This window comes from Pomacea canaliculata, linkage group LG2 (genome assembly GCF_003073045.1).
Source record: "Pomacea canaliculata isolate SZHN2017 linkage group LG2, ASM307304v1, whole genome shotgun sequence".
Taxonomy (NCBI): domain Eukaryota; kingdom Metazoa; phylum Mollusca; class Gastropoda; order Architaenioglossa; family Ampullariidae; genus Pomacea; species Pomacea canaliculata.
In genome coordinates this window covers 12,971,367-13,043,088 of record NC_037591.1, presented here as the reverse complement: position 1 = coordinate 13,043,088, position 71,722 = coordinate 12,971,367, and the positions used below count along the sequence as shown (strand labels likewise).

Below are 71,722 nucleotides of genomic sequence, written 5' to 3'. Positions count from 1 at the left end.
TTTCCTTCCTTCACTCTTACCTTTTTCGCTTCGACACACTTCCCCTTTCTTTCTCTCATTCAAATTCCAAATTCATTTTTCTCCCCTTTCCCCCATCATCATTGTTCCTATGGTAACCTTTTCACTTTTTAATCCATTTCACTCTCTCATTCCTTAGAAACTGTTCTGATTACACTCTTCATTAGACTACAGCGTTTTGTTTTTTTTTATCTTTTAATAACGAGTCCTTCCTCTTGGGAGACAATCAAAAGTAGCTGTTTCGTCGTTTTCCAGGTGGAGACCTAGTTCTAAATGTCAAGATGAGTTCAGACTCAATGTCAACAGTTACTTTCCTCCCCAAGATGGCTTTGATTGCTCCTCGTCTTCTTCTCGTCTTCGAACGCGAGAGCAGGCTTTGATGTTGCTTAGTGACGTGCAGGGGCAGGTTATCAATTGCCTGTAAATGCTGTGACCTTTTCGTGACCAGTAGAAGCAGGTGATTGTTTTCTGTTGAAATCGTACTTGTTGTGAAGGTAGGACATGCAGCAAACGCCGGGAAATGGCGAGAGGGATGAGAAATCAGATGAGAAGTAGGAGTGATGGAAGGCGAAGGACAAGAAGTAGAGGTGTGAGAAGGAACAGTAGAAGACAATTAGTAGAAAAACGCGAAAAGAAAGTGAGGTGAGAAGTTCAACTAGTGAGAAGAGAATTGTGACAGGTAGAGGTAGTGAGGCGAGAAAATTCGTAGAAGTCGGAATAGCATGGTAAGAAATAGTTTAAGAAGCAGCTTAATAGAAAGCACGAAATGCGAGAAGTCAGAGAAGAAACCACGAGAGAAAAAAAGTGGTAGAAGTGTGAGAAGTAGGAGAAGTTGCAATGAGTAAAAAGAGTGGAAATATGAGAAATGGGAAGTTAAACATAAGCAAAAAGGATTAGCCAAAGTAATTTTCGAGATACAGAATCGAATGCTTTTTCAAAGTCAATAAATGCAACATAAAAGTTGCCATTCACAGAAAATTGTTTCTGAATGACAGCAAACCGTAAAAATATGATCATCCGTAAAAGGGTCTTTCTTAAACCATCCACGATATCATTTCAATTCCACCCTTTCATCAAAATATAATTGTGCAGCTTACTGCTAATATCAATATAATAATCTACTGTACTAGCTGCACTCTCTGCCAAGTATGTCAAACGACCGTGAGGGTCGCCATTACAAACCGCATTTGGTACAATCAAATCCAAAGAAGACGAGAGTGTGGGTGTTGCACCAAGAAACAGGAGAGCGGAAGTAGTAATGTGAGAACAGAAGGAAGGTAGTAAGCAATGAAGTGGAGTGGTGTTGAAGAAGGAAATTAAAGAAGATAGGTACGCCAGGCAGGAAATGGAAGGAGAGAAAGCTGGATAGTTGGGTGGATGGAAGGTGGGGTGGAGGAGAGTTGGGGAAGGGACAAGAATGGTGAAAAGGAGCAAGGACGGGGTAGAAGCTGGCAGTCTTTGTTCCCTGGATGGATATTGGGGGAGGTGGGGAGGTAGGGTTGTAGTGTCGCTGCTGGAGCTGGAGGTCCCGATGGTAGTACAAGGTAGGAGGGGATGGGAGGGTGATGGTTATTCTCCTCCAAACGCCGCAAGATCTCAAACCGCAGACCCAAGTTTCATATGCTTGTGAATATCATGAATCAGCCTTTCAGATTAGATACACAACTACTTGTTCCTCCTCTCGCGAGACGAGAGTGTCGACTACATCGAGTCCAGAATGAAAAGATCGAATCAAGTTTCATTGTAGCTTGCAAAAAAGTTACCATAAAAATAATATAATATAAAGGTTAACTATCTTGATTTCATATGAAGTCTTATCTCATATTTAATTCTGATGTGATTTTTCTTTTTTCTTTTTTTTTATTTTGCTTCTTGGCAGTTGTTGATAGTAATCAGACCTCCTATACAATCTATACGCGAACACATCTTGCCGATGATGTATGTCTTTTGTCATGGAAACATAATGGCCTTCGGGTTCCCCTCCCCAAGCCTGCAAGGTAGCTCACACTTCAATAGCTTTCTGGGAGTTTATCGGAGATCACATGTCAAAAACAAGCAGTTATGTAGAAATTGAATGCCTCTCTCGTGTGCCGACTCCTCGATGACAGAGCGCGATCGTGAGTGTTGGTGAAACTGTTTACTTTTTAGATTAATTTCTGCACATCAGAATTTTTCTTTAAGAAACATCTCTAAATGTGAAAGAAAGAAAAAAGGATGTAAAAACTAGAAAAAAAAGTGGACAGAAAGAAAACGGAAAGAAATGTTTGTACATAAAAAAAAAACATGATTAAAACAATCGTATCTTACATTGTAAGAATTTCCAGCACGACAAAAGACAACCATAACAAAAAAATATTGACAAAGCCACTTACTGCCAGCATCAGGGTTAACAAAAACAACAAACAAGCGTCACACGAGCTTGTGTTCCTCACAGTTCAGCCACACTCACCCGTTAAGTGTATCCAAATCCTCCCCGCAGGAGAGCGCTCTCGCGTTTAATGCGTTTCCTCCCTTTGCTCTACTGAAGGCCGACCACTCGCTCTCGCTCCTTCCCTCCCCTCCAACCACCACCACCACCACACCACCACCACCATCTCTCTATTCTATCACTCGCGAATGTAAATCAAGCCGCTGATCCAGTCGCTAAATGAGGTTGACACAAAACGCACGCACTCTCGCCTCGGCGGGTCAAGGGTCGCGCGTGATTATACATATTCTTCTGCACCACGCACGCGCTTTCGTGACATTTCTAATACCCGCCCAGTCTGTGACCGTACAGTCTCGCATGCTGTCTGGGCTTTCTTCGGAACCTAAGCCAACAAAACAAACAAAACATCTCCTGTCCAAAACAAAATCCTTCCCCAATTTTTTTTTTTCGTAATTAAAGTGCACCTGAGTCTGAAGTGATGAAGTGCCTGTTGGAGATAAGCAGGCTTGTCGCGGCTCTACATCCTCCTCTTGACCATCTAGCCTGAAGATGTCATGCCTCCATACAAGAGCTGCCCCCCGGTCACTTTTATAAAGCTGTTAAGGAAAGTGCATTAAATTCTTTTTTAACCGAATTTGGCTGGGGATCATTACAAAGCGTATGCACCTTTGCCAAACGATGATATAATAATTCCATACTTTCAACATCATCATTATCTTGTCCTTCTCTTCCGTTTGTAGAAAATGTATCTCTCTGCACCGATGTGTCATATTTTTATGCCAGCGACGAAAAAGAAATTAAGAAGAAGAAAAAAAATTATAGCGGTCGGCATGCCTCTGTTATCGGTCTGTATCGAGAATAAAGCAAGCAAACATTTAGCACCTGCTGGTAAACACAATTGAAAAAAATAAAACAGGTAAAAATGATCTAGCGACTGGAAAATGTCAGAAACGGAAAAACAAGTTATTATTATTATTTTCGATGCAGTGTTCATCGGGTTTCTCATTTATCTTTCACAAAATTTGTTTACTTCTTTTCATCGTTCATATGTCAAGTATTTTTGTTTGCTTTCGGTTCCTAATTTTACAGGAAGAAAATGAAATGCGGCATTGTTTGCTTTATTACTTTCATCTTATCTTCGCCAGTAGCGGCGTGCAACCTTTATCTCAAACTTCTTGCTTTCTAAGTTAATTTATTATCCCAGCTCTTCTTTCAACAACACAAAGATGAGGAAAATTATATGTTTCTGGAAGAAAAATGTGTTCATGAACATCTGATCACTTCATGCTTAACGGAATACATCGACGCGCAAGCAAGTGCGCAAACGCATACACACACTTGTTTACTTCGTACTTAATACAAACAACTGAAGATGTGAACTGTGGACTGGATGTTCAAAGCTGCTTCCTAGCTCGAGCCCCAACGGTGCTGTTATTGTTGCCTAAGCTTTTAATACTCCTGTTATTATTATTGCCAATGCCAGCAACGATAACCCTTACAATGACGTCATAGCTATTTTTGGATTGTCCTCGCTGCATAGATGGCAGTTTTAATGATGTTTTTCTTCTCGACATTTTTGTCGATTTCCTGGCAATCCCGTTTTCCCGTCGTGACATTTTTACGTGGCTGCTTGTGCAATTATCGATTTTGTAACGGTTTACAAATTAACCTTGCTTACCTGGACTGCAGGTAGAAGCCATCAAGCTTTCCTTTCTAGTGAAAGAAAGGAGTTTGTCGGCAAATTGTATTGTTTTCTCGATGGTTCGCCCTTAATTGTGCTCCAGCAAACGCTGCTGGACATGAACCGTTGGATGATGGTTCACAGAGTCGTCGACTCACAGAAATGAGTATCTGCTGACTACAACTTAAAAGGACATTGCTAGCAGGACTTGCAGAGTTAATTGTCATGCAAACTTTTAATTCATGTAATCGAACTTAACATAGGAACAATCCGGTTGGGTGTGCCTTTTCCAAAAGCTGGCTTTCTGACTAGTTAACACACACTCCTCTAGAAGTCCTTAAACACCTTTATGTATTATTACATGTATTACTAATATAGGATAGATTGTTTGTTGTGTGTTGAGAGAACGAGTAACTGTTGCAAGCATGAGTGGTGAGGTTGTGACAAGCTTACATACATATCCATCTACATTCCCTTGTAATATTTTGGTTTGAAATTATTCCTCTACATGATTTATATTCATTCCTTAACATACCTCATAGAAGATTATAGATGTTTCTCTAAATGACTTGTAAGATTGTTCTGCATGGCTCCTAACTTTTTTTTTTTTCGTTCTCTCTCTCACAAGTAGGGAAAGAAAGAGGGGTGTATAGATGGTAGGGGAGGTAGTAGAAATCGATTCCCGTTTCCAGTCGCGATACTGATGGAACTATTCTGATGGAAAGCTACATCAAAGCTCCCTAATATGTTTCCTGCGTTCCTTACCCTTCCCGTCAGCCCCGACGGCGCGCACCCTAATGGGAAAGTAAGAACAACGCCAATGTGTCGCCGAGGTGGTGGTGGACAAACAGCCTGCTGCCCGCAATAAACGGCGACATGGTGCAGCGGCTCCCACCTCCACCATCGCCGCTTGTATCGTTGGCCACTCACTTTGTTGGGACTTGATGCGATTTTGCTGTCAGCCGGCAAATGGGGTTCAGGCGGCCATGCCCTCTGAGTTCACGCATGCGCATGTCGGCTTTTGAGCAAGTTGATCGTCGTCTTTGTTGTCCGCTTCACGAGTTTGTTTGCCGGGTTTGTGGCTCATTTCACCATTGGAGTAGAAGTGGCCGCTCTTGGTATAACCTCTTTGGTGTAGAGGTCTGCTTCACGGTTTGTTTTTCATTCTGCATCATTGTTCCTGTTGCCAATTTGTGGGCATGTGGTGGGGGTGTCTGGCTGAGGGTCTTGGGGGAACCGTCTGCTTGATGAGGTAGAAGTGATCACTCAAACTTTAAATGAGGCTCAAAGTTGAGGACTTTGGCAAAACATAGTGATGGCACTAGCTTATGACAAAAATAGGTTCGTGGAGTTTAATTAATTTTTACTTCCAAAAGTGCATGTACATTGACCTAAGGTGTGAGCTTCTGTGAGAGCGCGCGCGAGAGAGAGAGATATGAACGAGCAATGCACGTCAGAATGTTCTTAAAGTTCACTCCTTGACCTTTCTTGAGTTGTATTCTAAGGTAGGAGGCAGCATTCCAGACCCTGTCAATCCGTGGATACCAAGTAATGTTTACTCGATGACGTCACCAGCGGGTGTGCGCGCGCATACGGCCTTGGTGCTGCTTTCCACGGTTGCACAAGTTTCTTCCTGTTTTTGTCACTAAGGACCCCATCTCCTTCCCTCCCCACGTGAATGTCACTTGAAAACTTAGAAAACAGGCGGCGAGTTGGAAACTACTGGAAACATCTTCGCTTCATGTTCTAGAAAGAGATCGAACATTGGGCCGACCTTCAAGTCCCCTTTTTTCCTTTTTATTTCCTCTTCTACATACACATCCCAACACGAAAACGAGAAAATGTCTCTTCACACTATTGCTGGAATACATCATCTCGAGGGATGGACAAAACCTTCGGGAATGAGGGTGTCACCGAGAACTGGGAGAATTGTATTATGTGAAAATTGCTTTGACAGCTCTTTGTTCTCATGAAATAAGAATTGGGTGATCATGGCCAAACGATACCCATAACAGATGGAACTCAAATATTGCTTATATTTTAATTCACATATTTGGACCACGCATACAGCTGGTTTGAGTGTCTCGATCAGATTATCAAGAAGTCAAACGGTGGGGGTTGTTTTTTTTCACTGTCTGCTGACATATTTACAGCAAAGGTACTCAGATACATTTTCTTGATGGTTTGAAAGGAAAGCTGCTTTTATACGGAAAGATCGAATATTTCTCATCTGTGCATCAAGGTTAAAAGTATTTTTTAACTCCATTTAAAAATTGTTCGAGCAGTTCACTCAGAGCTGAAGGCTGTCAAGTGTGCATGATATTATCGGTTCAAACAAAACCCGTTGGTGAAGAGTCACACCAGGAGGTGAGGACATGAGACCGTCACGGCCATTGGATCCATTCACCGGCGGCAGCTGCATGTCAGAGACTTAAAGACAACACCGCACCCGGGATGGCTGCCACTTTCATGGCACTATCAGCTGTCCTTGACCTGCCCAGGGCACGAGAACACCCAGCAATCACGAGCGAAGCATCTTAAGGGTGGCCCATGGTCGGAACGTGCTGGAGTACCTTAACTTCCGGTGGACGCATATTCAATCTGCATCTTTAACAGACTTTGGAAGAGTAGTTCGTGCTTCGTCTATGGGAGAAAAATTCACACGTGTTTAAAAAACGAGGAGAATTGAAAACGATAAATGATACCCTCAGGGATCACATTTGATTTAGTCGTATAAAACTTTTTTTTATTTATGGTGGGGAATTGTGATCTCTGAAGGCATCATTTATCGTTTTCTACTTTCCTTGTAACAGAAGTGACGAAGAGCTCAACAGAGGTGAACCAAACGAGCTTTTTTTTTAAGGAAAAAGACTGTTAACCCAACTGTTCTTTTTTGGTTTTTTTTTTTATCGCGACCAAAGAAAAACGAAGTTCCCATTGCCCCTAAAGGATAAAAGAAATTTAAAAACAATTCTTGTAGCTTTGTAAATGTATCTTGCATATCTCAGTCCCTAACAAGGAGAGGCTTTGGGATATCCAAATGTCTTACTAGTAATTAATATTTTCTGACAGAGCAGCCGTGATAAGCTCAATGGTCTGGACTTCCAGTTGTGATCGTGATAACCAGTGCTGGAATACAGATCACAGCATTCTATCCGTTTAAAGAGGTTTAGCTATGTAAATTGATCAAAAGATTACATTAAAGACCAGTCCATCCCAGCAAACCGTGTAGCCTTTATTCAAGGAACAATAATTTCAATAATATACAGAAAGAGAATCGCAGATATGTATCTCTGAATGAGTGAGTCGAGTCGGACACCAAAAATTTGAAAGTCAAAGTGAAAAAATAGCGTAAAATATGAGAACGACTTCTCAGCGATATCCTCGATTCAATTTCAATTTGTGTGATCTCCCTACCCACACAGCCAAGAGCGTTTCGATCTCCTGTGGAATAGACGCTTGATGGCGTCCGAACCCAGAGACGCGCCGGTTCGATCCCCATGTGGTACAGCTCATTTCTCCCAGTCGACTAGGCTGTCAGTAATCGGTATCTGACTCCATTCCTCCCCCTCCTCTTCCTCCTGAGGCATTGCGGAGGAATTTGCCGAGTACTTTCTGTGTGACTGAAGAAATCTTCAACTCTTTAACATAAATTTCAGCTCCCTTAGTTTATAAGAGAAACCTTACCCATGACTAGTACTCTACAGGACTTTGGGTTGGGTATCTGGCATCTCTGGGTAGATGTTATCACCTACAGGTGTGAATTATAAACAAATAGAAGGAGAACACAAGAAGTCGGGGATTACGAAAAAAAAAAAAAGAAATGTTTCAGCTTACTAAACACAGGTCACATCAGAAAAGATGGTTAGTTAACGCAGAAGTAATGATACAGCAGATATTTTATTGCACAGGAGGTAACATCATTTCTGAGTCAACTAGATGACAAAGGAGCTTGGGAACAGCAGCCGAGACCCCAGTAGTTAACCCAGAAGTAAGGGTTACAGAAGATGCAGCTCTTTAACCAAAGAATAGCCTCGCCCGCAGGTACAGAAGATCCAGCGACTTAATTCAGGAGTAAGGGTGTCAGAGAAGAGTCAGACTGCTGACACAGGAGTAAGCCAGGGGCTAGGACAGTAAGAGTAAGGGAAGGGAGCAGACTGCGACCTCAACATGTAGCGTGACACTTCCCACGGGAGAGAACTCGTCAACAGGAAATTGACCCCACGCTGCTTTTTAGTCACGGCCTTCATCCACTTCTCATCTGTTGATTGGTCGAGCTAGTCCGCTGAAAAGAACTCTTTTGCATTAAGAGACAAGAAACGTGAAATCCATAGCAGTAGCCTCCCTTATCCCCTCCCCCCCCTCCCTCCGCATGACGCCGGTCATGAATGATCCGTGAAGCCACAAGTCTGAAGCAACCATTCATGGTTTTTTTTTTACTTCTTTCGTCGCCTTCCGGTACCTCAAAAGAACGAACTGTTCAGACAAGAGAGTGATCACCCCTTTACTGGATTCGGCCAGCCAAGGGTGGGGTTGTCTCCGATGGGTATGGCAGGACCAAGACTTGTTAATCTATATAAAATTGCCTCTTAACAATCTTTGCCTACTGTAGAGATGTCGCCCCGTTAGCTACGGATCGATGTGGCTCCTCCTGACCAGGATGTCTCGGGCCAGGTTATCGCTGCCTCGGGTGCAATTCCAAAAGTCCGAGCAGAACCGAGATGTCATCCGAAGTCTGGCCAGGAAAAAAATATTCTGCAAGTAGCTGATGTTGGATCCATACTCTAGGATCTTTGCGATTCGGATCCTATAACCACATAATCTTTCTACCAAAACTGAAAGAATATCATTCCTTTTTTTACTACTAGCGCCGGAAAATTAGATATTACGAAGTGGCAGAGAAAAAGAACGACTACTCTTGCCTATCACTTTCGCATCAATTATCTCCCTTGATACACTTTGCTACATATTGTTTGAGAACATCTAGCGCACACCAGTGAAAAGCTTCGAACATAGCGGACACTTCTTTTGATAAAGGTGCCAGACAGTAAAAGGCTTTCTCGCGCCATTTTGTCGCGTGCTGTCGTCTGCTGCGCTCCCAGGGACGGCCGGGTCACGTGTTAGTTTTTAAGACCCAGCCATTGCTTCTAAGGGAAGGCTACTCCCGTTCTCCCTTGACGTCATAAGCTCATGCTTTACGAAACGGTTCATAAACCCCAAGAAGGTAATGGCAGCTGTTTATCGAAAAGTCTCGGCAAGAATCTCTTTTATCGCGAGAGGAGAGGCTGTGGATTGCCCACGCTAATGCTCAGAAGTCACTCAGTAGCTTGGAAGGGTTGGGATGGAGAGACTGCAGAAAGCCTGGGCGCCCGAACGACGACGCTGTGATCGAAGATGTGTATATCGATGACTGATATAAATTCTATTTTAGGGAATAACAGTTTTAACCTTGCCTGTTAATGGCTTGCTTGTATTCACGGGGATCGATGATAATGTGAGAGACGATAAGAATGGGAGAGAACAGAAGAAAAAAAACGAGGGAATGTTTTCTCGAGTCGTCAGCTTTATTTTTATTCTTGTAATTTTTTTTTAGCCCCACACACCAAATTGATATACTATTTTTTCTCCTCTCTCTCTCCTTCTCTCTCTTATATATACGCACACAGAGATGCAAGCTTTCCCAGAAAGAAAGGAGGAGAAAGGGTTGTTGGGGTGGTCTCTTCACAAGTTCTAATCAATGAGTAGTTTCCCCTCCGTCTGTTTTAGATAAGCTCTAATCTTCTACTTACCGGTCCTCCTATGCCTACCCCATCCCCATCTCCACACTAACCCAGTTTCTCCAAGTCCCCTTTCTCTTCCTTGGGGAACTCTTAATCCCTTAGTGATCTCACTTGCTCCCTTTTTCATTTTCTTCGCCTGTGTGGATGTGTGTTCTCCAATTTGGTTACTTTATTTTGATGACCGGTGTCCTTGATGATTTTTTTAATGTGATAGTATTTGTATGTGGGGTGGGTAGTCGGGAGGGCATATGTATTCACAATTTCACGTGTTTTGTATATTCATATATATTCTATGATGCTGTATAATGAGTTAACAAGCTCTTGTAGCATTAATTCATCAGTCTATTATACATACCAGACATATGACGAGAGGGGCAGTCTCTATAAAAAAGAGCCAAAAAGAAGGTCCAAATAAAAAGAAAAGGTTCTCCTACTGAAGATCCACTGCGGCATCCCTGGAAAAGTTTGCAAAGAACTGCGCTGGAAGGGATCAGCCCAACATCAGCATCATCTACAGTGGGGTTAAACTGATGGGTATCATAATGGCTCGTATTTCCGCTGAATATTTGCTCAGCCAGTTACCCTTGGTACATCCACTACCAGGAGGTAGCGAATGATCCCCTATCCTAAAGGCCTCGGGGTAGGCCTTCTACTCTTCTCGGCGATAATTTATCGTACAGGGCCTCTGGCGATAACAGTGATCCAGCCGGTAACGTGGCAGAGGTTGTGTTGATCAAACTAAACAGAAGTTGTATAGACTTTATGAAAGACTGGAAAATACCACTTTAGTTGATTTCATAATGTGAGACCAACAAACATCTCAGTCGCACTGTTTCCCTTGGGTGTTTTTCTCTCTTGTTGAATTAGATCAATCGCACATTTAGTTGGTTTATTCGTGAGTCATTGTGTTTCCAGATATAAAAACAAATAAATATTTATGTGAACGACGTTTGGGCTGAGTGAATAAATTCTACAGAATTTTGTTTGTTGTTTACTTATTTTTTTCACCTGAACAATCCATGCGAAATTTTACACCTTTTCGCGGAATTTTTGCTATGCCATTTGGTTAGTTAACTTTATCTTCTCATTTGTCATTATTGAGATTTTTGTCTGGAGATATTTTGTCTGTCGACCTAGCTATTTTACCATTCATGATACTCACATTTTGTCGCAGAGAACAGCAGGGTCATCCAGGTCGAAGCCAGAATGGGTGCTTTAGACGTTTGTGACACCAATGTATATGAGTGGTGCTAGCTTTTGAAAAGAGACTGCACAGGTCATCCGATACCCTCGAACCATGTTATGACAGACTGAAAAGACGACTGTAGTTTCTTACTTTCACTTTGAGTTAAGGCAGAGAAAAAGCAGCTTTTCGTCGCCATCATGGCTTTTACTGTGCCCATTCCCTAATTTCATCCTGACATTTTTAGTTCTGTTTTTTATTATGTAGAGAATAGTTTTATGACAGAAGCTTTCTAGCACAGTGATGTCGTTCCAAACGGACTTTTATTATTTCTTGCTAACGATCTTGAAGTAATATTCATCTTCATCCCTAGAATATGCATATAAGAAACTTATCCATTTCATAAATTCTGACGAATCGATTTTCAATTCCTCCGAAACACTCATCGCTCAATTCAAATCAAAGAACATTGCACAATGGAAGAATATGAAAGGGACCTAACGGTCTTCAGCTACAAGGGGGGGAAAAACCTCCCTTCTTGATCTTTTATGTGCATCCTTTCGTGAGCCAGGGATCGAAAAGTAATGCGCCTCCCGAACTTGCTTCACAATTTTCTCCTTCACAAATTTCTTTTGCCTCCAGCTCTTGCTCGTCAAAGACGCACTCGAGCGTAAACTCCAACATGAAATGAGTGCCCAAAGCAAGCCAATCTTCTGTCGAAGCAAATTTGACCTCGAAGCTTGGAAATCTGAAGTCCCAGGAGCCTCTCCACTTCCGGTTGTCGGAAGCTCCAGTCTGCAATCCACCTTGGGGGCAACTCGTTGGCCTGGTGCAACAGTTGCAATGGCGTGTTGGGTAGTTTGTGGTGATTGTGTTGTACCTCTGGTTTCTGGAATCCGCGGATGGGACGAGGTTTGGGATGTGTATGGAGTTGAGGGGGATGGTGGTGGAGAAGGAGAACGTTGAAGTAGGAGTGGAGCCCGAGACATCTGCCCTTACCCTGTGTGCTCGGTGGTTTCCCTTCTCTGGCAACATCGATGCGAGTGCAAATCGTCCGGACTTCAAACTTCAGCTTTGATTCTTTGTCTTCCTTTATCGGTGCGGACATTTGGTGAGTGGAAACCCATGCCGAGCGTTAACTTGTTGACAGAAACCGGCGGAGGAGAAGGGTCGTGGACGTGTGCTCGGTTGTCTCTCTTGCTACATCACGTGCACGACGATGAGAACCTTCTCTCTTCTTTCTGGCGAGTGGGGTAGGTGGTTGTTGCAATCGCGGATAGGGGAGTGAAGGTTGCAATTTTATTTCATTATTTTATTATTTAATTTCAATGAAGTTCATCAAAGAGTACTCTTCTCATCTCCATAATCGATCATCCATCGTTCGATCTCGACAAAGGTTTGGTTTGGGATTGGTTTTTTAAATTTTTTTTTAAACCAGGCTTCACAACTTCAATCAGCATGACGATTGAACACAGCGAGAAGCAGGAACTGTTTTTTTTCTATTTAAGGTTATTCCTGTCAAAGTCTACTTTGCAAGAGCCATTTTGGTTCATTAGCTGAAACAATGCAAAGGACCCGGCAATGCAGATTGATTAATTAAATGTCTTGACAGTATCTCAATGAAAGGAATCAAGAGAATTTTCTGCTAAACCAATCGTGTGTGGAGAAGGTGCTAGAACCGACAGAGAGCGGAAGACTCTCGGAGGATAAATTGAGAAAAGGACAAAGTGAAGATCATTTCAACAAATCATCCACGCTCTTCGCAGCTGCGCCTTTCTATCAACTCACTCCACATCTCCTTGTCACAGCTTGTCCTAGGTAGCCACATCTTGTCCTCATTTAGTGAGTAACCAGAGAACAATAGCATTTTCAGATGACCTCGCCTGACCTCAAGACAGGATTGTATTTCATACAATTTGTTATAATAGCCTCCCTTCGTCTGAAAATACAATCCTACGGACATCACAATGAGGAGGAGGCTAAAACCCAGAGGCTATGACTGTCAGGAGTGTATTTCGATACCACTCAATCAGAAATACAAATGTGCGGGTGCACATCCCCACACTGCTTTTCGTCTTTAGAGATTACTACGTTTTTTTTACGGATTTCTACGGACTGAAGATAACGTCCCTCCCCCAGGTCTTTCTTCTGCCCAACCAGCCTGTAGTTAACCCTCACATTTTTGCCGAGCATGTGATTCTGTGATCTTGAAAAACGACTAACTCCACGTGTCTCTCAGATCAGAGTTATTTTAGGGGGAAAAAATACTTTCGCTTCTAAAGGTTTGACTGTGTTTCCATTCCAGACAGGACTTCCGGTGGACCGAAATGCGACGCCATGGAGTCCTAATACGCGGGCTATATATGGGAACTCAACAAGTATTCTAGAATTTTTCAGACCTACTTTTTATGGTAAAAAAGTGGAATAAATATCTTTGGAATATCAAGTGGCAGAGAGTGAGTCTCAAATCGCTTAGTAGATGCTCGATGGTCAGGGTTTTTTAAAATAGCTTTATAAAAGATAATTAAGTAACGGCGAGACTATAAAATGAACTTTTTAGATGGTTTTTTAACCTGAAACGAAGTAGTGCGACTAATAGAAAACAGTTTTTTTAATCACACCTGGTATGCAAAAATGGGGGTAGATATCCAACAGGTTTCTGTAGCACTTGATAGCGAAACTAAAGTTAAAGTTAACAAAGTTAACGGAAAGTAAGTTGCCGTTAGTTTGCTACAACAACCTGTTGTGATATTTTAACAGTCAACTTCTGATGTCCCTAAGAGCTGCAATTAATTTTGATAAGAGAATTTCGTTTGATTAGAAGAATCGAAACCTTTTCGCCATGACGAATGGCGTGTTCTTGCCCGGGTGTCTACATTATATGCCGTCTGGACGGCTCGCTATTCGACCTCAGGCAAAGTGCCTCCACAAAGTCCTACAAGAAGCCATTTTTGCTGACGACTGTGTCCTCTTCACCACAAAAATAAAGACCCTCAGGTGATAATCGTGATGTTTTCTGAAGCATCCAAAGCTTTGGGATTTTGGGATTTACCATCAGCATAGGAAAGACCCGAAGTGTTGTGCCAGTCTGCTCCCGATACCATCAAGTGGACCAGCATCTACATCGATGGCACATTGCTCAAAAGCGCCGACAGTTTTAATTATTTTGGAAGTATCATCTCGAATGATGGATCACTGGACAAGGAGACAACCTACAGGATCAGCAAAGCGGGTCAGGGTTAGGACCTGGGGAGACTGCCGTACAAGGTGCTCGGTGAGCACAACATCAAGCTGTTCACGAAAGTGAAAGTGTGCAAAGCTGTTGTTCTTCCTTCCATTCTTCGTGGCTCTGAGACCTGGACTCTCTACCACAAACATAATAAACAACTGGAAAATGTCCATACGTAAGCCCTTCCACATGCAAGCTCATCCTTGGCATTTGATGGTAAGACTGTATTACCAACCTAACAGTCCCGAGAGGGCAGACTGTAACAGCATCAACCCAGTACTCCTTAAAGCTTAACTCAGTTGCACGGGTCATGTCATCAGGAAGCTGCAGCCAACGACCGAAGCCAAAGTGGTCGCCTAATCCTTGCATCCCCCATAAACTCTGAGCCAACCGGCGGCAGAGACTTACTTGTTGATGCACAGGAACGAGGTCACAGAGTTCATCCAGCAGTCATCACAACAACGGAGTTCCAGTGCCTCATCTGTACCAAACTCCGCACTTGACCCTTTCATTTCAGAACTAAGTTGGCATTCGGGTAAGCCTTTGAATGGTTACCGCTTGCCAATAAATCCCAAGAAATTCCTTGGTGAAGAGTCAAAATAGCAGATTCCTTCTGAGGTGCTATTCCTGCCACATACCTCTCTCTCTCTCTTCATGACCTGACGCCGATTCTTGTTGATGTATTAGATACATCTTGCGATGCTGTTCATCTTTCTCCCTCCTCCAAAGACCTTCTGTTGGACGCTGACACTACTTCTGCCATCATCCAAAAACCCTCGTCAGAATTCGCTTTCTAATTTCGGTTCTGCGATTCGAGACTCCGCGAGAGTCACGCGACTTTCAACTGTCCTCGCCTAGCCGCGGATAGTCACGGCTAGCCCTTGGCTTAGCCACACCACGTGGGTGTCCGTGCGGCTGGACGGACTTTGGTTTCCAAAGGGAGACTAGTTCGGATTCCGAGGAGCAAGCGGGAGAAACCCACACAAAATCGAAGTGTCTGGTACTTGTGCACACTAGTCGAGCTCTCGAGTGTCTGCAGTGTAATCCGTGTCTCCCTCTCCGCAAATCCACTCAGACTCGCAGCAGTAGCTACTTTCACTGCCTCTTTCTTGGTGGTCTGTCTGACTTGCCTTCCTCTTCCTCCTCCTCTTCCTCCTTCACACACACACACAGAGGCGAATGCACAAACGCACTCAGAGAGAGAGAGAGAAAAAGATGTCAACAAAAAAACAAAGAAAACTAATTTCCGTTTTGTCCTCTTCGTTCTTTTGCATTCTTGTTGTCTGTAAAGTTGTAAATGATCACTTCAACACAAGCCAGACAATAACGGACAGCTTAAAACTTTGGGAGAATGTGTGAGAAAAAAAGATAAAAAAAAATACCGTGAAATTGCCCGTCTGCGAGTGTGATGAACATATGTATTATGCACAGGCTTGTATCCCTTTGTAAAGCCGCGAGTATATATATGTGTATATACAATTTTATATTTTATACATATGTTCAAAGCTACAAACAACTGCCTACCGAGGGACAACAATCGTAAAAGACAAGTCACCCACATAATGCTTATCGTCAGCCTTCCCATCCGCTTCGCGATTTTTCTCAGCTTTTCCCTCCCTTCCTCTTGAGGGTATCTTTTCGGTCAATGCACTGCCCATCCCTTCGCCTACTGAAGAGGTCAGTCCGGAAGTTGTGGAGGCAAAATTAATCGAGTTTGTCCACGAGGAGCGGTAGTCATCCTTGCAAGCGGCCAGGGGACATTAGTATACTGGCTAGCGGTTGTCTGCCCTTCATGTCACCATGCGGGTAATGTGTATTAAAACTTCGTTTACCTCTGCAGGAAACGACAGTTCAGTTATGGGGACAAAGAAACTTAAGTATGGCATCATCGCCATCATCAAATTCTTCATCACACCATAGTTTTCGTCGTCGTCATGATCATTATTTTCGTTGTTCATTTCATCTCGTTGCCATCATTAAATTTATCGGCTATTACGGTCTCGTTTTTCTTCTTTTCCTTTTCAGTCTTATAGACATCTAAACTCTCATCTCACTTCTTAAAAGTCTTTTTAAAAAAAAAAATTCAAACTCAGCAACAATGGACTCGCTATCCTGACCGTAAAGGCAGAGCATCAGCAGAAGTGAGCAGTAATCACTCACTCACCGCGATCGTCCGCCATATGGGAGCGAGGACAGGCGTAACGGCGCATTTAGTGGTGTCGTTTCGCAAACTGATTCAGGATCTCATACATCATGTAGTGACGCCGCACACACCCGCCAATAGGGCCTTACGAGGGGCTTTCTCTCCATGCTGCTCCAACGAAAGTAAATCATCGATTTCCCATTGTATCCTCTTGCCAGACAGAGAAAGGCTTTTTGCTTGTGAAGGAGAGAGAGAGAGTGAAGAAGGAAGAGGTATAGCAGGAAAACAGGACGTTAGGATGGAAGGGAGTGAGTGATGGAGAAAGGACACACTCTAAATGCGTTTCACGAAGTTCGAGTGAAGAGCATCTCACCAGACCACTCTGAGTGCATGACATGCATAGGTTCCTGTTCCACCAGGATTCAGCCGCAGGTTGGTGACAGGTCCTGAACACCTGCAGGTACACAGGCTAGTGCCTGGTGTGGACTACTAAGGTCACGTGGTCCAGAAACTCTCAGACCTCTCGTTTTCATCTGGACATTTCGCTTTGTCTCATTTGCTTAGCAATACTCAACTGCCTCGCAAATTCCAGGTGTAAAAGCAGGCATTTTCATTCCCTTTAATTTGCCTTCCATAAATTTTAGCTTGAAAACTTAATGAGCATTTAACTCTTTTTCTAGATCTTGTGCAAATTCGCAATTGCGCGTGTCATTACAACACACGGCTTGCCTCTGGCTTTGTTTCATGAATGTGAACTGCATTGAACTTTCGAGAAAAAAAATGAGCAAACAAGATCATGGTAGTTATCCATCCAATACACACTTGTGTAGCTGCTTCATGTTTGTGATATTTCATTACCTCATTAAATATGCTATATAAAGCGGATAGCAGAATGGTTAAAGCTTTGGCGTCCAAGAACGAAGAGCCACAGACCAGCGGTGCGACACCCAAGTGACATGCTTCATGCTTCACCCAGCTGATGCAGATGCTAAATGGCCACCTGAGGGTTCCACCTTCACACAAAACTGATCCCAGGATAAAGTTTCTGACGCCTCATACTCCTAACGATAGAAAATTTATAGGATGCCATTACCGTCTGTATCCTTAATTACATATTAACCAACTGGCTTTCTGTAAGCGGTTTTTATTGTTCTGTCTTCCATTTCTTTTTTTCTTTTATCTAAATTAAATAAGGCTTATAGAAAAGAAAATGATACAAACAAAACTTTATTTTTAAATGGATAAATAAATGGAAACACTGAAGCAGAAGACAGATAGTAGAAGAAATGAAGTGAGAAAACAGGAGTCTCACTCACACACGTGGCAGACCCAGGGACGGGAGAGATAATATCACATTATCCCCAGCGCACTACTCCTCCGCATAAAGAAACTCATTTAAGTAGAACAAAGTGGCCATTCCCCACAGGGAAGTATCAGTAGGTTACCAAACTAAAACCCGATCACAGTAACACAGCGGCGCTGTAACCAGCTTTACCCGAGAGGCCCGCAGCTGCTCATTCTCGCCGAGTCTCGCGAGAGAGGGCGAGATCTCGCGAACTTCATGAGCGAGCAAACTCGTTTAACGCAGGCTGCACCGGCGGCAGGAAAAAGTTCCTTTCGCCCAACGAGCTACAAACAAAATTAGGGTCTGGCGAGAAGGGGGATCAGCCCTATAAACAGACCTTATTCATCGTGGACGCGCGGACAATCGTCTTCAACTCGCTATTGCGATAACTTTGTTTCCAAGTATGAAATTGTGGTAATGTTATTATAACAGAAAAAGGAAAGGAGTATGATTTGTCGAACTAAATAGTGAGTCACATCGGCGTAAAAACTCATGTAGTGTACGGGTGCACTCACACTCTTACGAACGCGCGCGCACACACACAAACTCGCCGCACGCGCGCGAGAGAGAAAGAGAGAGGGAAGACGAATACTTACTCTATAAACTTGAAATCTGGAAAAGTTACACTTCATTAAAAGTTATTTCCATATATTTTGTTGATATTTTTTTTTTTTTTTTTTTTTTTGGTATCGCTTACCTTTTGCTTCATTCTAACTTCAAAGATTACAACTATTAACACCAAATAGTTTCTTTTATTTGATAACATGTAACAATCTCAAAGAATTATATCAACAGCATGCACAAGAACCAACAGTTGCATTTATCGTATAATTTTTTTTTCTGAAACCCCGAATTCCACTATTAGCATGCTTGACAATCGCGTCTGCTGCTGCGGGGCTAAAAGGCTAAAGGGGATAGAACTCTCAAGGTCGATAGAAAGGGAGGTAATAAAAGCAAACAGGAGAAAGTATCTGCTTCGATAACGATTGGGCGCCGATGGAGAAAACTTGTGTCCCATGAGACATCAGTAAAGTAGCTGCTAGAAACCTTGGGGTCGCAGCATTCGACTGTGTTTTAATTTATTCTGACCGTTGCTGAAAGTTTTGTTGCTCTAACCGCCGCGAACCTTTCAACACCATCTGCCTCACAGCTCCAACGTAACTTTTCCTGAGCTGTAATAATACACGCTTGAGGTAGAAAGAGAAAAAGTTAAACCGCCAACAGATGCCGGCATCCCTTACAAATTAAAAATAAAATCCAAGGATATTGGCGGCTTAAATACTTGCACATCAAAGATTTCGCGGAATTATTCTAACGTTTTTTCCATCTTTCATTCATACGTATTAAAGAGAAAGAGTGAGGGGAGAGAAGAGAGAGATTATCTGAGTATTTCTCCAATATCGGAGTATTTCTTTTGTCTAGAGGCAGCAACCCAATGGTTGTCTTCTTTCCACTGGAGAAAGTCTCGTTCTGCCCTGTGATCTGGTCCGCGAGCGCATTGACAGCACGAGCAGGTTCTAGTGTCTGAGCGCGTGTTATTGTCTAGTGATCTGTGTGGGTGCCCATGCATGAATGGTAACTCGGAGTTGCCAATGCTGAGAACCTTTTACTAGTTGTAAATACTAGCCATTAGAGACGAAAAAAAGACGTTTTATGGCGAATCCCCAACTGCCTTTAAAACTACATCACAAGCGGACAACTCTCATTACCACGAGTTATGTTCCCATCGCGTGCGTCACAGGCGCTCACAAGTGGGTTCAAAAACGGGATTCTGTGTATTTATACATGGCAGGAAGCCTGTGTCGGCTCCATTTCAGGTTGGGGTGTCCCTCACAGAACTTTCACAACACTTCGGTGATATATATCTGCAGTGACCCAGTCGATCTTTGAGCGAGGGAGAAGGGGATCACGGTAAGGCCACAGAAATGATAAGTTGATATGTGGAGACAGTTTAGGGGACCGACCCCGGGATTTCCAGAGTCTTGGACATGAGCACAACCAATGTTTCTCTTGTAAACTGATGTTCGTGTGCACATTCAAGCGTGTAGGTTTGTGCGTGTGTGTTATTGCGTGTGGACGAAGAGAGAAACAGAAGTTATTTTCGCATGCGTTGGTTTTTTTGTGTCTTTTTAGTGCTTCTCTATTTCTCTTATTTTTTATTCTCTCATCAATCTCACTCTCCTTCTCTCACCCACTCACAAAGAGAGAGAAAATGTGTGTAGAGTTATGTGTTTATGTGTTGGTGTGTGCGTGATTCTCTCCACATCCACTTTTTGTTGCTTTTTCTGTCATGTCTGAATCCTTTCTGATCAAAAGCATGTTTCTGTGGGGGGGGGGAATGGATGGAAGGCTTCATATATAAACTTGAAAATGAGACTTCATTCCTTTTCCAACAGAACACAAGAACATTCAACTTCAATGTTAAGCTACACAATTCAAAAAATACATTTTAGAGAGAAGCAGGATGAATAACAGATCTCTGATCAGGGTCGGCGTTTCAGACAGAAGCCATCAGACAATTTTGCATGCATCCCATCATGCTCTAGGGCATGTCTGTATGTATCCCATCGCGCTTTGGGGCTTGCTTGTATTCAACTGGCCTGGGGTAGGGCAGAAAGCTGCTTGAACTTTGAGCAAAGAAGCCTGACGCGCCCGAGTTCCACTCCTTGAGTCCATCTCTCCAGTCAGACCATCAGTCATCACCTTCGTTCTTTAGCTTCAAAAAAAAAAGAACCCTCCTCTAGAACTGAAGAAGGAAAATCGACCTCAGCCTCCAGCTACTATTCCCCGAGTCCTCGGGGGGATTTCAAGACCGCATGGTTATGATGATGTTAGGAAAAATAAATTTCGACAGATAGTGATCATGTGGAAACAGTTTACATTTCCCTGTGTGACTACCAACTTGCTGGACAAGAACAACAACCTCTCAAGAACAAAAAAAGGAAATATGTTCAGTAACTGCAATAAGAATAATAATATGGTCATTTGACTATCTTTATAGCAGTACAGCTTTCAAGAACTGTATATTTATTATAAAATGTAAAACAAATCTTTTGAGTATATTCAAAAATAGGCTGAAATGACAAATAATAGAAAAGACAGAGCAGAATACACTTCCCTAAAGCTAAGCTATAAGGATTATAAATATAGGCGTCTACTATGACAAGATAAGAAATAGCATCTATGCATATTAAACATAGAGACAAATAACCTGAGGCAGAGAGATAACACCACCAACAACTCTGTCAACAACCTCGTTGCTGTTGCTTGCACTTGCCATGGTCATCCGTCTTCTATGTCGCTACCATTGTTAAAACAAAACAATTAAAAATGTATGCAACGATGTATGCATGCAACTGCCTCTGAGGTCTCCGCCAATGTCGGGGAGAAGTCTCTGCAAAGTTCGGTCATTAACTTTTTGCGGTAATTCTGAAACATCCGAGCTCACGACTTGCCAACAAGCAGGAGACATGGAGCTGACTTTCATTGCTCGGCGAAGCTCCATAAATTTGATCTTTTGCACCCGGAAAAACCGGGAATTTCCTCCCGCAACCCTCTCCTCTCCCCCAAAAAGAGTCTTTAAAATGTAGCTGTGTAAGCGGCAAAAAATGATCTGTTGTGATCTTTCATTTGCGAAGAAAGATGTACGTGAGGAGAGTGGTGTTCTCGCTTGGCAATGTGTGCACACGAGGTTCTCCTTCTCTGTTGACGAGGGAGGGAAAAAGTCGTAATCGCCAAGAAAATGTTGTGCATCACAATGAGTCAATATTTATACAGGAAATAATGTTCCCGTCCTTTTGCTCTTTTGGCTTCTGGTTTTTCGTAAATCGTCCGACTTCTTGACTGTCGGTGTGTCCACGACACGGTTTACACACACACACAAAGCTTACACAAAGCACACACATGTATATATATAGAGAGAGAGATATATACAAAAAGAAATTAATAGAAATGTTTAGAAAGAAAACAATAGAGACACACATCTACAAACACAAATGACAGACTGACAAGAACGCAGACCAAAAGCCAGACGAAGCTATCTTTTAAATAAAGCATTTTCATTCGAATAAGGATTTTGTTTTGGCGCTGCTTCACTCCCTCCGTCTGCTAGTAATTCTAGTTCTGTTTTCCGTTGATAGAGAAGGCTTTAAACAGCTTCAAGTTACACTCTTAAAGCCTGTGGCTATACAGTGCCATGTGCTTGGAGTCAGCCACAGTGGCAAGTGATCTTTAAGACACGACCACAAAGTCCAAGATGATAAAGAGGGTGTGTATAATGTCCACATTACATTTCTGCTCTATGACCACACTATATTTCCACACTACATTTCCACTATATGATCAAACCATAATTTACGCAAAGGAGCGATTTTTGAAAAAAAAAATTCTTAAATTGCTCCCATATAACAATTTTAAGTTTTAGAAACATGTGCAACGAGCTTCTGACATCTGTGTTGCTGACCTCTTTCAGTGCATGGTGATGTTTGTACATGTTTACCTCGATAACCAAACAGGAGTCTGACTAGAGAAATAGTGTCTTGCACTGGGCTTTACAAATATCGTGAGAAGAAAATGTTGCACCCTACTAATCCTTTAATGAAAGGTGACTAATTTATGTCACTTGGCACGTGCTACTCAGTCTGTAAACATCGTCGTCAGATATCCAATCATCGTGAACGACATCAACCTTTTCCTCCTGTGTGTCCTCTGCTCGAGGTCTGGGATGCAGCAAGCTACAGAAGCCGAGGAGTTGTAGAGGTTTTCCATGTCGACAACCACGCCACTGGCAAGTGAAAACAATTTCTGTTTCGACCTCACCACTGGCCACCAGAGATGTTTTAGATGCCGGAAAGCGAAAACTTTTTTTTTAATTTCGCGCGAACATGTGGTGAGAACTAGGAGCTGAGGAGATGCAGTTGCTGGTCCGTTAACCCCTTCTGCGTCGGCATTTGTCTGTGTACGCCATAACTATTTTTTGATAGTATTTTCTTATGGGGTTAAAGAGGCAGCTAGAATAAATTTTCTTTAACGGCGAACAACTGGAAATCAGCTGATTATTTTGAGTCAGTGAGCATTCAGAACCTAGATGCGACTTTTAATTTAAACATTATTAATAATGAGTAACATTTTAGTAAAACTTCCACATATCTAAATGAATTCTTTTGTTTATCCTTCCTGGCCTTCTCTACTATTCATATGCAATGTTCCAGGTCAAGAAACTGAGATTTACTCACGTGACTGGACGCAACTGATGTTCTCAACCTGAGCAGGTCAGCAGGTATACAAGACTGAAATTCGCTTATCGGAAGAAGCGAAGTAGGGGGAAGATGCTGTGTAGATGCAGCGGTTCGATTTTCTCCTGCGGACAGGCAGTCTCTGGGTTTCACCTTTGACTTCTGCGTGCACTGCGGGCGCGAGAGCGGTTTTTCTGGGAGTTAACGAGGGCGTGCAGCCGGGGCGAGGCACCGCCCGCTCTTCCACCTCCCGATGCCCCTCCCCAGGCGTGACGGACCCGTCGCAGGCAAAGTCGGAGGTCGTGATTGCCATCAAGTTGCTAAAGATTTTGTGGGCTGATCGATCTTTGGGGAGTCCACTTCATGAAAAGCGTTCAATCATCGAGCGATGTGTCACTTCAAGGGGGTGGAGAGAGAGAATGGGGGGAGGAGGAAATCAAGGCGAGAGAGTCAGAGAGACAAGGGGAAAAAATAGCTTTGACCAAGACTCCTGACGCTCTTCTTTTGGCAGAGTTCACATTGCTGTCAAGTTGCTTTGAGACTTTTCCATTCCCTGCCCTGGGCCAGTCTACGTCTGGAATGCTGCGAGTGGCAAAACGGTTCAACGGTTTCTCTCTTTGGACAAAACTGCTCCACGGATCTCACAACCCTCTGGACGCGTGGGGTCAGTGGGGACTAAAAGGACTGTTTACGGTTTTGTGCGTGGATCGCGCCATTTTATGTTTTCTTTCTCGCAAATAAATCATAAAGAACCTAATTATTGGAGGGAAAAAAACATACAGAACGGTTGAAGGGAGCAGTTATCGAAAGCAATAAATCGAGATGACCTTCATGCATGCTTCTTCTGAGGACATCGCTTCTCTTAAAAAGACAATAAAAAAAAAGAAAGAAAATTACGTTAAAAAATCATGTGAAAGAGTAAAATCTATTGTTAATAATAATGTCAAACAACTAATGCTTTGATGGAAAGTTATCAAAAAAATCAAGACGACTTTCTATTCGCTTCTTCTTAAGACATCGTTCCATTTAAATAAAAAAAGAAAAAGAAGAAAATGACGTTTAAAAATAACATGAAAGAAAAAATATAGAGAAGTGCTTAGACACAAAGAATAAATTATTGTTGATAAGAATATAAAACAACCGGTTTTGATTTGAGTCGTCGGAAGAAAGGTGGAAAGAGGGAATCGATTCGATACATGTTTACATCGATGACAAGAAACTAGAGATAGAGAGAGGAGGAGGAGGAGGAAAGATAGTAAGATAGTTCATTGTTTTTTTGTTGGTTTTTTTTTTTTTTTTGCTCCTTGTCATCAACCCCCCGCCCATTCATCTAACATTTCCTCTTCAAACACCTCTCTTTGTTCTCCTCATAACCAGACAATCCTTAAACAGCCAAAGCCGCAGTTATACTGCCATCCCCGAACCCGAGTAGAATCTGTCTGCAGGTTTGTTGCTGGTTTATTTGCCCAAACTACCGTTTCCCGATTACCGTTGCGTTATACGAGGTTTCACGTAAATGTGTCGGTGGTTTAACGCGCTACGTGATGATCACGTGATCGGGTTTTGTGCCCGGTCCTTGTGTTGCGGAATGGTGCTTTGTACTACTGCGTTAATCACTGGACATGCTGAGTAGCGTGGGTTGTGGATTCAGATGAGTACAGCCTTTTAAAAAAAATGGAAGACGAAATTTTTATTCACAAGCGTGAGTCGCTAAACATATCTGAGATGGGGTACTGCATAAATATGATGGTGGGAAGGGGGCTCCGGTAGCGCAACGGTTAGCATCTGTCACCAATATAATGAAGGTTGGCTGTCCTGGGTTCAGCTCTCGTCTCGGGCACTCTGTTCTTTCTCTGCATGTGGCATCTGTCTACAGTGCTGACTTTTGACCTTTGCACGACTTTGCCAAGCCTGGTCAAACTTGGACGACCGTCACGAGCGGCCTTCACGAAAAATAAAAATTGAATGACGGGTTTTCGTTATCAGTTAACGAGAATGACATTTAACCTGTCAGGCACTAACTTACTTTCCTACTCAACTCCGTGGGTAGAGCTAAAGAACTGGGCCTGACCCTTCAAGACTTGAAGAAGATGTTGTTCGGTTGGTTGGCTTACTCGTTTGGACAGTGTGCCTAGTGGCAATTTTGCAATGTAAGGGAGAAGGGGTGATGACATCGGTGTCCTAAAATCCTCCACCACCACCACCCGCTTCTGCGAACAGATGTCACATCCAGAGTGAAAATGCTGCGGTACGAGTACGAGAACCAAACCCATGACCGAACGCTCCTGAGTGCGGTGGTCACGAGCGTATTACCGCCAAATCAGGACCACCTTTTACCATAGCAAGATTCTTGCGCGCGATGCAACTGTGATGCGCGGTCGTGCCGCACGCGCATGCGCGGATTTGGGTGCATCTTCATCCGCCCTGCCTGTGCGGCGCGTGCGAGAAAGAATTCCCGCAAGCATTTTGAAGATGTCGAGGGCTCGCCGCATGGCATGAGGCTTTAAGCGGTGTTCTGTTCATTTCCTAGCCAAGCTGAAAGGCAAGGCAAGGTGAGCGCATCGGGTAGTACTCCATCACTGTCGCCACGCCGGAAGGCGGACAGAGGCAGGGGCCGGCCATTAATTGCCAGATATCTTAAAGATGGCTAGTCGATGATTCAACGTGTTAATGGCAGCCATCGATTGGGAGAGCAATGAATTCTCCCCTCTTAGAACATCGGCCTGTCGGCGATTGGAGAGCAGTCGAACGAAGATAGAAGAGAGAATGAATGGAGGAGTCGGTGAAGGGATGAAATGGAGCAGTAAGTCATGATGTCGACGAAAAATTTGTCTGCCCGGCGTCTACCATCTTGTAGGTAAAAGTGATGGTAAAGGAAAGGAAAAATGTTCAATGTTTTTTTTTATTTTTTGGTGAGATTTTGACTGATTTATAAGAACTGACAGAAGTTAGAAACCAAAATGGATAACCTAATTGAAGTATGGTCATACTGGCTGAGTCCTTGACAATGTAAACATATTCCTTCACAACCCTGACCGTTGGTGTTGACCGCTGTCTGTGAATGCTGATGTTTTTGTAGGCGTGTACCTCGGGAACGGGTGGAGGGTGTTTACAACATGATTTTGATGAAGTAGTTACTTGCGCTGAAAACATGTGACCCATGTCATCAGAAAACATGTGCACCCCACTATACCATTAAGGGCATTGTTGACCAGACACATAACATCGAACCTACGGCTAAAGCGAATTTTGGATATGACCCGTGATGTAAACAAGTGCCCAACTTTGTCAATATTCGATCGCATGTGTCCATTAGGGCGAGAACGCGACATCTTTCAACCTTGTTTGTGTTCCGCAGTTGTGCACAGCTGGAGTCTTGCCAACGAATAAATATAAGTAGAATTTTTAAACACACTTTGACGTGACCTGTAGCAAAAAAAAAAAAAAAAAAAAAGAAAGAAAAGAAAAAAAAGGGTAAAATAATATTTTTCTCGGGATTTTTTTAAATACGTATAACTTAAAACAAAAAGTGTGAGGAGTCCTGTTGGAAATGTTTTTAATTAACTGTTTCTAAGAGTGCCTCTTACACTTTTATATGTTAAAAAAAATTCCGATGCCCTAAAAAATTATTTTACCCTTTTTTAATTTTTAAGTTCAGATAAAAGTGTGTTTTTAAATATTTTTTACTTATCTCATTTTAAACTTTTTAGTCTTTTGGAATTTTGTTATCAATATTTCATTTTACTTTTTGTTTCTTTTCTTTTCTTTTTTTAAATGCAATCATCCATGCGAAAGAACTATTGCATGCGAAAGCGGAATGAAGTCTGCACAGTTACATTTCTTGTTGAAATTCTACTTTTCTGAGGAAGAAAAAAATGTCTTTTTTTTTCACTACTTACGGACTGCTGGAAGTGATTTAATATTACGTTGTCTCGGGAAATGAGTAACTGATGAAAATTTCAGGCTTCTGGGATGATGGGAAGTGGGTGAAAAATCGATTTAAAAATTAGAACCAGACAGAGTGAGTCAAATAAAAGTGTGTAAAAACCACTGGAGTGTAAAAACCATTAGTGTGGTCAGGCAACTGAACGCTCAGTTTCTACCAGCTAGTGAGCGGAAACGAGAAAAAAAAATTAAGAAACTTGGTCTAATGGTTTTAAATAATTCTGTTTTCTTCTTCTCTCCCTCAGTACTTCTTTAATATGAACAGTCGTACATACTAAACAAACAAAGTGACCTCAGACTTTATGACCATTGGTCGAGGGCTCGTCACGTGACCTGTGATGACAATCGTACCTGATGTTCCCACTGGCGACTTTTGTTGTTTTTTTCACACCGTCTTACAGTTTGGCCTTAGGTTAGGATTAAGGTTTTAGGATTAAGGTTAGGATTAAGGTTTTGGCATTAGAATTTACGTTGGACAGAAAGAATTAAGCAAACAGAACGATCAATGAATATTTTTTTTAAAATGGCATCCGTGTTTGGCTCCTCGCACATGCGTTGAACAGGTCATCTGCCCAGATCAGTACCAAATTTAAAAAAAGAAAAAAAACGTTGCTTACCGCTGTATTGAGAAGAAACCCTGTGAGACTTCAAGGACCCAAAGCGGTTGCGTGACCCACGTGAATGACATGTTTTGCTTGGCACCAGCTGGCCTCATTTGCATTGTACAGTAATTTTGCAGCGAGATCAAGTCCCTCACCCCCATCCAGGAAAGAGTGATGAAGGGCAGACGGCCTAATTGTATGGACGAGCTGAGACAGCAGGACAAAAACAATCAGTATTCGTGTGTGCTTGTGACGGGTTTGTTAGGGGTCTTGTCGGTAGACTCCTCTGTCAGGTCTCGATCTGAAGACTGACTAGCCGTCCGAAAAATGAAGCAGGTGGCCATATCGTTAAAGATGTATTGATGCCGGTTTTTGAAAGATGAAGCCTGCTGAGTTTAGACCATGGTTTTAACAATATTCCACTTTTATTCTTAATTTGTCATTGCCACAAAAATGTATGTTCGTTGCCTTCAATCATTGAAGTATAATCTTTATAAACTCATGTTCTCTATAAACTCATTCATCTGGCAGTTCCCAACTGCAACTTTCACACCACCTTCAGAACTGTAGACATTCTTTGACATCATTACCTCACGTGGATATTTGTCTTCAGCAAACACAAGTGCATCGTTTGGCAGCTGGAAATGTTTAGCTATTACAAGGTTACAAGAAAGCCTTTCCATAAAACTCCACTTTAAGGCAGCAGGATGTGAGGACAAAGTCCAAGGGAATTATTTAGACACGTTTCAGTGATATCTAAGGAATCTTTAAAACGTCTGCACGTTTCAGCCAGCCTGTTAAAAGAAGAAAAGAAGAAAAACAATTATTCTTAATTGCTTTGTTTCGCTTAAATCGATAAGACCCTTGCAAGTGGCCAGCAATTGCAGTTGTTGCCTTTCTTGCGTGTTACTCAGCCGTGCGGGGGATTCCCGCTAAACAAGCTCCGATGCTTCTGTCTTCGCTCAAATTTTAACACTGCTTTTTCTTCTTATCAAGAGATGGTTCCTGCTTATGTCACACTAAACAGCTGAAGAATTGCACCACCATGGGCATTGTCCCGTCACAGGACGTCTTCGAGAATGTTCGAGACTTAAGTCTTATCCAGACAAAATCGAAGGTTGATGGTGAGGTAGAATATCCATTCTGTAGAAATTCCGTTATTTTAATCAATAATCTCAGTTTTTCTTATTTCCAGGAGAAGTGTTGCGTGATTTGCAGGTCCTTATGATGTCTTAAAAGGGATCTGAACTCTCGTAAATTGTTCATAATTTCTGGATGATTAGCATGACTGTACAAATCCTCGGATTTGGACCATCTTGAAATGTCAATGATGTCAAAAAATGGTATTGTTATTCTTAATTATTTTTGTTCTGAGTTAAGAATGGAACATCATATTTAAAATCCTATTTCTTTTCAATCTCTCTTTTCTCTTTCTCTCTTACACACACATGTATATGTGAATATATGGCTATAATAAAAACGAAAAAATATTATTAACGAAAAAATAGTATACATTTAAATGACTGTAGAGACAGACGTGGATCATTTTGAAAGAGAAGGCAGATTTACAAGCTCACATGTATGCTAGAGCCGACTGGAGACGATTACTCTGGAGGCTTAAGACAGATCACTTCCCTCGGCGTCTCGGCGATGCCCCTTGAAAAACAATAGAAGTGAAGAGGCTAATCGATGATTCCCCAGTTTGGAAGTTCTCGTGGACAGCAGGGCTTTCTTCCTCCCCACGTCCTGTTCTAGCCACAGGCGTTCACCCCTCTGAGCATTTCTTAGTTTTCTTTAACACAGTCATGGCAGCAGTCCATGGAGGGAGTCAAAGAAATATCTAGTGCTGTAGGCTCCATGTGACTGTTCTTTTGGCCACCCCTGTCGACTGGTGCCATAACTTCCGTTTTTGATTGTTTTTTCGTTTGTTTGTTTGTTTGTTTGTTTGTTTGTTTGTTTTTCTTTTACACTGTAAGGATTACTTGTTATCTAAACGCGATAATAAGCTCGAAACTGCAAGTATGAATGGTAGTGTGTTCAGTTTCAATGAGTTATGATAATAAGACCTTAAATACGGCTACGTGTTTGAATGCTTTTCCTCCCATGTACAGCTATCACTTTTGTTATCTGTAAGTGATTATTGGGTTAATTATATATATATATATGTAGTCTACCCGGTCCAATACAAAATAAACAGTCAAAGACTCTAACAGCAACACAATAGTTAAAACTGAACATCAGGACCCATAAATTACCTCAGTTTTCCACGTTTATTTTTTGCTATTTCCCCCTCCTCTCTCCTAATTGAAAGGTATAAGTTTGTTTAATTAGATGATTTTCTTCGTCATAGCTCATTGAACATTTTAATCTTTGTGAGATGCTTTGACGGCCTTAATGTAAACGTAGCACCGTAACCTATCAGTTGCTGGGGAATGAGGTCTTAGAGATCGCCCTTTTCTCTGGATTATCTTATTTATTTCCCAAGGGTCTCTCTGCCTCTCTTCCCCGCTACCTTTCTCCAGTGAACTCGGGTGGTCCGGCGGCGCAACGGTTAGTGCCTGTCACCAATACAGTGAGAGTTGGCTGTCCTGAGTTCAGCTCTCACCTCGGGCACACTGTTCTTTCTCTGCATGTGGCATCTGTTTATAGAGTTGGCTGCCTTGATATGCTCAGTTGCTGGCTCGGCCTAAAACACCAATCCGCCCTCTCTCCCTCCCCTCCAAGTGAACTCGTTGTAAAGTCTGCTCGTTACCGGGCAAAGTGCCGAAGCGTCGAACTTCGACAATGTGAAAAAGTCCCGCTGTATTGGTGAATATTTAGGATTACATCCTTGCCAACTTTTCTTCCTTCGCTTACTTCTGCTATCCAGAGGACTATTTCTGGCTATTAATTCTTGTTCTCTCTTTGTTTAGCAACCCTTTTTCTTTTTCTTTCATTCTTAACTTCTTTTGGGGACATTTCCCCTTTCTCCCTTTTACATCTTGCTCGAGAGGATTCTCGACCCGCGTCCTCGTTCACTCTCGACGGATCTTTGATGTCACTTGGCCTCTGTCGTCTGCTACTCCATCGACATACGACGGACGATAAAGCCAATTCGGAGCACGACTGCAACCTTTCCTGCATCAATAAAACGTCTGTCTCCCTTAATTCCCTCCCTTGGACCGCCGTCACGTGCCTACACACTGCCGGACGGATAAGTAACGGCAACTCCTGCTTGCCACCTTGAGAGTGGTGTCCCTTGATGAGAGCAGGATCATGCCTATATCTCTAGACCTTTGCTTCGACGGCGGACAAAAATCTATAATGTCACCGTTCCTTCCGGCATGGAGTCTAATGAGTTATTAAAGTTTTCCCTGGACAGAAAGACATGGCGGCAGTGTTTGATGTCGCCTGGGGAGCCATGGCAATTACTTTCTAAGACACTTGTTTGATCGCTTGATCGATGTCGTCGCCCGTCCTGATCTTGACGTCTCCTGGACGATGAACAAGAGGACGAGGGATGATGTGGTGGATAAACACTAATACTCTGAGTCTGTTTCCCTGCCTTTCTTCTGATCCTGATCTGATCTTCCTCTTCTGTCGCTGCTATTTTTTGTTGTGGTGGGGGATGGTTGTTGTTGCTGCTGTTGTTGACTTTATTTTTCCTTCTTGCCTTTCGTGCTGTTGTTATTTTTATTTGTTAATGCTGTTGTTATTATCTGCTATTTCTGCTGTTCTTGATTTTATATTTGTTGGTTTTTATTTGTTGTTGTTGATTTTATTTTTAAATGTTATTTTTAATTATGATTAACAAATATTGCTGCTGATGCTCTTATTTTTGTTGTTCTATCCCTGACAGTGGTTGCCGCTGGCAAAGATATTTTATTTACTGTCGCTTGATCGAGAAAACATGTCAATGCTTTCACAGGTGAGTTTGCGACTTTCTGAGTTGTGTTTATTTTAAATGAACCCTTGGCGCCAATGTTCTTGACTAAAGCTTTGTGTACTTTTTTTTTTTTCATCGCTGAATCCATAGTCCTAGCTTTTCATAAAACTTAAGTCCGACTTTCTCATACGCCAGAGATGTAATGCAATTATCTTGCTTGCGTGCTTTTTTTCGGCACTATTTTAGAGTGGTTATTCGTGGGTTCCTTTGTCTGTTTTTTTTTTTTTTTCAATGATTGTTATTTTCCTTTAATGGGCTTGAGAAATTTACTCCTTTGCTAAAACTGGCAAGTACTTCGATCAAGTTCCTCTTAAGGTGGGAGGAACAAGGGCTTCACGATCGTGTCCCCTCTCTCCTCCCTCTATATCCCTCTCTCTTACCCACACAAGAGCACTTGTCAGGCGTAAACCCTCAAGAAGCTGCACATCACATTTATAGTTTGCTTTACAGTTCGGTATTCTGTGGAGTAACGAGTTTCCGTCACAAGTTTGTGCCTTTACTGCGGAAACTGATCGTATTTTATGTGAGAAAACATTCACCATTTCATTTGCCTGGCGTCAAAAAATATTCGCCATTTCCTTTGAACGGCCTGAGGAAGCGGAAGTTGGCACAGCGGGGAAAAAAAGTTTGCAGTGAACACTAACATTGCAAACATGGCGGCTGGAACGGACGACAATGTAATTTGAAAGATCGCTAACACCCTGATCAAAGATTGGGTGAAGAACAAAAGACTGTTACAATGAAATAGCGCAATTACTTCTTGAAAACATGTAGAATTTTAAAACAATGTTACGGTTTCATTTATTCCGAGAGTGATCTCTACCTTCATCAGTTTCTTGATTGTCATGATTGTTTCCTCCTACAACAAGAGTTTGAACCATGTTGTCTCCACTACATCTCTCGTAATGTACGCACTCACCCTGGAAACGCAATGTGCGCCGATTCAATAAATATGCCTTAACTGGACATCAGCACCAACAACAAATAAGAAAAATTATTATGAACAAATATTGTTCCTGACGCTCTTATTTTTGTTGTTCTATCCCTGACAACGGTTTCAGTCTGTGTTTGCCAATGGCAAAGGTATTTTATTTACTGTTACTTGATAGAGAAAACATGTCAATGCTTTCACAGGTAAGTCTGCGACTGTCTGGACTGTGTTTGTTTTAAATGATCCTTTGGCGCCAATATTCTTGACCGGAGCTTCGTGTACTTTTTTTTCATCTCTCAATCCATCGTTCTTTATTTTTTAAACCTAAGTCCAGCTTTCTCATACACCAGAGATGTCGTAATGTGAAATGCAATTATCTTTCTTGTTTGCCTTTTTCCATAATATTTTGTAATGGTTATTCGTGGATTTCTTTTTATATTTATTCCTTTATTGAATGTGCGGTCTTATCTCTCTCTCTCTGTAACACACAAACACATACTTTTTTTAAGGAGAATGTTAGCTCGTGGGAATAGGTATGTGTTTTGTTTTGTGGTGTTTATTTGTTTGTTTGTCTGTTTTTTAATGTCGCATAGACTATGAGAATAAATCGATTATTTCTTAGAGCAAACGTAGGCTGTTGTTGGGATGTACTTTTCTCGTCTATTCTCTGCAACCAAGGGATTCAAGTTAGCAGACTGAACGATGCCAGAGGGACCTGGTCTCATTATAAATTGTGGTCTTTTGATTTTCAGGAGTCTCGAGGGGCAGGGTCTTTGGCGACATTGACTGGGGCCATTAAAATGGGTTCGCCACAGTCGATACATGTGCGCAGACTGGTTAGGATTATTCAAGCGAGTGCATTCGAACACCAAGCGCGCACTCGACCACACGTGCGCACTCACACACACACACATTTTAAGATTTCACTGTTATTTGTATAAATTTTAGATACTGTGTAAATATGACCTTTCGATGTGCCTTAGTCTCTCTGTGTGTGTTTGCGTGCGTGCGTGCGTGTGTTAATGTCTGCTTTATATGTTTTCTCTCAATCTTGCAACACAGCAGTTTAAAATGGTAAATTGTATGCTAGGTTTTTGTTACTGACCTGAATCTGCACTTACCAAAAAACTACTGTGCGTTTTGTGTAACACGAATACAGAGGTCAATAACGCTCTTTTTTTATTTATTATCATCATGATTCTTATTATTTGTTGCTGCTGCTTTCTTCTGATTTCTTTAGCTTTTAAACTACCACAACTAAGCTAGTCTTGAAGATGCTCGAGTTCTCGTTAAAAAAAAAAAAATACTAATTTGTCGCATCAGCTAGAATATATTACAATTGTAAATCTTCGTGAAGGACTTTCTTTTTTTAAAAAGAGGGTAGAGAAAACATGAGAAATTATTACCTGCTTGAGACAGTCACGATCAAATTAAGAATAAACATCCTGCTATGACTGAGATGGAGGGAAAACCAATATGGAGTGGAACAATTTCCATGCCATTAATTCTGAGACAAGCTTAAATCGCTGCCCCGATTATGTCTTTGGACCAGTGGGCAGCAATCTCATCTTATTTTTAAAGTTTTTCATGACTGGGAGACATACCGCAATGAACTGAATGCACGCTCGAACTCTCCCCAAATGTTGCTCAGTGGTTTGAACTCCATGACCTCAATGTCTTTGACCTTTCGGAAGGGATTGGCTCGCTCTCCCGCCGTTCTAACACTTTATAACTGCCTGGGGACGTAGGCCAAAACATGCTTAAAGCCACTTTGTGGAATTAGGTTCCTGTAAACCGTTGTTTTGCATAGAGTAGCTGAATTTTCAAGAGGGAAAGAAGGCGCAGGAAGATGTTCGACTCTGGGGTTGGTAGGGCAGAGGGGAATTCCATGCTGACAGTGAACGACGTTCACATTCTTGTCTCCTAGGTATATTTTGTGAGTGGGTGGTCGCCTCCCCCCCCCCGGTTCCTACTCCACTGGAAAATGATGGAAGAGGGTTTTTTCTCCCATTGTGGTGAACACATTGGAAAGCAAGAATGGTAGAGTCAGGAAGACCAGCGAGGAGAGAGCAGTTAATTCGGGAGACTGAGTCAGGGGGAAGAAAGAAAAGAATGCTTGATTATGACATCAGTTTCCGAACACGACTAATGCAACAGAAATGACAGCAGCATGTCTAAGGATCACGGGAGACTTCGTGGACAGAGTTTTGTCAAACATGACACCTCGGTCCTTGGCGGAATCAGAAGCACCAATGGTGGTATTATCGAGTTTGAGAAGGAGTGAGAAATCAGTTGGCATGTGCCAGTAAGTATGACAAGTCTCTTTCTATTTTCTTTAAGTTACTTTGTTATTTGTCATTCAACTTTTTGTTACAAATAAATGTTTGAGACGTCAGTTGTCATATTCCTGGTTAAACACAATTCAAGTTGTACACTCATAGAAAAATACGTCTCTCTTTGTTGCTGTTGTTGTTGGTGGTGGTGGTGGCGTCACCACGCTCAGAAAGACCTTCTCTAGCAGCTACTCGTCAGTCACACACCTGCCCAGTGGCGTAGGAAGATGTTCGGCTTTGGGGGGGCAAACTCCCTGCTGACAGTGAATGGCGTTCGCACTCGCACATTACGTAAAAAAGGATGGGGGGGGTAGAGCACTCACGTACACAGTGGTAGCATCACAACACGCTGCTTTATTGTTAAAAGGCAAAGCAGCATTGAATAAGAAAAAACAAATTAAAGAATGACTCCCCGGCTAACGCATTCACAAGAAATGTGATAAACGTTATAATCATATAAATCATATTAATCAAGGTTGGCAAGTCAGTGTGCCAAAAAAACTGCGTCTTCGGTGATTTCTATTAATGAACTCCATTGCAATCTCGTCCAGATTAAGCAGATCAACCCTCTCTTTAAATACATGCATAATGAGACAGTTATTCAAGCGCGTTTGTGTCATAGAACTTTTCAGGTATGTTTTTGTTCGTTTTAAGGCAGAAAAACTGCGTTCTGCAGTTGCCATGGTAACTGGGATAGTAAGATACAGTTTCAAAAGCTTATCGATCTCGCTTAACATCTTTCTCACTAACCCTTCCGGCCAAGAGCAATCCCCCCGTCTCCCATGTTACCTACTGGTCAGCTCTTCCAGTACCTCTATTACAAAATACACTACCAAACATTATACCTAAAAAAGAAAACACCAAACCCCCGTGACAGAAACGATCAACATTCCAGCTCTGCACATATACACCAGCGCGCACACACCTATGCACACATGCGCGCATGCACAGGCCACGCAGTCACACTCGGTCACACACCGTGGGTGACAGCGAGTGGGTGGGGGATGTTTTTATGTTGTCAAACGAAAACCGCCAAAGAAAAGGCGTCGCATTATGGGGGAGGGGGAGGGAGACGACACTCGATGTACGATGTACTGTCCGGCTGCTTTCTTCACTCAGGCTTCAACACAGCCTGCAATTAGCATGGCAAACAAGACCAACGGACTGTCCCCGATCTGATCGTCAGAGGTGTTAGAGCCTCCACTTGCCTCAGGGCCCGCTTTTGTGACGGTGATGACCGTCTCCTCTCTACGTTCCCCTACCTTTCTTCAGTTCTTTGCTCTTTGAGGAATTACGTCTCAAATATTGGGGGGGCAAAAGGATATTCCTGCCCCCCCTGTATTTTCCTTGGGGGGGCGGCTGCCCCCGCTGCCCCCCTGGTTCCTACGCCACTGCCTGCTGGAAGGCAAACTTCTGGCGGGTCTCGGAGTTACTGCGGGTAGCCTAGAGTCACCATGGTCTGATAATCAACCAATCGGAACAAGGGTTTCTTTATTGCTCTTGCTGAAATGTGTTGGTATTTGGTATTGTTTGTAATAACCACCAGTTAGCACTCAATAAAAAATTATTAATTATATCTAATGATTGTTTGCAGGCTCTCATTGTTATTATTATTATTAATAGTAATAGTTGTCAAGCAAATTTTGCTGCGACACTTACAGATTTCCGGCCTACATATTGTCTTCTCTTTGTGAAAGCATGATTTACGGAGGATTTAAAAAAAAGATATACTGTACCTATAGAGAGAACAAGAACGAATGATTGTTTTAAATAGACAAAAAAAAACTACACTATTCGGAAATGACTGCTTTGGTCTCGACGAGTATCCTGTTTCCAGGAGCTTGCAGATGACTGCAAGGCTTGCAGCCGTTTACTCAGGTCAGGAGTCAGACGTCAGGGAGCCTCATGGGAAATCTATTCTATAGGCATCATGGGATTGCCAATTTAACTAACGTCGCGGACGAGAAATAGCGGTCCCGCGCGGTAGTTCGAGATCTACTGCAGCGCTAATTACATTTTCCAGAGGTCAGAGGTTAGAAATGTTCGATATTCATCGTAAAGATAAACATTTAAGCCTATTATTAGTGGCAGTAACTATTAATACCTCGCTAAATTTTCTTAGAGACAAATATACAGACAAATTATCAGTGGCAGTAACTATTTGTTTTTTCGCTGAATTTTCTTGTTTTATATTTTCTTCAGTCGCTCTATTACTATTCTCTGTGTTTGTTTGGTTGGTTGGTTGGTTGTTTTTTGTTTTTTGTTTTTTGTGGGGTTTTTTTTTTTTTTTGGGGGGGGGTTGAGAATTAAGAATTAATGGTTTATAGAATTATAGAAATTTTATAGAATTTTTATAGTTAAGTTTATAGTTTATAAGTTTATAGTTTAAGTTTATAGAATTTGTTGAGAGAGAGCGAGAGAGAGATTCTGTCCCTCTATTAATATTCTGTGTATGTGTGTGTGTGTGTTTTGTTTTCGTTTTTGAAATTAATTCGTTGTTGGGTTGTTTTTTTTGTTTTGTTTTGTTTGTTTGTTTGTTTTTTGTTTGTTTGTTTTGTTGTTTTGTTTTGGGGTTTTTTTTGTTGTTGTTGTTTTTTGGGGGGTTGTTTTTTTGTTTTTTGTTGTTTTTTTTTTGAGAGAGAGAGAAAGAGAGATTCTGACTTGTCAAACTTTCTGCTCTCTTTTAAGCTCGTTGCCAACCAGTCTACCACAAGTCTCAGCCAACTTTTTGTTCCAGTTCACTGGTTACCGAGCATAATGCAGTGTGACATGGGAAATGGGGCTTGTACGTCCCTTCCGTGTGCGCTTCTTCCCAAACCGTCGAGTCTCCGGGCAAGGACGTCCTTGCCTATAACGGTGGGAGGAGCTGATTAAATGTGAAGTGTTGAAGTGCTACAGAAGTCTCTTTGTGTGTGTGTGTGCTTTATGTGTGCTCTCTCTGCCTCTTTCGAACATTGTGCCTAAGTCATTTAGTTTCGTTGCACAAGCGTTTATCGATGTTTTTAAACGTGGGGATATTTTTTCTTGTTAATTTAGAATAGTTTGGAGCTTTTCTAAATCAGTTAAAAGGCGATGACCATGATTATCAGAATCGACTTCAGGGCAAACCTCGAGGTGCCCACAAGCAAGCAAGAGAACATATATGATTTAAAAAAAAAAAAATAAAAAAAAAAAAAAGACTACGAATTGTTTCAGCGGTGTGGATTCCACCCAATAAACCGATATCGCCGGAATTACTGAGGAGATCGCAATGACTACAGACAAAGCTTACGGAAGGCAATGCAAGTGGAGCTGTGTTGATCTCTTCGAAGTGTCTAAAGCAGGCATCTAGGCATCTATGGCGACCAACAAATCAGAAGTTGCAGTAGCCCAACCGAGACAGAACAAATGCAAACATTAACTTTTTCAAGGAGGCAACTGTTAGAAAAAAAAAACCGGCTGATGAGGTGAAGCTCGAGAAGGACAAACTTACTGACTGAATTTATGTGGTTCTCCTTGGATTGTGTTCCGTACATCCCACCAAGATTTTTCACTATCTGGCAGAGTAGAACCACTCTTCGCAGAATGTAAGACTGGTGAAAGATGGGACTCATCTAAATTACAGTGAAATGGTTGATAAAATGACCTCGGTTTTGTCGTCATTCACCTGCAATCTATCCGTCGTCATTGACATCATCACAGAGTTGACAGTTCGCTCTATGGCATTAGTGTAAAGTTAGCTCGGAAGCAAGTTGGGACGCTAAGTAGCTATCCGATACAAATGGAGTTGTGTTCATAAATGGTGAATGACGGTATCCGATGGGTGGACGTACATGATGAACAGAACCGGCCATAGAACGGAGCCTTGGGGCACACTGTACTTCAAAGCATCAAGTGCTGATATCGAGTAGCCTTTAACGATCTGGGTTGAGGCCTGTCAGGCAGGGTTGAAGTGGTGTCTGAGATGCTAAAGATCGTAGTTAGAATAGGATGTTGCGGTTCAATATGTCAAAAGATCAAATACACACAATGCTGAAATATGATTTCTGTCAATGGCAGACAACAAATTACTGTGCACCAACCAGTGCAATCTCAGTTGAATGGTGCTCACGATAGAAACAGATTGAAAAGGCTTGCGGCCAGTCATGTAGGGAGCAGTTGGTAAAACATAAATTCTTCAAGTATCTTGGCCAGGAGAGAAGGTTCTAACGGGGAAAATAATTGTTGAGGTCACTAGGGTCAGGACTGGACTTCTTTGAGAGGGCAAAGGAATTGCTTATTTTGGACGTGATGACTGGAATCAGCCGATCAAGAGGTCAAAAAATCAAGATTTCCCACTAGACTGTGGGATGGTGTTCCTGGCTGGATTCCGCACAAACTCCATGACAAATGAAACAGAGATGGGACTCAAAAAATTTCGGGCAACAGCTTGAGGGATGTATAGTGTTAGACGACAATTAAGTCATTTCGTTTATCAGCATCCAACCCAATACCTGAAATAGATCCATCCTGAAGAAACATTATTCCAGCTTTAGGTTAGTGGACCGAACCTTTGTTGCCAATCATCACCATGCACAGAAAAACAAAGCTTCATAAAAATCATTACATCAGGAATATTTGTCAACACCTTTGGAACTAAATGTTAATTAGGCGCATTTATTGTGACGTCATGGATTTCATCGTTGTAAATGTTTTCAGTCTTTTATCTCAAAAATGAAGGCGGGGAGGGAATACTCAAAGTTCGGAAGTGCACTGAGCTCAGCCCATATAGTGATTTTGAAAAAACAGTTTCACTGTCGTGTAGCTCTTTTAATTTCTTAACCTTCACGTGTCACAAAGTCTGAATAAAAAAAAATTATTAGATCGCATCCATATTTAAAGTCCAGCCACAAGGTTGTGATTTTATTTATTTATTTGCCCACAGTACAGTCTTCTTAAGAGCACAGGCACGAAGTATGCATGGGTGCGTGCCAGCGTGCGTGCTTTGCCTGTTCAAAGATGCGACGTAATCAAGTGTAAATTTCTTTTATTATTTTCGTGTTCGTTAATAGATGTGTCGAAAATGTGTCTGAGACAGCGCATAATATTTTTAGAAATATATATCGAATCTCAATTAAGAGTATTGACCGCTTGAGCTGTTTCAGTGAGTACCCCGGCATTTCCATTGACAATTAATATGTAATCATATAACATTTATTTATTCGAAACCAAGTTCCCAGATTTGTACAATAAAGAATTAGAGTCATTATTACATTTCCGTGACTCCCTTAAATTATAATTAATGGAAACCGGTAATTTAATAAATAAAAAAATTCACTTTGTCTGAAAAAGTACTGTCAAGCGTAAAAGCAGACGCCTCAGAGAAATGGTCAAAGGGAGCCAACATCGGATAAGGTAGACATTTACCAAGATCAGTGTCGTCTGCTACCGTCTAGTTCGACGAATGATGAACTCTCCGCTTCTCATCTCCTATCAATCCCTCTTATATTCGTATATTTAAAAATAGGTATTTTCGTGAATATTTGAAAGGTTCTGGGAATGATGAGCGATACAGGTGCTTCCAAATAACACTAGATACACACAGCATAGAAGTCTCGATTAAAACCGGAATCAGAAAGTTACACCAGCGCCATCTGCTGGAGCTGTATGTGTGGTACAGTGCTTCCTATCAACCAAGTTTCGAAGCATAATATTCTAAGGTTTGTAGCATTAATGCAAGCCTTTTTCACATAAACGACGATTTTTGTTGTCGAAAGCTGTTCTCGGGTTTTCTATATGTTGCATTTATTGCATGATAAATCGGACGTCTGTTAGCAGTTTAATCAAATACGGAAATAGGCCATGATGGGCGTGCAAAGAGACTAAAACGTTCATCAAACTTCAATACGAATATTGTATTTCATATAAAAAATGTATTTCAAACCCTAATTTGAAAACAAATTGTTTGGTAGAGTATGCATTCCCATGTTTTGCAGTACAAATACGTATTTTTCTTTATTTTAAACGGATTGCTGATATTAATCTTTCCCTTACCGAATGTAAACATTGTCTTCCTCCTAGCTAAACAGCTGTAAGCGCCACTCTTAGGATAACTGAAATAAAGTTTAAGATGCCATCTAATTCATTTTTTTAAATCTTTTTCAGAAATCCGCCACACAGCCGAAAGTTGGCAATACAAGAATGTGCGATGTTGACAATGACAAACCGTTTGTATGCTCCTCCCATGGATGCGGAATGGTAGGATACACAAAATACCACTCAGAACACTAGGAAAGATGTGGCATACATATAAAACAGTATATTTCAGGCTTTGCAAGTTTTGCAGACTCTTCAAGTTTCGGATTAATACTACAATAACATAGTGTTCATGATTTTAGAATGTAGGTAACTTCAGTAACACAGCTGATGTTCAGACTTTCATATTTCGTCAATCCATCTTTTTCCTAAACATATTAACAGCATCACTCACTTTGCTAACATTATTCTTTGTATCAAAAGGTTTTGAAGTTTTTTCAGAAGTGATGGAATCCATAATCTTAAGTAGCACCCATGCCTAATAGTCATAAAATACCACTTGAAGTGTTTTGTGAAGTTGAAAACTTGTGTGCATCTCCCTGCATTCTGTTCTTTTCTTTGATTGCTTTTCCTCATTCCAAACCAAGGGTTTGTCCATCTCAGGACTAATTTTTGCCATTAAAATAGTGGGACTTTCATTAGGCAAGCATGATATGCTATATCATATAGTCAGATATATTTTTTTTTTTGTGGGGAGGAGGGACCAAAGTTTAGATGTACACTTTCTTGACACACTATATCTTAAAACCAGTAAGTTTAAAAGCCATAGATCTGCTTATTTGTGTTTGAACAAGAACAAGCATTCTGAAGTAAAATTTTGAAAAATATTGAAGAATGTGTTACATACATAATAAATAGAGGAATAAGGCATAATGTCAGAATTATATTATGACATTATTGCATTTAGATGTGTGTGTGCAGCGTTTTACAAATGAGGACCACTTGAATGTTCACATGAAGAAGCATGAGATGTCATTGGCCTTGAATTTGGGGGGTCACAACAGTTCACCTGGTCATCACTTTCTTGGTTAGTGTTGAAAATGAAATAGTTTTAATGGCTTGAAGAAAGCATTTGCTTCAGGAGGAGCACAAAATTCTTGCTTGTGGCACATGAAATATCACATATAAACTGAAATTTAATTAATTTTTCTACAGAGCATGCTACATTTTCATTTAAGTGAATTCTGGATCAGGTCATTTTTGCTATGGATTTGACATAAGCTGTCTGTCCAACAAACTATTCACTTATCTGTTATGTGCATACATGACACAGTCCACTTTTGATGTAACTGTCATCTGGTGGAATCCTTTAATCAGCAACCACTCCACTTTATGCTGTGACTGGTATATGGTGACATTTTACAGATCAGACCCCAACTCCCACCAAGTTTTTGAAAAACTGTGAAGAGATTGGGCTGTTCCAGGAGTTGAGTAAAAATCCATTTGAAGAGGCCTTCAAAAAAGCTTCAGATTCTGAGGTAAATTTTGCAGTCATCTGTGAAAAGTTGTAGTTTTAACTGCCTTCTTATTAAAGCTATCATTCTTGAGTCTGTTCAATTCTTATCTGATTTATAAAAATTAAGTTTTATCCATTTGTTACTATAGACCCCCCCAAAAAATGTCTTTTCTTATTTGCTATGGTTGTATGAGTGTAGATAATTTTTACCCCTTAATCTTAAATCTTAATTTTTTTTAATTGGCATATGAGCAAAGATTTTTTTTTGGACTGGGGGTTTTCTAGATTTTTTAATTTTAATTCTTCATCATGCACAAAACCTACATCTAAGAAATTGTGACTGTTTTTACACAACTTCAAAATAATTCAGATATGCAATTTTGTGTTTTAGTCCAGTCCATAACTCAACTTGCCCCTGTTTGATGGTGACAATGATAATGATGGCAGTGATGGTTTTGCAGGTTGTTCCTTTACCAGGGCCACATACTAATGAGCTTAACACACCTATCCCTCCTTCTCTTCATGACAAGACCCCTGGTGGGTTTCTTCTTCATGATGTTCAATCTCCGACATCGACATCCACACCTCTTATGAAACCAGAGGCAATTTTGATTGCTAGCGATCAGCTTGCCCTTAACTTATCAGGTCGAAAGTCCAGTGAAAAGTCAGTCATCATGCAACCTTCATCCACGACAGGCGAGGATGAAGAAGTCAGGGTCATCAGTATGGCCGACAGTACACAGTCCCCATCAAAAACTGTCCCATCTGCCAGTCCGTTGGTGAAGGAGGTCATTGTTACCCAAGCTGTCTCGTCATCACTGTCTGGGTATGAAAAAAGCATGAATATATGCGTGGTCACCAAAAATTAGTAGAATAAATTAAAAAGAGGAAAAGAAATTGACTCTGGAAATTCATGAACATTATGGAATAGTTTGAAGAAAATATTGTGTAGGAAGTAAATCTAATAATACCTTTTGGGTTTATATGAATACCCTCTTATATTTATTACTGTGAGCACATATTGTAAAGAGAAATTTTATGAAACTATATTGTATAACTTCTTGTAGGGACTCATTAATGTGTTAATGAAAATACCACCTGATTTCTTTTTGCTTTTCTTTCTTTTTTTCTTCTTTGCTTTGTGACTAATTTAGTCTATGAATATTGCTTTTTCAGAACAGTCACCACTCCCACCCAAGTCATTCTTGCATCATTGCCACCTGCAACGGAAGCGTGCTTAGCAGGCCAGCCTGTTCTCACAACTTCCTCACCTATTCAGCCACAGGTTTCCCAGCAACCCATAGTGGCAGCAGTTTCACCTTCGCAACAGGCCTGCACCATGCAGGTGAGCACCAGCCTTTCTTAATGTATTCTTGTATTAAGGCATGGATGTAAACATGTGGTGTACAACACTGCTATGATTTGTTTATTCCTTTATTCTTTTTCCCTCTCCACCTTTTTCCACGCCCTTTTGCTATCCTCTAAGCCAGGGGTGGGCAATTAATTTTCCCAAGGGGCCGCATGAGAAATTGGGATGGTTTTAGAGGGCCGGACTAATATAGTTAACTCAGTTTTAGCCAATTCTGTATATATACTATATATAGTGGCGGGCGGGCCGGTCAGAGACAGGAGGCGGGCCGGCCTTTGCCCAGGTCTGCTCTAAGCCATACAGCCTACAACAATAAAAGTACTTGTTCTTTAGGGTTCTCTCTCACTCTCACTTTCTGTGTTTGATTCTGTGAAGGTGAAGGGTCATGAATTGAAGATTTTAAAGGACTGAAGCAAATATTACCCTTTTTACTGAACTTTTTATAAAAAGGTCTACCTACAATTGCCAACTGGACAGACAGTGCCAGTTCACATTCCAGCCACAATCAGTGCAGTCCTTCCAACTGGGTCATCAGAGCATGCTTCAGGCCAGCAGCCTCAACAATTACCTAAGCAACAACAGCCTCAACCTGCTAAGGTGGCAATTAGGCAGAATAACACTAATTCAGCTCCTGTGACCTCTACATCCACCATGGCATTAAAACAGGTGTTAATCTTCTTGCCATTGCTCAGTTTTTGTGTTAATTTCATTTTATATTTTGAGGTAGTGGCTAATGTTATATAAGACATGAAGGTACCTTGCATTCTGGTATAAAAATAAGATGACACTTTCTTTCATAACATAATAAACAGGATATTGAATGAATTTCAGCTTTACCTTTTTAAAAGAGTTTGATGGGCTGGTAGGTTGTCATGTTATCCTTACCTATTTTTAATCCAGTCTGAAATAGCCAATAAAATAATTGCAATAAAATGATAATGGTTTTTTGGCAGAGATTGAAACAGACCCTTCAGGCTGCACAGCAGCAACAACAGCAGCAGCAGCAGCAGCAGGGTGTTGTGAGTTCTTCATCTGGACGATCAGACTCAGGGATCTCAGTGGCAAGAGTGCAGCCACAGGCATCACCAGTGACCGTGACTTTAGACTCTCCTAAAGTAGAAGTTCTAATGTCTGATTTCGAAATTCCCAGGTGTGGGTGCCAGCATTTAATCTTTGTATGTGCATGTATTTGTTATCTTGTAAAAGCCTTAACATTTCTTCTTTGACTTTACTAGATGACATGACCATAGGCGATAAAGGGTAACACAAGCTCTTTATCCATGGAATCATTGTCAGCACACCCAGCACATGCTAGCTCACTGTCAGGGCGACAACTTTTCAATGGTTAAAGAGCTAGTGTAATCCTTTACCTCTTATGGTCATGTCACCTGGATAGTCTTGAAGAAAGAGAATTTACTCTCAAAACTTTATTTTTTCCATTTGGTTAGAACTACTATGATTTAAAGCTTGTTCCTAATGTTTATTCGATCAGTTAAGCATGAATAAGTTGTTTACATCCATCCACAAACGGTGAAGAAACTGAAACTGAAGTTCCAACAGAGCTTGTGCTCTTGAGCATACTCTTATGAAAATATAAAATGATTTCAAAATAGCCTTGTTTTCTTTAGTTTTTCTTAAAATATTTTTTGAACATTTTTAGATCCTTGGGAGTTTTTGTTTCTTTTCATCAGTGTAAGTTGTATTACTATATGTGTTGATCAAACTTTGAATTTTTTTTGTCTTGTACATCTGAAAAATTATAGTCATATTTCTGTGTTTATTATGTGCAGCAAAAGGTATAAAGGTGGAGGCAGTGAAAGTGATGACCCAGATGAACGGAGAAGAAAATTTCTAGAAAGGAATAGGTAAACAAATAGGGTTAAAAACTTTCTTGGATTAGAGGGGGGTTTTTTTTATGAAAAAGAACTTTTGTAATTCTCTATAAATTGTATGATTTGATTTGGGTTTGCTCAAGTACATATTCTTCTTCTCGATTATCCTGTTAATATTTTTGTAAGAGGCAATGCATTAACAATCATATCTCAAATCACTTGATGCACATACAGGGATTAGTTCTGCTGTTTAAAAACTAGTCTTCCTATGATAATGACAGGGCTGCAGCAGCTCGTTGCAGACAGAAACGGAAGCACTGGATAACCAATTTAGAGAAAAAAGCAGAGGAGCTCCAACAGACAAACAGTAGACTGCAGGTAATATTTATAGTTTCTGAATGCACAGATTTTGTGCAGTAGTGTTAAAATGGGGAGGAGTACTTTTTTGTCTTTTTTTGTAAGTTGATTTTTTTTCCAGAAATTGTTTTTTTACCCTAAACTTGGATATAGTGGTACAGCAAATCTTAGCAAAGTGGAGAACTTTATTGAAAGAAACAAGGATAAGTGGCTATGCAGGTGTGTGTTTGTACATTAGTTTCTGCAAACATTTTATTATAGTTTCAGTAGAAACTGGCATCCTTTGGTCCACTTTTTTTCAGATTTATATGCTTATTGCAAATCCAGCAAAATGACAAATTCTGGGCATTGATGTTCGAGTGTTTACAGTGGAATAACTATGGAAAATATATTTTCAAATGAATTGTGCATGTTGGGAGCAGCTTCTGGCTACGTATCTTTCATGTCATACAGCATTCTGTTTGGTGCCTGCATCATGTCTGTCTGTCTGTGTCTTTTTTGTCTGCAAAGCATCATGTCTGCCCATAGGACCAGGATATGGTTATGTATAAGTTCACTGTATTATTATTACTACATATAGCTGAATGCTGAAATAAGTGCTACAAAACTAGCTAAGTATAAAATGGCTAGAAAAGTGGCCTTATGTAACTGACTGTGACACCAGAGTGAGGTGAGCCTGCTAAAGGCAGAGGTTGCTGAGCTGAAGACACTGCTACTGGCACACCAAGATTGTCCCATCACCTTGCAGCAGAAGTCACAGGGACAGCTGGCCCTTCACACAAGTAGGTTTGCTGTTCATACTGTCTTTTCGGTTCACTTTGAGATAAATTTGTTTGACATCAGTAGGCTTTTTTGGAAGAACAACTTATATGCTTTTAACAATTTGCTTTAGGAGTACAATATTGTAAACACAATACCACAAATTAAGAGATGATTATTATCACAGCTGTAAATAATGCAGTCACTGAAAGTTTTGTGATCAGAGTGAGAAGACCATGGGCTGAAGTGTCTCATGGATAAGGGACAGTATCTCTTACTTCTGTGATCACTCAACACTAGGGATTTCTTGGTTAATCCATGTCCAAAACTTGCATTGTCTCAACATGCAATTGACATTGTGGCTTCCAGTTCTCCTCACTCTGCCATACTGTATTTGTCAAAGTCTACTGTGTTACAGCAGCTGTTTTTCTTATACAACTACCTAAATCTAAATTTTCTCCAAAGGATTTGGTTTATTAAAAATACTAAATCTCCAAATGGAAACCATTAATACAATTTCATTCACATGCTTTTTTTAAACATTCTTACCCGCATACAGAAAAAGGTCAGGGCTGGATTTCATGTTGTTACAGGCCAATCAAATTGTTAACTTCTATTGATCATGCATACTGTACGGCAAGTGCCCATCATGGATGCGATAAGCCCCAGCTGCTCCACACCCATGTTGGGTACACATGTTGGAGAATACATGACAAAGGTTTATTGTCTAAGCAGGCCTGTCAGTGGATTATAGAATCAACATGAAATTGTAGCTCAGATCTGCAGTACGTTGAAATGTGTAATGCCTACTTTACATTTGTCACCTCTTCCATAAGCTGTATCCTTGATGATCTAAACATGTAACTGTTCCATCATGGCCTCCCAGCTTTGACCTCATTCTGTGCAAGGCTATGTTTGAAGGTTTGTATTGTATAAGCAGAAGAATTTTGCTCAGATTTGGGGAATTAGTATCTTATGTGAACCCCAGTTGTTTAAAACAACATAAATTTCATCTTTGCAGACATTTTCCAGGCTCATCTGGTTGTGGACTGCTAACCCTTATGATGGTTAGTGTTGAAGGTGTTTTGACTCCATTAATGTCAATCTTGCAGGGTTTTTTTCCATAAATCAGCCTTTAACTTTTCATTGCTTGACCCTGTCACTTTATAGAATAGTAGGTTGCATTTTCTGTTATTCATTCTCGCGGAGGCTTTATTTTACTAAATTTTATTTTCTTTTTTTTCAGTCTCCATGGTTGAGTCTGCATCAACACTACCATTTGATGTGACACAGTTAGTAGGACCAGGCAGTGTAGGTCCAGTAACAGTTGAAGTTAACAGATCACTGTGCCCTCCTTAGTGCTGAAGACTCTTATCATCACAACAACACATCCTTTCATGAAGCCGAGTGATAAAAGCATTCAGATCAGAGCTGCAAACCTGTGTTGTGTGAGTGTGAGGGAGAGTAGAAAATTTTATCTCTGCAGACGTATGGCTGTCTGTGCAGTGTGCATCCATTTCCTTCAAAGTTTATCATGACATCAGCCATCAGCCAAGGTTGTGTAAATGGGTGATCTGAATTCCTGCTGGAGCACCTGCTGTGTAACTAGCTAACAAGCGAAGGACGTTTGTGTGCTGCGGAAGACTCTGTGGATCATTTCGTTGATTACGTCCAATGAGCGACTGTAAATGCATCAGTGCCTGTGTCACACTTGAGAAGCTACTGCCCACACTATGTGCTGTGACCGAAGTATCGGCATCTTGCACATCTTTGTATAATGAGACAAAGCTGTGCTGATGTTGTGGTCTTTCACATATTTTCCATGAGTGGCTGCAATGGTGTGTGCATTCAGCTTGTGAAGCATGCTGTCGGCAACTGCAGCAGTTGATGGACCGTCCTGCTTCCTTCACTGTGTCGGTGCTGTTGACATTCAGGGGAAAGCAGTTTGTGGGATATAAGGTAGCTGGATTTTTGACTTAAATAAATTCTTTTTTCCCTTCTTTCCCTGCTGATTTTCTCTTTGGTATGCAGCGCCGAGAGATCAGTACTAAGGCACCCATGATAAGGCTGTCTTCATGCTTTGTGCTTCTCTATACGCACAAATGCTGAATCAGGTTTTTCTGAAAAAAAATATTAATACATCTAAGAATTCAATTGTTTAAAAGAGGTGACAAAGTGTTAAGAAGAAAGTGAGCAAACCAGGTTAGGAACATTGGTTGTAGGAAAAGATGTTATGAAAGTACTTTGTGTAAGTGTGTGTGAGAGAGAGAGCATTTGTAATGTTAAGACTTCAGACTGAAGATACAAATCTGATTATTTTGACAGAATTCCAAGAAAACATTATGGATGTAATTATTTCTTTTATCTGATAAAAATGGGAATGATGCATTGTTGGAAATCTTTCTCTCTCATTCTTAATGAAAGTGCATTATTTCCATTAATACCAGCTTAAGCAGGTAAACAAAATTGCTTACTCTTAAGAGCACAGAATGTCTAGTCACATTCTTTTGTCTTCAGAATTTTACTTTGTACTTGGTGCTTGATTTTGGTGTTCTCAGACTATTTCCAATAATTTCTTCCCCAATTATAAACCTGATTTGCATCCATACCAAAGTTTGTTAATCTTTGGTCACTTTTGTGCATTGTGAACTATATTTTCAAGTGTGTGATCTGTTGCACCAGTGTTTGTCAGAGCAAAACATTTTGGTTGCAGTTTTTGAAGTTTAGTGTGCATGCATGCTATTTTTTTAGCATTATCTTTTGTCCTATGTCTTCCTGTTAGGATTGAATAGCTCCTGTCCCAAGGAGGATGCCTTGACACAATCCAGTGCAACATAGCTATGCATAAGCATCATTATAATTCTTTTTTTATTCTTTTAATTTTTTTATTTTTTTTAGTCTACTGGTATGTTAACTGTGATATGGAGAACTTCACATTTTCATCTTCATCATGAAAGCACAGAAAGTTGAACCAGAGAGAGACAATGGGAAATGAACTTATCTGAAGTGAACCCATCTTACTAGAAAGGATATAACATTAATTGGCAGTGCATCATGCTTGTGTACAAACTACCGTTGCACATCTTTTGCTGTATATTTGAAGATTTCTTATTGAACATGAATGGCCTTACATTTTCTTGTTCTTAAGATCTTTCCTGCACTGCAGAAGTAATTGAGAAACTGTCAAAATTAGGCTTGACAACAAAAATATGGCTTATAATTTTTACTGCTGCACAGATGCTACATTTGTCTTCAGACATGTTGGGAGTCATTTAACATTGTGTATATTGCTACATTCAATGCAGTGTTCGGTATTTTTCTTTTTCCAGCCTTACAACCCAATTTTAGCACAATTCTGAGTTGTTTACAAGAGGTCACCTGCTCAGACAAGCCTCTGATCTTAAGGTGCACAATCACTGTGGGTTATCAGTCTTTAGAACAGCCTTCCTGAGGTAATGTTCCAAACCCCACCTTTGACCACACTTGCTGTGAATGTCACAATATCTGGTCAGAAAAGTAAAATGAAAGGAAGATAGTAGAAAAATTGATGTTAAACATCATATAAAATCAACAAAGATCAAAATGATATATCAAAATATGCAAATGATAACTTGTAAATACAAGTTACATGATGGAATAATATTTACAAAAGAGATGTTATGAAGTGCACACTTAAATGCTTCCAGTGACTAAAATCTTTTCTGAGTTTTGACAATAGAGCCTTACCTACTTCCTGCAACCCATCCCAGTTATTTTTTAAATCCCTGCATTTTGCCAGAAATTTTTTCAGCAGAATGGCTTTGTCCCAAAAACAAAAGCAGACCTAAACAGTAAAATGTGTTATTCTTGCACAGCAGTGGATGGATATTGACGGTGGCATCTTGCCAGAGGCCAGAGTCTGCTCAGTAAAGACAGTGAATCAGTTCCACAGTTGGGATACCAGAAGGGGATAGTAGTAGGTATGGAGCTTTTGGTTTTTTTTTAAAATGTCTAGTGTTTGAATCCTTTAATTGTTTGTTCAAAGACTAACAATAGCAACAGGGGAGTCAATGAGTTCAAGCTTTAGCTTCACAAGAGCACACAGCACACTACTTTTCTTGATTTCCCTAAATAGGGTTGGGGGGAGATATACGTATCAAGTGCAATGAGTTCTCAGTGGACTGGGTAAATGCATATTGCATGTATGTAAACATAGTGCCACTGCACATTTTACATTGTCATATTTTAAAGCTATTAATATGTCCTTGTAGAAATTTGTGATTGATGGATGGTGGCAGTCCTATTAGTGGGAAACTTTGCGTGTTAGCAAATTTTTAAAATATGTGGTTAAATTCTATTCCAATGCAAAATTATTTTTGTGTTATTAGGCATAGTTTATTACAAAATATCATGCTTACAACCCACAGCATGAGAAAATTACTCAAATTTTGTGTATGGGGTACAAACTTTTGAATATCAGTCTCACTGGTAGGGGTTTGTTTTTTTTTTGGTTTTTTTTTTTTTTTAGGGGGATGGGAGGAGATCCAAATCTGTTCTTGTGACATTATTAAAATATACCACCCCTATGGCAATGTTTTATTTCCTTGTTTGAATAGCTCTACTCCAGCTGTAGCCTTTTGTGGTTATCAGTAATAAGTTTGAATTTAGGTCAACCCATTTGCTTTACAAAAGATGATGTATTTTTTTTTTTTTTGACAAACTAATGGCTCAGTAAATTATATTAACCTATTATTTATCTTACCCCTCGCTGCCATCACATACAAAATGTGCACATATAATAAAGTATTTCAGGGCTTACAGCATTTGTAATGTGTAATTGCCAGTCTGAGTATTATGCAAACCCAGCCCTGTCATGATTCCTTTTCTGAGTATCTTATGCTCTTATCAAACAAGATATGTCTAGCTAGGAAGCATCATTTCATTACGTAACTTTATCTTTCTCATTTACTAATTCTTGAGATCAGAAGGGACTGTAGAGCCAAATGAAGATAGTTTGCATTTTACCTCTGAGCTTTTACGACATTTTCTTATGAGAAATGCATGTGTGTGTGTGTGAGAGAGAGCAAATGTTCCTGTGTGTGTTGGCAAAACATGCATGGTCCCATTTCTGTGGTTCTAGAAGTAGCAGTTTTAAGGTTTTGTCTCCCTCTCTTTTATCCATTCTGGTGACTAGGATAAGATTCTTAATAGGGTTGGATGGGGTATTGGCAGAAGCTTTTTTGTTTTTGCACATTTATATTTTTGCAAGTATGAATAGAATAGTACCATTAACAACAGAAAACTCATGTGATAGTGCTGCTTGACAAAGCATTTTTCCGTTGTTTCTTTTAGTATATTAATGGTCTAACCATAACAGACTTTTTTGCATGCATAAAGAATTAAGATTATTGTGGCCCTATGCTCCATTGGGGGCAAAAAGGAACAAGAAGAAGAAAGAATTAAGATTAATTACATTGCCGCAATGAAATGATCAGTTAAGATTGATTTTATTAGAAAATCTGTCAATTCTGCCAAGCCTTAATAAGTGGTTGGTACCTGCTTCAATGCCTGTAGACATGGGGCTATTTTTCCTTACAGTAGGATTTTAAATAAATATAGGCATAACTAAACAGGTCTCCTGTTTATGGGTTTTTGGATAACACTACATTTTGTGGAAGCTTTTGTAGACCTACATTTCTTCTCTTACAAAGCCTTACTTATTATATATAAACCTATTTTTATGTATCCTATCAGATGGTTCAGACATATTTATAGTATTCCAAGAGCTGGTTTTCTCCAAGTAAACTGCTTTTGTGTAATTCTAATTTTTTCTTTTCCCCTCTCAGTGTCAACCTTTCATGATGCCATCATAGACTAAAGCTTCAAGTGCTGTCATTGAATACTAAATGTCTGTGTGGGTATGATCTCAGTCAGGCATTGTTACTGAGTATAAGAGAAAATATTACATGAATCCGTGTTGTGCTATATGCTGTTGGCAGATCTGTGAATCTGAATGGTTCTGTGTATGTTCTTTTATCGCACATTTGGATTTTAAGTGGCAAGCAAGACATCAGATGCAGATGTATGCAGCTGTTTTTATTGTGTGAAGAGTGCAGCCTATACAGTTATACTTGTATTATGACTGTTTCTTCATTGCTGGATTGTATGTGGGTGTACATGAATATATGCTAGGGTAACTGAGAAAGCCAACTGTTTATATAAGATGAACTTCTGCTTACTCTGCTGAGTTATCTTTCTGTGTAATGGCATTTCTTTGCAATTTTCTCAATGAGAAACCCATAAACAGTGGAACCCTGCACAGAAAAATAACTCCCAGTTGAAGAGGTGGTAAAAAAAAAAACTTGTGATAGATGTTGAGACCAGCTGTTTGTGGATGTTAAATTGTTGAAGAGTTTATCATGACAAGATGTAAAATGCACTGCTTTCTGTAACTAGCTAACACTGAACGTCTGCTGCATTCTCTTCACACTTTTTTTTTCCAGTTCAAATGGCATTGTTAGTTCTGTAATTGAAGTTTGTTCAGTCACTGTGATGGATTAAAGTAGTTGAATGTTTCTTCTGTTCTTCAAACAGGTGGTACAAGTGTCTTGTCCTTGTGCTAGTTGTGGCGTTTGCTTGCAGTAGTATGCTGTCTCTGAGACAAAGACCCTTTAGCCTGCAGGGGCAGCATATTAGGCTGCAATATCGTCAACCATGGTTCTGTAATTCAGCAACCACTGTTTTTGTTATGTAATTAATAGCTTTCAAATTGAGGCAAATGTGAACATACCATATTGCTTTATTTTAATGTTAATTAAATAAGTTTGGAAAAAAAATTTGTTATGTCTGTGAAAAGTTGAGAGCTTGTGACTAGTCATTATTATTGCAATCCCAGACAGGCTTAAATCCCTTCAGTGCGAGGTACTGGAAGGAGACCAAGGTGAAAAACCAGGATGGTATCATGCAATAAACTTGCTTTTCATGTGAATTAGTATAAATGACACTGGAAAGACTAGACAGAGGAGTAATTCATGCATTTCTTTAAAAGAAAGGTTGGCAGGCACACATGATTTTCACACAATAAAAAACAAACTAGAGTTTTACTTTTTAGATTTTAATTTTTTTGCATTAAGGTAAATGCTGCTGAGTATGCAAGTTACTTTTCTTCTCATGTGATGTAAGCTGATAACACCAGACTAGACATGTAGTGAAAGTTCCCAGAGGTAGAACTCAGCTCGTGACATATTTATTTGTATCACACTTCAGGCAGAAATAAGTTATATGCAAAAAGGGTGATGTATAATGGAATCAGAAATCTGTAAGAAATCCAGATAATGCTAGTTTTTAAGTTTTTTAAATCGATTTAACCAATAAAAATTTGTTCTAACTGGCAATTTTACAGCCGTCTATTGATACAAGATAAGAAATGTATAAAAATTTGATTAACCTAACCCCCCAAAAAAAAATAATTAAGAAAGATGTTCTCATAAACTGATACAAGATAAGAAATGCATAAAAATTTGATTAACCTAACCAAAACAAAACCAAAAAAAATCAAGCTGTTCTCATAAATTATATTTAAAACATGTGCACTTGTCTCTTCCAAGATGCCTGCTTTTTACCCCTGTACTGTTTCTTTAAGCCAGGTATTGGATGCATGATCAATCTCACAACTAAATCTTCTCAGCATAGTCATAAACAGTCATCCAAACTTTATTCACTGCATATATGACGATGAGCAGAGCAACTGGTGCAGTAAATAAGTCAAAACAAACCAATAAGAATGAGAGAAAACTCAAACAATGTCAATGACATGGTAAAATTTTAGGTACATACAAAAATCATTTTCACAAATTCAAAAGTTTAAAATGAGTCTTTTTCATAGCCAGTTTGCTACCATCTATATATTTCTCTCTGATGTAACTCTGGAAAAAACAAATTCAGTATAACAATGCCCTTGTTTCTTAGATCATCTATATAGGAAAAGAAAGTTCTACTTAGAAACTTGGAACCTCTTTCTCTTCTCACTCTCTAACACACACAAACACCAACATTCTCACACAAACACACAGACCAATACGTCCATTCTTGAGACTGTTCACAATCAACCTTCCACTGCCATTTTTTCTGTAACATGTTCCACTATCATTGCAGGTGCACACTCTCATGTGAGTTAATAACCATGAGCTATGGATCGTCTTCATCAATGTCCAATACTTTAAATAGTGGCTGGTGCGACCCTGACCAACTGATCTCTTGGCTTTTGGATTTGCATTTCATGTTGCTCTCTGCTGTTGTTGGTGATGATTCTGACATGCAAGGCAACCTTTCTACTGAAGCTAGATCATGATCATTTGGTTTATTGCCTGTAAACAGATTAAGAAGAATAAAGGGAATGAAAAAATGTTATGTTAAATGTTAACGAATATTTTTTTTATCTACTTTCTCCATTACAACTGGATTCTGATTTTTCTGCTGATTGCAAGCTAAAAACAGCTTAGTTTCTGCTGTCACACTCTGCCCTCTAATATCTATTATTATTTACCTGAATTATTTATGTTACGCTTTGCTGCCCACTTGGCCTCCAAGTCTGACCTGTCCAGTAACTGGTCAAGCTCTGTCTTGCTGATGACTTCTTGACCATCACAACCTCTGACCTCTGACTCATAGTCCTTAGAATTAAGGAGCTCTAATAATTCCTCACTGCTGATTGGGTCCAAAGATGTCTTGAAATTCTTTATGCCACTCTTGAACTTGCCTATAAAGCACAGAAAGTGACCATTTTTCTTTCAGTATTTTTTCCATACCTTATGGAAGAAGACATCAATGATGAGAAAATTTTATTATCTACATGAAAGTGCTCACTCAGTACACAATTAGTACACAAGAATATGTATTTCCAAAACAGTGAAAAATAATTTTAAATTAGACATACTAGTGCAGTTCCACTCATTCCTCAACTTCATTCACGCACTTTTTTCCCCATGATGTTTGTTATATAATTGACTCTCAATTTGTAGTCTCTTATGTGCAATGCATTGAGCTCATATCACCACAGGGAAATGTGCTTTACAAATCTAATTATCAATATCAATGTATATATGAACACATTAGTTCTGACCCTGGTGAATAACAAGTTTTTCCAGTTTGCGTTTAGCTGCAGCTCGTTCAACAATGCGCTGGTCAATAGTGTTGGCAGTCACAAGCCGATAAACCATCACTGGCCGCGTTTGTCCGATGCGATGACAGCGATCTTGAGCCTGAAGGTCACACTGAGGATTCTGAAATCATTGACAAGCATATTCTTCCATCTACATGATTATGCAAATGCATATTCACTGGATGATTAGCAAAAAGGGGCTACATTATTTCAACAAAACAAAAAAGAAAAGACAAGACTATCATCCAACTAACAGTCATTGGTACAACTTGTGCAGAACGCAAACACAGTTACAAAGAATCAAATGTTAAAAAATGTTTGCAGTTCAGTTTTCTTATCTGGCAGAAAAATAATCTTACAGCTTCCTATACTTGCTAGTCCACAACGAAAAATTCTTGATTCACTCATAACATCAGTAGCCATTTCCATTTTCCATTAATTAAGCAAAAGCCACTCACTCGGCTACTGTCATAGATTACCAGTGTGGCTTGTTGTTACTCAATGTCAGAATGAGATTTAGTTACTTACCCAATCACTGTCATAGATTATAACTGTATCCGCAGCTGTTAAGTTGATGCCCAAACCACCTGCTCGAGTGCTCAGCAGAAAAACAAACTTGTCTTCATTTTTCTGATATTCCTGCATCTGCAAAATATTGTTTTTAAATCGTTTAAATCAGTCTATCCTTCACTCAAATTCTATAACTGCTCCCATAGACCAAGGATGATACAAAGGACCTTGTAAAGACCTTTTATACAGGTATAAGGACTTAAATGATAGTAGTAATGCCTCAGTGTTACAAATTTACAGTTCATATGCCTAGTTGGTGCTTAAAGTGTCAGTAACAGAGGCTGTATCATGGTAAGAATTGATCAACTAGCAATACCATTAAACAGACAAATGTCCATAATGTAGTACTAAAGAATCTTTATTGTTCTCTAAACGCTATATGACTGCTTATTGCAATTGTGGAAGAAGTATTCTTGATGCCTATCTGATAGCATATCTGCTGTAACTCAAAAGATTAATAATCTCAAAGTTAAGACTGGCCAACTCAGAAATGAAGTCTTCTTTCGATCAATACAGTGTAATTCTTTTTCATGGAAAGGTTTGTAATCTGCTCTACTGTCAAGCACTGAATTCCAATTATTAATAATTCTTCAAAGAAATAGAAGACTTCACAATATAGAAAAGGAAAACTAATTCTACAAAAGAAAAAATAGACTGGGGGAGAGAGAGATCTGGGTAAGTGAAGGGTGCAGGTGTGAGATATTGTATATAAAGATGGATAGGAATATGTGTGAATATGTATCAACACTTTTTTTTAATACCCCTTAGTGGGCGAAAGAATAATAAAGAATTTGAATTGCAGTATCCTCTTGAAAGTTTGAACTTTGCAATAAAAAGTCATGAAAATCACCATGCTTCCCCGGCAAAGCTATGATTGTGGCCCATCATGCCCAAAGGGTTAAAATAGTAGCTCTCATTTTCCCCCCTATTCTGGTCTCAACCCTCTCTACCCCTCAGTTTATCTTTGATCTTGCCTTGCTGTAAACAGCCCATCTCTAGATAGCTCTTTGTTCACCGGCTGAATTCTGAACTATTTCTAGACCAAGATGGTATGTTGATCTGTTCATGTTTTAGGAGGTGGCAGTTAACAGTCCAAGTACTAATGCCTCATGCAGACTGATTCAAAAGTTGCACGAAGAATTGTCTTCCTGTTATCAAATGTTCCAGTTATTTAGGCTCATTTATTACTTGATCTTTGCTTTAAGTCTGCTTTTCTTTTTATTCTCCTTTCCCTCACAACTCACTGAGGTACCAACAATCAAAGTTATATTTAACAAAAATTCATATTTAACACAACTATGATCTTCTAGCGAAATTTGTTGCTGCTACAGATTTTGCAATGAAGTAGGCAGGTTTGCAATTGATCAAAATGGGAGACAAAGACACTGCAAAAAATGTTGCCAATAAGACTTGGCAGCCAAGCTGACTAAAACTAAAATGGATGCAATCTGGAAAGAGGGGTAATGATTCTTGACATCCTTCCCCCACCCTCCTACAGGTAAAGAATTGTCTGCATTCTGCACCCAAAGTCAACGTCGAACACAAGTATGCATATGGACTGTAGATTTTTTAGTAGGACTAAAAATGAATTTATGGTCACATTTAGCAGTGCTGAGTGAACATAAGAACAAGGTCTGACCTGGAAAAAATCTTACACATGTTTTTATACAAGAAACTTATTGGTATTTTTACTTTAATTTAAAATAAGAGATACTCCTACAAGCCTTCATCATAAGAAAGTTAAGGGCATTCTGATGAAGTCTTTATATGAAATCTTTTAGTACATGGTGTTTCTATGTTTAAAAACAGAGCAAAAAGATAATGACGTTTCACCTAAGGTTCTACACATCACTGCTAATAACCTAACTTTAAGACATTCAGGGCAGTTATTACACCTTACATTTTCTTTCCTGTCAATTATATTCATGGAACCATCCAGACGGCAGTAACCGTAGTTGCGAAGGTGACAGAAGTCCTCCAGGAGATCAAGCATCTTGGTCATCTGACTAAAGATTAGAACCTGTATGCACCAAAAGGTACACAACCTTCAATGATTAAAATCTGCATTTAGGCAAAATATGACAAGACCATCATGACTATTGCCCATCCTTTTAACACTCCTTAGGCCCTCATCAAGACTTGAAGCACTCACTAATTATAATCAAAAAATAAGTGCTCTCTTTTGGTAACTAAACCTGATTTGCCCCTCTTTTATTTTTTTTCTGCACCCCAAAGCCCTACACAGAGAAAGGAAACATAGCACTAACTTGCTAGTCTCGAAAAAAGGAGAATTCCAAATATTTTTTTCTTTTGGCTTAACCATATTACGGGACATATAAAAATTCATTCACATTTCTCAATCTCTTTGAGACCTGCAGTGTTTTACCATCCTAGATTTGCACAGTAAAGAGATTTTAGTCTTTAAGCACTGAATCCACAACAGTGGCAGGCACATAACATACCTTGTGGCCACGCTTCTTTAGTTCTGCCATCATGCAATCGAGCACCATCATCTTGCCTGATTCTGTTATGATTCTCTCATCCAGAGACAGCTCGCCTGTCTTGGGGTCAAGTGGGTGCTCTAGTAAGAATGGATGGGAACAACATTTGCGCAGCTGCATCATCACATTGCGAAGTTTGATTGACAGCTGAGACACCTTTTGTTCTGGTTCTGGTTTACTCTGCCTGTCAACATTTTAAAAAATTGTAGTAAAAGTTACTTTTAGCTGCCGTACATATATTTTCTATTTCTTTTTGTCACTCCACTAGCTTACTCTATCCTGCAAGCTGTTTCCTAAATCACGAAAATGTACACAAGACCTATTTCTTATGCACATGCATCCACACACACACACACATGGTATTGGCAAAAAAAAAATTAAAAAATAAAAATAAAAAAAATCCTGCCCATTACCTCTTCTGCTGCATTCCAATGAGAGACTGAACCCAATCTTCCAACTCCTCCTCTTGCTGCTCCATTGATCGACGAGTCTTCATTACTTTTTCATCATTACCACTAGCAATCATCAATCCATAATCAACCTTTCCCACTCTGCATCTTCGCACTGGCCGACCATTACTGTCAACCTCAACTTTCTCGGCTGTACCCTGGTACACAATATCAAGGACGCACGTTTCAAAAATGATAACTAGCCATGAAAAAAAAAAAAAAAAAAATGGCTGAAACTCAAGATTTGCAATCTATCAAAGTAATTAACATACCATCACTCCAATTTTTTCAAAAAAAGATTGCAAAACAGCTTACTTTTTATATAAACTGCATTCAATTTTAATATAATAGTTTATTAACGGCAAGGCCAATTACAAAAGCAGCTGATAGATGATCACACTCAGAAGCATGTAACGTAAAACTGAAGAGCAGACCTAATCATATGACATAATTTGAAGCATTGTATCATCTTATTATTAATGAAATATCTGCATGCTCCTTTAAAAAAAAATGCACAAAGCTGTTGTTTCAGTGAATTAGTTTTTGGTAGGGGGGTCATTTTTTTTTTAAGTGTACTGTTGACTGGAGTGGTTTAAAAACAGTGAACAAGGTTGCAAAATGTTTCAAATGCAGTTCTTCATAGCATGTAATAGGATAGGAACAGCCTATTTGAGCTCATTTTGAAAAAAAAAATCATTTATGTCAGTGATCTAGAAAAAAATTCTTAAGAAACAAACCATGGATACAAACTATGCAAATAAAACACAAACTCAGTTAAGACACGAAATAAAGATTGCTGGTGTAGAGGCAGATGAATGTTTGGGGTTGGGTAGGGAGCCGAGGAGGCAGGTAGAATCAGTGATAGTGGGCATACAGTACTGGGGAGAGCGTTGATGTGTCTTTTTAGTTTTACACTTTTTGTGAAAAATTGCCTACAGGTGGATTACTCATGCTTGAGTTTTAAAGTTTCTCTCCAAATCAAACTTGATACTTAACAAGATGCTATGACTACTTCTTTCTAGTCATCAAATTAACTTATGAGAAATGAGAATATTCTTGGGATGAAGCGTTCTTCTTAGGAACGTTATAAGCACCCAAATAATTTTAATAACTTTATAGGAATCAAAATAATAAGAAGGGGATACACCATTCAGACAATACATTTTATTTTAAATAGCAGACAAACAAACATTTCAGATTTCAGAAACATGTTCCCATAAACAACCAAAATTTGTATTTTCCTTCCCCATCTCCACTCAAAATAAAGTGTTTGGAACTTCTTAAAAAAGACATTGCACTAAATACCACTCATCACTCCTCACAATTCAGAACTTACATTTTTTGTCTGAATTTTGGAAAAGATTGTTTTGTCAATGAGTCCTGCATAGAATTCTTGCTGTAATGGTCGCAGCGGAGTGTACACTAGGATCTCCTTCTTAGGAGGTATGTGCAAGTCCACATCTGTTTTTAGACGACGAAGCATAAATGGAGTCAGAATCTGAAAAAAAGAAAATATTTATCAACAATAGTGTTGTTTATGACATAGAGGAAGAAGGCTGATAAAACAATGTCTCGTTCGTATTTATTGAAATGATATCTCGCTAAATCTTGACATTAACAGCCTAGATTTTTCAAGTATGATATAGAACAGATTCCACTTCGGAGTGCAATGTAACAGCTCCCTTTCCTGAGCAATGTTTTTGTTTTAAAAAAACTGGTGTTTGCATTGGCATGGTGTTGCCTCTGACAAGACAAGTTAACTTTTGTTCTCCAAGACATCACCACATCAAGGTACACTACAACTGTCAAAACTTACCTGGTGCAGCATGGATAAAACATTTTTCCTCCGCTCATCAGCCACAATCTGTTTGCAAGCAGACCCATTTCCTATGTGTTCTAAGTCAAACCATGCCTCAAAGCTGCACAAGACATCACATTCTTCAGAAGAGGGAAGGAATTCTTAAGAGTGAGACTATTCTCTAAGTTTGTAATTTATAAGAGAAAACAAACCACATGTTTAACCCTCTTAGCATAATGAGCCACGATCATGGCTTTGCTGGTAAAGCATGATGAGCCACGAACATGGCTCTGCTCATATGGCATAAAAAAACCTTTCCTGTTAGTTGACCTGGTTAAAACCAACCAATCAGAAAGTTTGTTTCTATTCTGAGTTCTTCCTGCAGTTTTCAAGCCATTTTTAATCTGTTCTGAGGGATTTTAGTATTTTATCTTTAAAAAATGAGTGATGCATTGAGTTATTGCACTAAGGATGACTTTGTTGGTGACACTAGCAAAAAGTCTGTTGTTGACAGCAAAACTGCCAACGATTTTAACGATATTTGTGCCACTTTGCTGCTGATTGATAGAGAAAGATTTTTGCCGATGTTGATGAAGGCATATAACCCAAGTGGATATGTTGATTTTTGTTTGAATAGTAAACTGAATTTTCTTGAATTATTGCTGTCACCAGAGTGAAAGCATGAAATTTTCCTGACGTTTATTGCAAAGTTCAAGCTTTCTCCTTTCCAAAAATGTATAGGTTTCTTGTTTACCTGACAGCAGCAAAAATAAAAACAAGCATCGTCCACTGTTGTCATTACTGGCTTCAATTAAAAGCCATTGTTTTCGTATGTACTTATGCTTTTATGCAGTGCTAAGAGGGTTAATCAATAAGTATGCCTGCATACTAACACAAGAGGTATCAAAAAAGGAAAAAGTTATGCTTATGCCTCAAAGAGCTAGCACTTTGGGGCAAGATGCCTTCATACAGTGAATAAAATGCCATAATTAAAAGCAAATATTTGCCTAAAACATAAGCTTATCTTCTACCCTAAACCTAAATATTGTTTATCTTTCTTCCCATTTCATTATCCTCTTTCATGTTTAACTACTTTATAAGAGCAAACTTTTATTTATTTTTTAAAATTGTTATTCAATGTTGATCCACAGCCAAGATGACTTACCTTCCAAGGTCATCAAAAATCTCTGGCAAAAGAAAATTAAGTAGGGACCACAGTTCTGCAAGATTGTTCTGCAGTGGGGTGCCTGTTAGCAGCAAGCGGTTTGTTGTCTTGTACATGCGCAAAGCACTGAAACAGCATTTCTTTGTTTCACGTACTTGCTCATCTAAATCTAGATTTTTAACCTTTAGTAGTTTCCAAAATCAATGCCATTTCCTAAACCAAATCACATTAAAATTTAATTTTGTGAGTAAATTCTCTTTCTTTGAGACTTACCAGATAACATGACCATGGAAGATAAAGGGTTACACTAGCTCTTTAACCATGAAAAAAGCTGCCTCGCCTGACAGTGAACTAGCACATACCTGGCATGCAGAACACTTCACTAGTCAGGTGAGCAACTGCCCTCAAATCGCTTAAAAGGCCAAACGTAAGGTCAAAAACACCAGTTTTTTTCTAGCAACACTCTACCCAAAAATGGGGCAGGGTGGGGGGTGGTGGTAGCTAGTATAACCTTTTATCTCCTATGGTCATCTCATCTGCTAAAGTCAAAGAGAAAATGTTGTGGACATGGTGTATTAACTTTGTATATTTTCACATTTTGTCTAAAAAAAAAAAAAACCAAATGAATCATCCTAAGATTATAACAGATCAGTAAGATTCATTACTACTTTTGGGGAGATCGGGTTGGATGATAATACTCAATGCACAAAGTTGTAAAATGTCTCCATGCTGAATAATGTAAATACCCATCTTCCCAATCCTTATAACTTAAAATAACCTCCAATCTTACCCTATGAGACGGCAGTGGGTGTTCTTAATGCGATGCCCTTCGTCAACAACAAGGTATCGCCAATCATAGTTCTGGAGATATTTGCGATCCATCATGGCCACTTCATATGATGTAATAACACAAGGATGGACCTTAACACCATTTCGGATCTCATGCAGCTTAGGGATTTTTTGTCTTAATGACTGGCGTTCATCTTTGCTACCATGGTACAGCATGACTGGTACCTAAACATGTGCATGCTTCATTATGATAAATTTCAAATGTACTTTTCGATATGTTAAGTATATGTCAAATGTTTTTGCTTTAAAAATCCAGTGGTTGTGTTATGCAAATCAATATGCATCTCTCACACACACACTGGAAACCATCTTGCAAACTGTTGCCATACATCAGTGTATGTTTGATTACCACAACATCCAGCTATATACATATATTTTAAGCTTCTTTACATTCTAAAAAGTTATTGGTGTGCAATATACATATTATTTGTAGTATTTGAATTGCAAGTGGTCACTCGGTGCTCACCTTGGGTGCAAACTTCTGGAACTCGGAATACCAGTTAGGAATGGTGGAGAGAGGAGCACAGATGAGGAAGGGACCACTGACACCCATGTAGACCAAGTGGGCAAACATTGCAACACACTGCACCGTCTTGCCAAGTCCCATTTCATCAGCTAGAATTCCATTTACTCCATTTTCATACAAGGTCTGCAGATCATTCAAAATACACATGAACACCTGCAAATAATTACTGTTTTTTGACCTAACTCACTGGGAATAATAATAATGTTCTTTTGTATAGCACCCTGTGGACAGCTCAAGGTGTTTCACAAATGACGGAAGGTGCAGGTGATGTGACGTTAAAATAAGGTGATGACAAATCGTCAGTGTTTAGTTAATTTTCCATCCCTATCTTGCTTATCAAGAATGCGTGGATAAAGTTTTCAAGCCCTACATATAGTAATAACAAAGACTAATACAATTCCCAGTAATTTAGAAAAATAATTTGTTACGAATGCACAAAGCAAGAAGACTATAAAGAAGACTATCTTACATTTTTGTTTTTAAACAGTCCATATATCACTGATGACAACCATATTTACAATGCTTCATAATAAAAACTGTCAGCAATGTAAAGATCTGAAAACTCGGCTCACCTTCAACCACAAGTATCCATCAATTTGATATGGTCGTAAGATGCCACCTGTCACTAGGAGCGGTTGAGCATTTGATACTACTTCACCATCAAAAGTCCTATTCTCAGCATTATTGTTCAAAGTGTCAGCTGTCTGGAAGAACAAATATGGGTGGTAAACTTTGCAACCATGGAAAAGTTAAATGCTTCACATACTGTTTGTATTTCTTGACACTATATTATCTCGATCAATTGGTTGGTTGATTTAGAAGGAAAGTGCTTCCACAGTGCAGCGATTTTTGCACTACGGGGGGAGAGGGAGGGGGAAGGTAACCAGAGTACCCCGAAAAAAACGCTGACGCCCAGCCCTGTGGACAGTGTCCCGAGACAAGATCTGAACCCTGAGCCGGTCACTGCAGTGGTGACAAGCAAGTGTTTTAACCGCTACACTATCGGGATCTCTGTCAATCGACACCACCAGTTTATAAAATTATGTCTGATCGAACAAAGGGAAGCAATTACTTATACCTTGGTTAGATCTTTGAGAATTTCTTAAGTTTTCTTCTCTTTATCTTCTATTAAGATCAATATTATCAATGAATAAATATTGGGAATTCAACATTATTTGTACTCTTCCCCATCCAAAAAATTTCCACTATGTATCGCACTGTTCTGTGGCCAAGGACTTCCCCACCTCTGCTGTGTCAGAGTAGGAAATTGGTGATGTAGTTTCTTCTTCCTGTGCTGGTTCAGCAACCTTTCTTCTCTTTGGTTCTCTTATCTGGGAAATAATTACATTCTTATTTGATACAATCTGACAGTGAGTAAGAATGACTAGCCAAAATACAAGGGCAAAAACCTCAAGATTCTGAAATTTTTAATGTTACACATACAACCATTTTTCCTCAATGCTAAGCATCATTAGTTTTGTTTAAGAAAATTAAAATACTTTAGAATCTAAAATGCTATATAGAAAAAGGGACAATACATTCTGGTTTCTCAACATTGTACATGCCTAAGTATAAGGCCACTAACCCAGTAAATATAAACATTTCTGTCACAGGTCACTCCCCTGTTTTTAAAAGTAAAATATATCGAGTATTTCATTTCTCAGAAAAGACTGTAGAGAGTTAATTTCTTTTATATGAAACCAAAAAAGTGACATCTACTACTGCTTATACACTAGCTAACAGTTTATTTTACCTTTTGCGCTCCATCTAGAGAACTTTTACTTGGCTCATGAACTTGCTTACGCTTCCTGATTCGAAGGCTATGATGACAATCTGTATTTTCAAAAAAATGTATTAAAAAATTCTTCATCAAAAAGAGTTTCATTTCTTTTATTTAACTGATCTTACAACTGATAGCAATAGGGGTGAGACAGCAAGGCAATAATGATCCATGGAGTGAAAGGACAAATAATAAATGAATTTGTAGAGTGCATTTCACTGTATGGAAGCAAGCTAAATATGCAGCACACACACACACACAAAAATCTTAAAACGAACTGACAGTCAATCAAAATATGTTTAAAATGTGTGAATAATTTTTTCTTGATACATATTTAAGATAACTCATTGCAAATATTTGTAAAGTGTGTTCAGATCACAAAATTTCTCAAAGAACCCGATACACCTACATTAAAATGGCAAAATATAAACCTGATTCTCCTCTCCCAACGTCATAAAATCTGCATGCATTAAACAATTTTATAGAATATACAATTAACACAAGCAGAACAATTATTTACGGTGATTTGCATTAACAAAATCATTTTAAGTGGCACAAACCAGATATGTCAGCAAAATTTGTGGCATCCTGGCTGCAACTCTGCAAAATGACAAATAAAGACAAAATATTAAAAAGAAATCCCTAAAGTGCAATTCCTTTTAAGTTTTTTTTTTCAATGAACAAGCATTTAATTCCCAAATTATCAAATAACTTCCTTTCAATCACAGTCAAATACAAACCTTCAAATATGGTACATACACAGGAAAAGATTTTGCAACACTTTGGAACTTGGAACTGGATATGCTGATATCATCAAGGCTATTTAGAGTCCACTTTAGTGCAACCACCTTTAGTGAGGGCAGTTTCCCTTTCCTCTCCCTTTACTTTCACCAGCCCTGCCAAGTAACCACTTAACAGCTGACTCAAGTTAGGGAAACGATGCTGCCTTACCCAAGTACTGAGCATCAGGTCTGCATGCCTCCTGCCAGTGGTTCAGATGCACATGTACACAGTGACAATAGCTTTATGCCTTCCCAAAGATCGTTTTGTTTTCAGCCTTTACACTTAATTTGATCATGATCGGCATAATTAAGAAAAGCTTGAACTGTGCTTTATTTATAGCCATTCTTTTTCTTCAAGTTTTCAGTCAGTTCAACATTATCATATCAAGTAAGCATTTCCAACTCACGCCTACTTTGAACTGTCTGCAAATTGACTTAAAAGCTTGTGCAACATTCTGGCACTTATTCACACAAAGTAATGTTGACATTAAAATCTAAGTCAAAAGCACAGTACCAGCTGAGTCAGAACTGTCAATGAAAGGATAACAGCTGACTGATTAACAATAACAATTTCACTTTTGTTCTAGAGAATATTTTTGGCCCACTTTACCCTAGTGTTTGGCTGGAAATTACCTGATGAATATCCCAAATCATCAGTGTTGTGAAAAAACACTGATTTAACACAAACTAAAGCATGGTACTGCTGCAAGTTACATTATTTTTTTTATAAATACAAACCACAAAATAAATCTCGACCTGTTAAAATAGCACGTTGACTGTACAGGCAAGAAAACTTGTGTTTCATCACTTAATTAGTACTGAAAGATTTTTCTCTTGAAAAAATGTTTTCTCTTCTCCAAAAATAACACAATACCTCTTGCATGTTCCCATTGACACCATTCTTCCCTTGCTTTCCTTCCTTGTCTTTCTGTTTATATTCTTGTTTAGCTTGCTTCCGAGCTCGCCTCTCCTTTCGTTTTGCCTCCTCTTCTTGTTGTTTCTTCATGCGGTTGATGAGATACTGGGTGTACATATTGCTGCGTTGTAAAAGAAACTGAAGCCGCTGGTATCGCTGTTCTTTATCGTTCTCTTCAAGCTGCTCCCACAACTGGAAAAAGAAGAAAAAAAAATGTAAGCCCACTAAAATTAGTTCTGATTTATGATATGAAGTAACCAGGATGCAGAGATTAAGAAGAAAAGGAAAGACCAAACATACAATTATTTTTCTTACCCCCAACTCCCTGGCAGCCTTTATATCACACACTAAGGCACAGCCTGGTTATGCAACAAGTCTTAGGGGGATGCCGACCAACTGCCTGCAATCTTGCAAGTAAACTATGAACATCTAAAAACAGCATATACTGACAGCAACAACAGCACATCGCACACATAAGGATATATAAACATACCAAAAAAAAAAAAAAAAAAAAAGCCAGCTCCATGGACTGCACCAAAATTTTAACTTCTATCAACTATGGCTGTCATTTTACACTACTTATAACAAGGGACAGGTACTGACTTCGTCTTGCTCTTTTCGAAGTTGCTGCTCTTCTTTTTCTCCTTCTTCCTTCAGCTGTTTCTCTTCTTCCATCATCTCTTTGGTTACCAGAACTAGAGACCACTCATTTTCTCCCTTATTGACAATCAAGAGACAATTTTTATGTTTACATTTGCTTTGAGGGGAAAAAATGACTAAAATGAAGTCTCCTTGCTAATGGCAGCAACACTCTTAAGTTTTAATGCTCGCAAGTTGGATTCTTTGCCCTTGAACTGTTTGCTGTTACAGGTCTTTAAGTTGGATTTTTACAATGCTTATCACTTTGCATGCTAAATGAGCTTCAAGTCAAAGCAAAAATTTCGCTAATTGTGTAAATTTGTTCAAGCTAATTTTAAAGTTAATTTAAAATTACTTTATTCTTACCATGATACTGGAAGCTTCACCACAGCACTGTGATTCAGTGGCCATTTTTTCAGCATCTGTAAAGAAATGTACAGCTGCATACAATTTACTCATCAACCATTCAAATTGGTTAATGCATCATTAGTTTAAATGGTTGATTATGCTCTCATGTAGTATTTAGACCATAGTGAATGCTGTTTCCTAAGTTCATATTTTACATGACAGTAAATACTATAATTATGCCACATAATGCTTTAGCAAAAATAAAGAACTCTGTAGTCTAAAGATTTTTTTTTTTGGCATGCAACAATGCTCTCAGTATCTAAGCAATCTGTACTGAATTCAGTTGACAAATCTCTGCTCAAAAATCACACCAGCAATTGCAATGATGACAGTTCTGGCCCACACATTTCATGAGCAAAAATCATAGCTGTGTTTGTGATTGCTGGTGCAAAATGTGTATGTTAATGACAGCACACTTAGTTGCACTGTCTGCTTAGTTACCAAATAATGTCTGTTATGGCCTGCACTATCTTAAAATGCTGAAGGCAAAAAACCCTTTCTGGCCTTGGTAATTGAGTAAACAAATACCTGGGGTAGAGAACAAGTGAGTCTGAGCACACTTGGCTTTCTCCTTTGGCTCAGTTGCATCATTGTCTGGTTTCACAGGAGAGGTACACTGACGTGCAGTAACTGACGTAGAAGCTATCTCCATGTCTAAAGCTCTAGAACAATAATGAATGAAATATAATTTCTCTCATGACCAATATCCATTTTAAAGTTATTAGGCTAAAACCTTTTTTTTTTTTAAATATCGAGCTGGTAACAAGATTTTGCAGCAGTCAACCAACTGGTCTAGCATGCACAGTATGTATAAAGATGACTGTAAATCATCATTAATACCGAAAAAAATTGTTATTTCCTTCTGAATCCATTCCTTAACCTTTGGCTGATCAAGAGACTCTAAATTACTGTGTTTTAATGGTCGATGTCAAATCATGCCATACAGATCTAATATCTACTGATGGATAACCAAATATATATATACCTACAAATGTATGGAAGCACAATCAGGAGCAGAACATTATTTATTTGAATTATATGCATATTTATTGCTCTGTATCATAATGTACAAACATCATTTTAATTAAATGCAATAGTAAACCAGTTGACAGTAAATTAAGCTGAACTCTCACGTACATTGTCTCCTACCCCTTCATTTGATATTTGTCTCCTACATGAAAATTTGAGGTATCGGATACCATTCGGTAATCCTATCTTTCCCACTATCTGAATCTTGTACCCGTTTTATTTTTTACTATAGTGTTAGTGAATTTATAACAACATGTACACCCAGTCAAAATACAGTCTGAGACTGGTAGCACGCAGTCTCTAAGTGACAGTGAATCGTCAGTTCAAAGTTACCGAAATGGTAAATTTACTCACATAATCCGCGCGTTGCGTTCGATCTTGACCTTCCAAAGCTCACTGTAGCAAATGATTTCTTTCTCTTGAAGATCGTACGGCTAGTTTTCTTTTATCTAATGACAAAATTAATTTTCTGAGATCGTTGACGAGCTAACTGATTGTGTAATTCCCGCCATCTGCCTGTAGGTGGCGCCTCGCGTGAGAAGCGACGTAACTAACGAGTTTCTTTTTTTAGTTTCGTAAATGTCGTCTGCATCTTCACGCGTTCTTTGCAAGAGTGAATCGCAAGCGATACTTTCAAAATGTGCGTAAAACTTTCGGGTGTTTGTAGAGTGAAAACACACCCATAAATATTATCAACATCAGTTTGATCCGTCATACATGATAACCACAATTAATATCAGCATAGGAGGCTACAACTACGACGTATAGAGCATCAGAGCAGCCCTCATCCACGGCATTGTTTATTGGAAGAGGCTGATTCAGACAACAATAACAGTGATTCAGACAACAGTAACAGCAGACAAACAAACCTGTCTCTTCCTCGACACTACTCAATATTGTTTTTTGGAAATAATCATGACAGTTGTTCTGGAATGACAAGATGGCTCGATCAGTAAGCGGCAGTTATATATAATGAGACTTTTTTCTTTCTCTTTCTTGTTGTAGATTGCCAATCACTGTGACCTGCTCCCTCGAACAAGACTTTGCCGACATTGTCAAACACCAAGACAAAGCTTTAACGTCATATGACATGGAAATCAATGAAGAAACGACTAAATTCACGACCAATAAAAGCAGCGCCGTCAGCAGAGAAATCAAGGTGAGAAGCCAGGAAAACAGTTCTGCACATCTATACCTACTCAAGGATCAATTATCTCAGACAAGGCTTTGAGCCGAAAGGCTATAGCCATCTAGTATAGACAACAGGGCTCACGGAAACCTCTCTGGAGACATCATTAGTTCCGCTCCAAAATCAGGCTGATGCTTTCCCTGGTCATCACTGATCACATAACGACAGTGACCGATTTTCACAAAAGCGACTTAATTTATAATACATGATTGATATAGAGACCGTACCTGAATACTCGAAAACTCTAATTTCTCTGTCGATCGAATTAATATTTTATTTGGAGTGGAAGTTTCGGTATTTGGACGTTTTCACTGCATATAAAGCTTCACTCACCCATCCATCTGACATCGCATGTATAACCATCTTTAGAATAAGCCGACGAATATGTGACTGGAGTGAAAATATTATTTTACCTTAAAAATGAATACGTAACAGATTTTCTCGGTACCGTTTGATACTTTAGTATGACAAATTTGCAAAAGTTACCGAGAAACAAAGATGCTGGAATTTCTAGGCAGGAGAACGGTAAACGCCAGACAAGTGGCAAAGGTCTGTGAAAGGCTGAAAACTCAGGCATTGACGTATACCCAGTCTGTGAGAAACGATCTATCTTGCAGACAAAGAATGATTTATTCTTTTTGCTCACAAGAATCCCTCGCCTGATGAATGAATTAAATAACTGCACTTACGGATTCTGAAATATCACATATGCGCATGAGATAAACAAGCTAATAAAGATCTCTTAGGTGATCGTAAACAGCGCGTTGAGTCAGTACAACACACAAATGCTCAAACTACATAGAAAGACCATCGATTTTCCTTCTCTTTCTGAAACATGCACGCGCACACACACACACACAAAGAGTGAGAGAGTCATTAACTCATAAGCAACTTCGTGATCTCTCAGAAATGTCACGAACTTTGAGAAAGGCGCTAGAGGCCGATCACGAACTTCAAAAAAAAAATTGCATTTTATATCTTCGGTTTAACGAGAGAGTAACTAAAGAAACATTTTATACCTAAATGTCTTTTCTTATCACGCATCATGACGTCACTGCTCATACCGAAATTGCTCAATAAATCAAATATCACCAAAAAACTTGCCGTTTGAATCCCAGGCTTTGATCATCCATGCATACAATACACAAAGAAAATCAACCAACATTCACACGAAGCAAGTATTGAGGTGTGTTCTCCTAAAAATACGAGTAAATCATCGGAAACAAGCATGGTCAAAATAAAATGAGGCAGCGGGAAATTTTAAAATGCATTTCACTTCACAACCATGTATTCCTCTCTGAAACACTTCGTGCATGTAAGCTTAATCTCCTTTCAAGGTTTTGCCAAGACTAACTGCTATCAAACATACATGCACGCG

General features: G+C 39.7%; 3 protein-coding genes and 1 long non-coding RNA gene across 8 annotated transcripts in view; 2 read left to right on the top strand and 2 right to left on the bottom strand.

Moving 5' to 3' along the window:
- Positions 1-2,522, bottom strand: part of LOC112557690 (complement C1q-like protein 4) — an 11,683-nt gene extending 9,161 nt beyond the window's left edge. Inside the window, exon 1 of the mRNA XM_025227684.1 lies at positions 2,468-2,522. The gene's annotated coding sequence lies outside the window, so the exon portion shown is untranslated. The remainder of the gene's footprint in view (positions 1-2,467) is intronic.
- Positions 2,523-36,674: 34,152 nt separating this feature from the next.
- On the top strand, positions 36,675-53,419 carry LOC112556639 (cyclic AMP-dependent transcription factor ATF-2-like). Of its 4 annotated transcripts, XM_025225823.1 has the most exons (14): positions 36,678-36,809; positions 37,515-37,633; positions 40,901-40,993; positions 41,753-41,858; positions 42,197-42,309; positions 42,749-43,113; positions 43,464-43,632; positions 44,107-44,322; positions 44,610-44,806; positions 45,447-45,521; positions 45,770-45,866; positions 46,510-46,627; positions 47,626-47,671; positions 47,851-53,419. In XM_025225823.1, the coding sequence occupies exons 2-13, from the start codon at positions 37,535-37,537 to the stop codon at positions 47,658-47,660; spliced, it is 1,683 nt and encodes a 560-aa protein (XP_025081608.1). In that variant the 5' UTR covers positions 36,678-36,809; positions 37,515-37,534; the 3' UTR covers positions 47,661-47,671; positions 47,851-53,419. The 4 variants fall into 4 exon arrangements, with proteins under 4 accessions (XP_025081607.1, XP_025081608.1, XP_025081606.1 ...); XM_025225822.1 differs by lacking the exon at positions 47,626-47,671 and having other exon boundaries at positions 36,675-36,802; XM_025225821.1 differs by lacking the exon at positions 47,626-47,671.
- Positions 53,420-53,681: 262 nt separating this feature from the next.
- On the bottom strand, positions 53,682-69,678 carry LOC112556638 (lymphocyte-specific helicase-like). Of its 2 annotated transcripts, none has more exons than XM_025225819.1 (21): positions 69,510-69,678; positions 68,655-68,788; positions 68,085-68,158; positions 67,683-67,796; positions 67,038-67,271; positions 65,942-65,981; positions 65,355-65,434; positions 64,846-64,932; positions 64,174-64,305; positions 63,542-63,724; positions 63,017-63,240; positions 62,227-62,352; positions 61,080-61,182; positions 60,600-60,761; positions 59,228-59,421; positions 58,776-58,998; positions 58,214-58,333; positions 56,272-56,388; positions 55,705-55,864; positions 55,129-55,341; positions 53,682-54,949 (listed from the first exon to the last, which is right to left on the bottom strand). In XM_025225819.1, the coding sequence occupies exons 2-21, from the start codon at positions 68,776-68,778 to the stop codon at positions 54,771-54,773; spliced, it is 2,889 nt and encodes a 962-aa protein (XP_025081604.1). In that variant the 5' UTR covers positions 68,779-68,788; positions 69,510-69,678; the 3' UTR covers positions 53,682-54,770. The 2 variants fall into 2 exon arrangements, with proteins under 2 accessions (XP_025081604.1, XP_025081605.1); XM_025225820.1 differs by having other exon boundaries at positions 68,085-68,140; positions 69,510-69,677.
- Positions 69,679-69,709: 31 nt separating this feature from the next.
- On the top strand, positions 69,710-71,101 carry LOC112556640. Its single transcript, XR_003097794.1, has 2 exons — positions 69,710-69,795; positions 70,161-71,101. It is a non-coding gene; the product is annotated as an uncharacterized LOC112556640 (long non-coding RNA).
- Positions 71,102-71,722: the final 621 nt, after the last annotated feature.

Excerpts from the sequence above, each read along its gene's own strand:
- LOC112556639 (XM_025225822.1), top strand. The coding sequence starts at position 37,535 with ATGCAGTGTGACATGGGAAATGGGGCTTGTACGTCCCTTCCGTGTGCG. Across the intron at positions 42,310-42,748 it reads AAAAAGCTTCAGATTCTGAG|GTTGTTCCTTTACCAGGGCC; the intron begins GTAAATTTTGCA and ends ATGGTTTTGCAG. Across the intron at positions 45,867-46,509 it reads AGACAAACAGTAGACTGCAG|AGTGAGGTGAGCCTGCTAAA; the intron begins GTAATATTTATA and ends CTGTGACACCAG.
- LOC112556638 (XM_025225819.1), bottom strand. The coding sequence starts at position 68,778 with ATGGAGATAGCTTCTACGTCAGTTACTGCACGTCAGTGTACCTCTCCT. Across the intron at positions 56,389-58,213 it reads TAATTGACAGGAAAGAAAAT|ATGCAGGAATATCAGAAAAA; the intron begins GTAAGGTGTAAT and ends AATATTTTGCAG. Across the intron at positions 55,865-56,271 it reads TAATCTATGACAGTGATTGG|AATCCTCAGTGTGACCTTCA; the intron begins GTAAGTAACTAA and ends CAATGATTTCAG.